The following is a 72,089-nucleotide window of genomic DNA, read 5'->3' as shown; positions in this document are numbered from 1 at the left end:
CTCTTTTTCAGATGTTTTTTTGTCAAAACTGAAAGTGGTCGCATCCGTGTTCATCCTCAACTTTTATATATGTTATGTATTATCATCAAATACAACTTACATTTCAATATTATGAATGAAGACGAATGCGGCCACTTTCATTTAGGATGGAAGCCGTCTAAAATTTAACTAAAATGCTAAAATTGTGAGGATTTCAGTAATTTAGCATGACTTAATGATGTTAGTACCCGATATATGTGAATTGTATTGGTAGAAAACAGCCCATATTTGTGTAGTAGAAGCATTCTACTTTCCAATAAATAGCCAAAAGATTACGTTTTCACAATTTTGTAAAACTGCTTTATTTTCGGGCCAAAAAGGGGTCTTACTGAACCTACTCCTTTGAAAAATTAAAACTATTTAATTCAAAGGTGTCTTACATGTACATATCTTACATCGTATGTGCATGCATAAGGACAGAATGGAGGGTGAAAATGAAAACTGTAATGCTATAAAATGGTCAGCTCTTGAAAATTATGAGAAAATAAATAGTTTGGGTCTTGAAATTGAAAAAAAAATCAAACATGTAGTAACCAGGTGACATCCCATATCAAAATGTATATGGAAAATAATAGTAGGTTACATTTTAAACAGTTAAAATGAAAACTGTATGAAATATTAAGCTCTAAAAACTGTGTTTAAAATTCCAATTGTAAATTTAAATTTTTCGGATTTGACCTATCTTTTTACAGACGGTAAACAACGACAGGTATTGGTTATCTCCCTTTTACCAGAATATTTAAAGATGTAGTATTTAACAAAGCTTATCGATCAACTTCACGTATCTTATTTGCATAACTTCGTTCTTCATTCACAGTATACATGACATAAAGGTCTGGTGTGTGTGAAGTGAGATTGGAGGGTTTACATCATTACTTACTTCTTTTATAATTTTAACATTGTTTTCTCTATTTTACCTTTTAAGCTCAATTCTTGTTATCTTAACACCCCATTATTCTATAATTTGTTGGCTTACTTTTCTCTTTACTTAAAACTTATTTTCACAGTACTCTGCACTTTTTTCCTAAGTATTCTCTTATCTAAATCCAGCCGATTAAAAGGTGTTGCGCTTACAAGAAACTATTACAATAATTTACAATAATACTGAAGTAAGCACATTTGATCATCTCTTCTTGATTATGGTGGACTTTATGCATATATTCGAGTAAAGTTTCGTTAACTTATTATTCACCGAGGCATTTTGGAGAAGTCACACTAATAAAACACATATCTACGCACGGAAATACGAGGTGATTTTTACGATGGGTATATGGCAAGAGAGTTTGGATTGGGTTAAATGATTAAAGAATAATGCCCTTAAAAAATGAAAATTAGAGCATAACGGGCAAAAAACGAATATTAAAGAAAAAAAGGGGTGATTTTTTTTAAGATTAGAGAAACAAGGGGTTGATTTTTTAAAGATAAGAGAAAAAAGGGTTGAAAATTAAATGTTTACAGAATAACAGACCCCCCCCCCCCCATCCAGACCCTCATACAATGCCACATCAACGTTCATATGTAGTACTTTAAAGTATTATCGAGGGTTTTCTAAGTCATATGAACGTGTTATTATTTTTAGGAATTATGCTGGCTTAAACTCTGATTTTCAAAAAAGGCACAAAAATGCACCAGCATGATTTTCAAACTACTGTTAAAATATAGTGGTAGGTCGGGGTCTCTGCGGTTTGAGTTAATGTGTACATTATTTAACTGTCAACTGTCTAAACAAACGACAACCACTGAATTACAGGTTTCTGACTTGGGACAGGCACATACATAAATTATGTGGCGGGGTTAAACATGTAAACGTGATCCCAACACTCCCCCTAACCTGGGACAATGGTATAGCAGTACAACATAAGAACAAACTGTAAAAATCAGTTGAAAATGATTAAACTCATCCGATGTACACAAATACAAGTGAACGTGACCGGGTACTTGTACATCCCGCCAACATCAAGAGACCTGAAACAGACCGGAGGGTACTCGCAGTTATCTGACAGCTAGTTCAAAGCCACGTGCACTAACAACTAATAAAAAAAAACATGCATCTTAGGCTAAACTTGAATCAAGATTAAAAAGAATGTTTAAGTCGTCGAATATAATTTTTTCTACAGACATGGCAAAATATTAATTTAAAACACGTTCAGCAGTTCATCTTTGCAATTTACTCAACAAATAATAACATGATTATCGTGACCATTACTTGTTACGGACAACAAACCAAACTCGGCTTTGTTGTTTTCTTTCTAAAGACAGAGTCTTAATTAAGTTGGTTGCGGTCACATTTTAGAGCAATGTGACATTGTTTATTGGTTTTATGCAAATTATATTGAAATTATCGTCCTAATAAAATATTTGTTCATAGAATGCGTGTTATTGTCAACTAATTCTATTATTTACTAGAAGTACAAGCTGATTGAAACTTAATTACTCAGACATTCATCAATACGAAATAATGCATGACATATTAGTTAGGTACCTTTAAAGTGTATTTCAACTTTGAAAAAGTAGTTATTGAGATTATCATATGACTTCAACTGTATTTTTTTTTCAAAAAATGAATATACTGCAATAATCAACAAAGATTTTGGGGTAATTTCTGTAATAAAAAAATTACTGTAATCCTCTAAAGGACAATTGTTGAGCTATAAACTGTTTAAAAAATATCTATCCTTTAATATCACCCGATACATTAATAGACACTTTTTTTCAGCTGATTGAAAAGTTTTTCTATCATGTTTTTTCTCTCGATCCTTTTCATTTATTTGATATCTTTTGTCAACTATAGACTTAAAACTATCATTCTTTTTTCAACATGTTGTTGTGTAAACAAAACCCCTTAATTATGATAACTTGCTCTTCTTAAAAAAGGATTGTAAAATAACCAAACTAAGTGAGAAATCGGTTTCCCTGTTTCTACGCTGAGTATATAGAGATATTTCAGATCGAAGTTAAACAAATGTATTACACTTCCTGTCATCTGCGATTTTAAGCTTTAGCACACGTGTGTCATGCGCGTCGTTTATTGTTTGGTGTTAGATGAATATTATGTCTCCAATAATTATAAAATGCATATGAAATATTTGCCGCTTTACGTTATCGTACTGAACCATTCAGTATTTTGATAATTTCACATGAATATTTCTGTGGTACAATATTTCAGCTCATCATTCATCATGTAAATGTAACGGAATTTGATGAGACTGTTATTAAAGTGAGAGGGTTAGCGCTATAGAACCAGGTTTAATCCACCATTTTCTACATTTGAAAATGCTTGTACCAAGTCAGGAATATGACAGTTCTTGTCCATTCGTTTTTGATGCGTTTTGTTTTTTTATTTTGCCATGTGATTATGGACTTTCCAAATTGATTTTCCTCTGAGTTCAGTATTTTTGTGATTTTACTTTTTTCAATAGAGATAATAACAAAAAGGAGAAAATAGTATAACCGGCAAATCTAAAAAAAATATATACCAGGGTGTGAATGGGGTATACAGAATAGTCGGGGAATAATGGGCCAACAAAATAAATCAACTTAGATAAAAAAAAATATGCCAGAAAGTAAATAATAAAGAAATAGTATAGTGTGGTGCATAAATTTAACGAAAAGAAAAAAATTGTGCTAATTTCATAATTAAAAAAAAATTAAAAAATTAGCACATAGAATATTAAGGAATATATAGAACGAGAGCCCCCCCCCCCCCCCCCATATAGAACCTCAAATATAAAAAAATAAGAATACAGAAATGAACAATTTCTTCTGAAGACGTTTTTATTTCATATTACGATTTTGATTAATTTGATATTTGCAATTGTTGGCATTTGACTGAGAAATACATGTAGGTCACCTGTCACATATGATGGTCTTACAGAGAATAATGATCAGTTACTACAGAAATGGGCAAACAAATAAAAGAATATTAGAACATTGTAAAACATACCTCTCCCTGTCAGCCCCCCTCCCCCCCCCAAAAAAAAGAGGAAAATATGTGTGTTTTTTTTTTACATATATAGAGTAAAGAAAAATGGGTAAACATTTATAAAGAATGCCGATTTTTTATTATAATACAGCCGGATTGAAGGACAAACCCCTTTTCATGAATCATCCACCTAATGTCCACACCCTCATAAAGTTTGAAAAATACAAAACTTGAAATGAAGAATCTCCCTCCAAAAGAACAACACATATTGTTGAATGGTATTTTTGTTTATTATAATAAGTCTTTGGTTATTAATATTTACAATGAATGGCATATAACTGAGAAAAAGAACCAAAATAATCCCATAGAAACAAAATAACGTGGTTGTTTATACTATTGCATCGATTTGTTTTTCTTCGGGACATTCTCGATATAAAGACAAACGAGGAAGGTTATGACCCTAATTGGTGTTAATTAAGAATGACACGTGATCAATCAATCAATGTTCGCGACTAACTTCTACGTCTATAGGATGATAAAACAATTTGATGACAATTCAGTTTGAAGCCAAAAAAAGTCGGTCATTTTCTGTGAAGAGGAGAGAAAAACAGACTTACGAAACCATAGTCGGGCAGGGTTGTCTACTGTATCATTTTAAAGTTTTAATCTCATTTGTTGATATTTTTAAATTGGAGAATGAATAGGCGGATCTAAAGGTTGACTGTAGCGGGCCCCCTTTCGTAAAAAATCCCATCTTGACTTAGAACAGACATTTTTCGTGTAGAAACCTGGTTTTATAGCGCTAAACCTCTCACTTGTATGACAGTCGCATCCAATTCCATTATATTGTCAACGATGCGTGAACAAAACAGATATACTAGGTAAAATCGTTAAAATACGTGTACAGCTGTCCTCACCGTGTCACAATCTCAATCTGAACAAAAACAAACATCTAACAAAGAAGCACAAAAAGCAGATATCAACAAATAAAGGTATGTTAATTAAGATCAACCCATAAAAGTCCTGTTACCGAATGGCTAGATCAACATTAACTCTGGTGTGGAATCGACCGTTTGACATCAGAATGCGAACAGGTACAGGTAGTGATATACATCAATTGTGTCGTTAAAAGTATGCGAAAATTATAATAGAACAATAAGATACATTGTAATGGCGGGATGTTAAAAGTACTATACAGAGCCACGTCATTTATATATCAAAGAAACAAAAAAAGTCACACGGACAAAGCACACAAGCAAAAATGAAAGATAATACAAACAACACATGGACGGGATAAATAACTACCGAGCCACGCCAAATAGATATATAACAGTAAAAGTAATATTATAATAAAGACAAATAAATTAAAGAACAATAAAACGCGTTATTAAGATTATAAACAACGTCAGTACGCAGAATCTTTACACCAAGACCATGATGTATTATGTGTGAAGTTGATACGAAATATTTATCAACAAGATCTTGGTACCTTACGATGAACTTTTTTATAAACTTGACATACCTCATCAACTTTCTGCTTAGACACTGGTACGTTTTACAAAGTCTGAGTAGGAGCTGCAAGTTCTTGCATACCGAATAAAATGGAAAATGTGGGAATACCTGAGTGCTCACTTATTCTTAATTCGTTTACAAGATATTCGTAGTAATATGATTTACACACAAATACAATATTATTTGAAGCTTTGTCCGCAGAAACAACAACATACTTACCAAGAAGAGATGATAAACATTGCACGGCCTCATTCGTCTCTGAAACCTGACTGTGGTCGATCATTCGCCAACTTTTTCTTCTTATGAATGCGACGTTTTATCAGAGGACTGATTATTTCGACCCAATCTGACACTGACAACGTCCAGTTCAATTTCTTCTCGTTTAGCTCATGCTCTGGCGTAGTCCTCAATCGAGTCCATAATTATTTTTGAAGTTATGGTTCCAATTGATGTGTTGAGGTTCTCTAAACCTCCGAAGATTTTAATGTTGAAATATGTGTAGATCTCCAGTAATAGCATGGCCAGAGGGGCTATAATTATAAGGCGAGTGGGAACAATCACATGTCAGATGGAAACCGAATTAATAAGTACCATCTCAAGAAATTCAATATAGAATTGAATATTACAGCATTTAGAAGTTTATATAAAAAGCTTTTGAAAATAGTTGAATGAACGTAAAAACGATTGAATGCATGATCAAATATGATCCTGTTACTAAATGATTAATAATAACAGCGTTTGTCTTGATAACAAAATGTTTTTATGGAAACTATTATATAATATTTATGCAAATAAGTATGATTGATGAAATAACTGTTGCTTCAGGTGCAGCGTGTCACAAATACTTTGTTGCAAGATTTCATACTGTAATACCAATATCAATCTACTATTACATGTGTGTAAGTATGAGTTAGGCAAATGTAAGTTTGAGTTAAGCAGAAGTAAGTATGAGTGAGGCAGAAGTAAGTTTGAGTTAGGCAGAAGTAAGTATGAGTTAGACAGAAGTAAGTATGAGTTAGGCAGAAGTAAGTATGAGTTAGGCAAAAGTAAGTATGAGTTAGACAGAAGTAAGTATGAGTTAGGCAGAAGTAAGTATGAGTTAAGCAGAAGTTAGTATGATTGAGTTAGACAAAAGTAACTTAGTGTGAGTTAGGCAAGAGTTAGAAAAGCATACAGCCACAAAATAATACATGTAGGTTGACCGGAGAAGCATTTTTACCGATAAAATGAAAAGTTTGTCTTTCCCTTTTATCTAATTCCATGACGATAAATTTCATAAATAAAGGTCTGAATAAAGCTTCTGTATATACAGAAACAAAAAGTGCAGAAAAAGGGCCGATAAAATAAACGGAGAATCATAGGCAAAAGCAGAATAGAGAATGATGCTGAAACATGAAAGTATGAAAATAAGGGTCAAAATAAAAATATAGAATTAAGTAAAATGATAAGCTAAGGACTCCACCGCGATACATTCGGCAAACCTCGGTCGAATCCGCTACTCGAGGGTACGGAATCGGACGAGTTGAGACGAGTGCATCGCGACACTCATATACATTTACATGTACCAATGATCAGGTTTAAATTCATAACGGACGTTTTGTATTAGAATAATCATCAAAAATGCATGCCTCATTCAAAGTGTTTGCCACTGTGTGTGAAAGAGGTAGATACATTACTTAGTAGGACATCAAGATGTTGTATGACTGCCAAGATGACAATTCACCAGCAGAGCCCAAATGACGTCCAGGTTTGCACCGATCGGCCTTCAAAAATAAGTAAAACTCAGACTATTTAAAGGCCAAATGTGAAACAATTCAAACGAGAAAAACAAAGTCCTGATTTGTGTATACAAAACAAATACATATCTCCTCAGGATAGTTTTCTCATTGTCAATCATACATGTACAACTTCTTCTTATTTTTATAACACACTGGAAAAAACGACTATCTCTGGATAGTCCCGGAATAGACAACTTTCGAGTTCATCCATCACCGGAAAAAACTCGTCAATTATACGCACCTTTATCACCGTCATTTGTGCGTTTAGGGGCGTCGTCACTTCCTTCCAATGTTGAGCGAGTGGTTGGAAAACTATAATTCTATATTGTACGAATTATTCGGCAAATTGAATTCTCAAAATTGACAATCAACACTGCTGTCATTAGGGAATTGTCAGTAAGTACCTACAGAGCAACCATTATTTCTAGTTTATCCTGCACAAAGACGATCACCAAGACGCTTGATGAACGTAAATAGTGCAGGGATACAGGCGAGCCCCTCTATCTGGTAAATGACGTCATAAAGGCGTGCATAATTGACGAGTTTTTGCCGGTGACGGATGAACTCGAAAGTGGTCTATTCGTACAGGCACATACAACATATTTTGGGGATAATTAGCTTTTGCGGATGGCAAACCCTCCCTTAAACTGGTCAGTGATTTAAATTAACAGCCCAACTATAAAGTGCATAACCTTATTAATTCTTTATGTATATTTTCTTCCTCAAATACTTGTTTTACATGTGAATACACTAAAAGTTAGTGACAGCTAGATTTCTAAATTTGCAAGTTGCATGTTAATGGGTTTTAATCTATATTGTATTGTTCTACCATTGGCATAAATGATTCTCAAATTACCAGCTTAATATGTTTTATCTTTTGACAGACCTGTATGTCATTAAAAAATAAAGACAGAAGATTGATGTTTACGTGTAACATTAGTGCGTAAAGTTCGATGCAAAAAAAATAACTGTACATGGTGTGTGCAACTTTCTTACGTGAAACATGTATAATGGTTGTTAAGTTAGTTGCTTCAAGGTTATTGCAAAACATCTTAATCGTAAAGGACGTCAAAACACGAAACAAGGCAAGAGTTGTGTCATTAAAAATATACAGTTTTATCAAGAAAATCAAAGACATGATTATAGGTTTTATCTATAAGACATTTATGGTGTCTAAATTAAGTGCTGATATTTTATAAAAATGTTTAACAATCTCAATACGAAAAATTAGTAAACATGTGATATAAACGCTGTATACATCTTAAACATGTGATCGACAAGCTTTGACCACTTTCATGAACGTTTATATGTTTTAATCATGATGTAACTAGTTACTTTAAATTCGAAGCAATCGGGATTTAAATCTGTTCCATATACATGTATTTGTTCTTGTATGCTATTTTTTCATTTCAGTTCCTTTTTATTTTTTGGAGTAAAGTGTGACGTCAATTTCCGGGAAAAAAATATACAATTTTATTCAGGGGCCAGCTGAGGGCCAACTCCTGGTTTTGGGATTTTCTCGCTGCGTTGAAGAACCACTTGTGGCCTTCAGTTGTTATCTGCTCAATGGTCGGGTTGTTGTCTTCTTGACATATTCCCGATTTCCATTCTCATTTTTTTTAAGAGGATTTGGATTGTGGTCCTTCATAATGGCTTTATTTCTTTTAATTGTTAATACCATTTTCTATAATCCTTATTTTTTAGCCATTTCTTTGGAATTATTGCCCATCATCCTTTTTTTTTTCAAAAAAAAACAACAACAACACTGAGACTTTTACTGAAAGTAGGAAACTTCCTTGACAGAAAGTTGCGTTTATAACGACCCGGCCGTGTGGTCGTTTCAGGCTTTCATGTCACAAAAGGACAATAATAGCACCTTAGACAATTTAAAAACTGTATTGTTTGAAGATTAATAATGTATACTCAATTATCAAAAAGACAGTTAGTCATTACTAAAATGTATATTTGGCGTGTTGTATAAATTCCAGAACAAGTGATGTCTGCCATGATCGCTTTATTTTATTTTTAAATACTTCACTTTTTTCAGTACAGACTTTAAAGCCTTAATATATCATCAGTGAAATCTTAATGTAATTTTCAGTTTGTTAAAATCATCAAAGAAAGAAAAAAAAAATCATTATTTTAATTTCATTTTTCCGAACGATATCCGGTAAAATTCATCAGATCAATTACTTTTATAGGTCGTACTACGACTGTCTGGCATGCATGGATTTGTCAACGGTCAATAACATTGAGAGTACGTGTCGTTTTACAAAGATTTTGCTACCGCACAAATAAAATTTTCATTGGAAATTATGTTTGGTTCAATTTATTCATAAAGTGTGTAGAATTACGACTATTAAGTCTTAGAGCTTGACATATTATACATATATCCATCTATTGTTTATGAATTAGTCTTTTTCTTGCCCTCTTGGTGTCGTCCGGTAAATTTTGTCGTTGGGCTTCCGTAAGGGAACTACCATTTATTTTTTAGGGGGGGGGGTGTTTCTAGGATGAAAAATGTTGTCCTGCCTTTTTATTTTTGACTGTTCGGTCCTGCCTTTTTTTTTTAGTTTATCCTGACTTTTTTTACCTAAATTGTCGTCCTGATTTTTTTTTTTGCAAGTGTCTCATCCTGCCTTTTTTTTACTCAAAACTCCTGTCCTACCTATTTTTTTTCAAATTTCATCAAAGCACCCTAACCCCCACCCCCATAAAAATCAAATGGTAGCTCCCTAACATTGAAGTTTAAACCGCGCTTTTTATTGTTCTACTGGTTCTGTATGTTTTGTAAATGTCTTATTTGTACTTTTAATGGCAAAATCATTCAATCAGTTTTGAAGTTAGTTACTTGGTAGAAATTATCTTTATTATAAGAAATCAAGAATGAAATATAATCTATATCAGAAAACGGAGTTTCAATGGTATTTGTTTTCGCAGTATAATTGTCATCAAATGAATTATGTTTTAGATATTGTTCCATTGTACCGTGCAGCACCGTTTTATTACTTGAAACTGAAAGAATGATGACTGCGATCGTACCTGCGTCTGTTGTTTTACTTACAATAGATTACAAACAAATGTAACGCAAACGTTGACAATGTAAAATTCTTACAGTTAAGAGGTCTTTGGTGTCTTTTTTTTAACTTTTGGTACTGTTCAAATTTATATCGACGTGGCGGCTACACGTACAAAATGTAAGCAACTGGTTTAAAACATTATTTTAATTTTTGTTTCTTGTGTACAATTTGGAAATTAGTATGGCGTTCATTATCACTGAACCAGTATATATTTGTTTAGGGGCCAGCTGAAGGACGCCTCCGGGTGCGGGAATTTCTCGCTACATTGAAGACCTGTTGTTGGCCTTCTGTTGTTTTTTTATTTGGTCGGGTTGTTGTCTCTTTGACACATTCCCCATTTCCATTCTCAATTTTATTGTCTCTCGATTAAAACTCAGTATTTACAAGATAACATTTTGATTTTTCATGACACGAGAAATGAAAATATCAAAAAAGCAATTCCAAGGAAATTGTTTGCTTTACTTTATTATGCTATCCCGTTCAAGTGAACTTACACAACGAGTCTAAACTATTAGTTATTTTCACAAACTAAACGACCGCTCCAACTACCTGTAACGATGATCCTTTTATGACATTCTTACTTTAACAAACAATTATAACTAAATGTCTTACAGAAAAGCATGTTATTCTAGTTGACATTTCTAATTTACAGAGTATTGTGATAACTTGCTTATCTTCCCTTATATTAACATAATAAGTATATACTACCATTATAAAACATTCAAATTTGTTACCCAATTACAATTGATGGTTTACCTTTCTTTTCCTTTTTCGAACTAAAGTTTGAGTGAGTTTATATTACATTCCTACGGAAGCGTATTAGGGACATAGAAAAAATAAAATTGGCATTGAACTTTTTTTCATAGTCATTTTGACTTTTCAAATCTCGAAATTTTGACTTTAACTTGAAATTTTGACTTTTAAAATCCCGAAATTTTGACTTAAAATTGAAATTTTGACTTTCTAAAGTCTTAAAATTTCTACTTTTTGAAAAGTCGAAATTTTGACTTTTTTGAAACTCGAAATTTCGAATTACAAAAAGTCGAAATTTCCACTTTAAACTCGAAATTTCGAGTTTTTTAAAACTCGAAATTTTGACTTATTTAAAACCCGAAGTTTTGACTTATTCAAAACTCAAAATTTCGATTAATTTAAAACTCGAAATTTCAACTTATTTTAAACTCAAAATTTCGACTTTTTTAAAACTCGAAATTTCGACTTATTTTAAACCCGAAATTTCAACTTATTTTAAACTCAAAATTTCGACTTTTTGTAAACTCAAAATTTCGAATGTTGAAATCTCGAAATTTTGAATTTTTTTAATTAATTTTAAAACTTTGATGTTAGTATTCAAACACAGTTATTACAATTTTAGAAGGAGTAGACATGGACGCAAATTATTAAAGTGTCTTCCACACATTTTGTCAATTTATATTCAGAAATTTGTTTTGTCTTAAATTAAGATATGGATCAGCATTTAATATTGAAGAAATCATTCGTAAAAAGAACATGCATGTTGACAGAATCCTCCCCCCCCCCCCCCCCCCCATATTTCATTTTTTTAGTTTCCACGACACTGTCATAGGATCGTCAGATCTGAGGACATTTAGCATCACAGTTTCAAAGGCTTGTTTGGTATCCCAATAGCAAGTCACTGACTTTGCCTTGTTTAAACAAAATGCCATTCATATTCAGGACGACCAATGAGTTGCTCAGTTTTCTAGTTTTGGAAGTTTGCATTCTTATAACACAACTATTAACCCTTGTCTTTATATATTAGACTGTTGAATAAAAGTATGTCGGAATATAGGTGTGTCGGAATAGCGGGGGTGTCATGATACACATATCTGAAGTTCAGACTTGAAGTATGTATTCGAACGTGAAACATATTTTATTTATTCTTCGCCAAGAACAAGATTTTCTATCTAAAATAACCTCTCTAACATGGTTTAGTTTATTAAAATATGCTTTTGAAGTTTGTGATGTATATGGCTCTCCGCCTTGCTGATATAAATGACTGTGAATGTGGTAATCGCAAACGTATAAATACTGAGGAAAAGTCGAAATTTTAAGTTTAAAGAAAGTTGAAATTTTGAGTTTAAAAGAAGTCGAAATTTCGAGTTTAAAAGAAGTCGAAATTTCGAGTTTAAAAAAAGTTGAAATTTCGAGTTTAAAAGAAGTCGAAATTTCGAGTTTAAAAAAAGTCGAAATTTCGAGTTTAGAAAAAGTCGAAATTTCGAGTATAAAAGTCGAAATTTCGAGTTTAGAGAAGGCGAAATTTCGAGTTTAGAAAAAGTCGAAATTTCGAGTTTTAAAAGAGTTGAAATTTCAAGATTTTAGAAAGTCAAAATTTCAAGATAAGAAAAGTTAAAATTTCGAGTTAAAGTCGAAATTTTGATATTTGAAAACTAATTTCACTACCAATTTTTTTTTTTTTTTATGTCCCTAATACGCTTCCGTACATTCCTTCAATTGTGTTATTTTTCTATCAATTTAGATTTTCAGGCGATCATTATTTTTGCCAATAATATTCCAAAATAATCCTTGAGATTGATTGAATGATTGATTGGTATTTCATGGCGGTTGTTTTTATTTTGCGGACGAAGCCAGAGTTCTGGATAGAACCACAAAACTTCGGGAAGAAAACTGACTATCTTAAGTAGAAAATGAATGTTGGTGTCGAATACACCTGTCATGTGTATGATTCGACCTCACAGCCTCAGTGTGGACAGGCTTGTTATATAGTAGTAGAACTACTTCGGGTTATATGGTTGAACTCCCTTTCAAATATGACTGGATCCGCTCCTGTTACTTAGACAACACAACTCTTTAATCTTGAAAAGTCTAAGTTAAAACTGAAAACCTGTTTCATTATAGCTTAAGGTGGTACCTAACACTACAAGGAGATAACTCTATAAAATCAGCTAAACGTTTTTTTAAATTACATGTACGTTGCGTTGTTAATGGAATATTAAGCTTCTCAATGATCAAAATGAGTGTTTGTCAACCTTCTATATAACCAGTGTATTTTTTTCTGATAAAATTGGTTGGTTCAAATATTTTGAAATTTTTATATTTTTGTCAAAGGGGTAAAGCAAATACTTTGCCAAAATTTAATGAAAATTAAACGAACCAAATTGATTTTAGTGAAAGTGTTGGGTACCACCTTAACAGAACATACAAGGGAGTGCGTGCTAGGTGTTTGATGACAAAGAGCGTGTAAATACATAGTAGTTGAAACAGTGATTAATGCACGAGAGAATAAGAAACACAACATTTAAAAAATCGAAGATAAAAAGTACATGGGTATTCACTTTGCATACACCACTTTTATAAAGTTTCGAGATATTGAATTAAATTTACCAGAAGTTGGGATCAGAGATTAAAGAGCGTATTAAAGGGCTGTTCCCTCCGATGTGGATATTTTTACAAATCCTATCCAAACATTGTCTAGCTATATACATGTGTATATTTACAGGAGTGGACCTAGCCATTCTTTAAAAAAGGGGGGGGGGGTCAATTCAGGATACAAGGGAGGGCCCAACTATATAAAAAGGGGGGGTTCAATTCCCGTTACCCTATCCCCCTTCTGGACCCGCCACTGATATGTGTCAGTTGGTCTCTTGTGGAGGGTTGCCTCATTGACAATCTATTTTCTATTATCTCAAACTTTTAATACATTTCTTACATTTCTTTACAGTTGAACTACAAAAAAAATGTACATTTTAATTAGTTCATTTTTGTATCAGCTTGATGACCTTTGACACACAGTTTTACATTCGAATCATGTAACAGGTTATACAATATTGGCATAATGTGATTTTTCATGTCGAAGCATCTGGAGCAAAAAGACATCTTACGACTAAAATTGATTGAAAGTTGTACATAAACGTTGAACTCCATGACTTACGATTTTTAAGTTGTGCTGATCCTTAAATGTTTGTTTAAACATATATTTGTTTATAGTGAATTGGGAAACAAGTTATTGCAGCTTATATAAATCCCTTTCCACTTTGCGCGTGTGAGTGCTGCCTTGTAGCGGCAATATATTTCTCTGACGGAACATGCCAGGCTGCATTGAAGACCTGTTGGTGACCTTCTGCTGTTGTTTTTTTCTATGGTCGGGTTGTTGTCTCTTTGACACATTCCCCATTTCCATTCTCAACTTTATCGTCGTTTCTGAAGACCATACTCGGAAATGATGTCAAGAGAGAGCCGAAAATTCAGTCCCTAAAATTTTCTCCCCGGAGCATGGATCGAACCAGGAACCTCGAACTGAGTTAGAAGTTCGATGCACTGACCGCAAACATGTTCTGTCCAATTGAATGCATGTAAATGTATGATTCGGTTAAGAGTTCAAACGATTGTTTTTATATGTCTTATTTGAATCTGCTTTATACACACAAAACAATTTCGACAAAAATTATTTTACGTTTTTTAAAATAAAAATCCAAATGTTGATGAATTCAAAATATATAAGTATCATGCACGCACTTCGAGATAACATTAAACAAAGGATACTCGCTTTCCATGCAAGCATGTACATTGTATTCAAAATTAATCAATAAATAAACATTGCAGCTAGTGATAACAGTAATAATAGAAAAAAAATAGAAAAAAGGGGGACAAAACTCGGGGATGCCTGTTATTAGCTATACAATTTGTTTTTCTGCTTGTTTTTTGTATAATTTTTATACATGTGTTTCCTTGCAAAAAGAAAATCGATGAATATAACATTATTCAAATATTAGTAAAAAAAAATAGAAACACAAAAACTTCATAAAAATGTACAACAAAAAAAAACAGAAAAAGAAAAGAAACAAGTTAGGTTTACAGGGTAAGCATCTCCTGCTGTGCACGTACACAGCTCTCAAAACGAGGTTATTAATTTTGTTGAAATTCATAACCTCTTAACAAGCTGATGATTTCGTATATTGTATTTCAACTAAAAATGTCAATTAATATAATTTTGTAAATGTCAGTCAAGCTTACATTTGTAGCATGTGTTACTGTTATTGAACAAAATGTAATTTATTAGTTTCAATTCTTGAAGATAAATTACTTTTGACTACGTATTCGTATGTCAGTATTTAATAATAACCAGTAAGAAAAAATCCTATTCAGCAAAAAGTATGGTACACTATTCTTCAGAATGACATTGAAATGATGATAGTTTCCCATAGATTAATTGACATAGGTGAAAACATTTATTTTTAAGGAATCACTTACAGACCCCTGTAAATTATTGCTGAAAAGCATGTCATTGACATTCGTCTGGTGTATGTCCAAGTTTCGACGGGATACGTGGCTGCGTATTTGCACATCCTTCATATATCTAAATCATATATCGTTAACTTTGGTTAGTTCACTGCATTATGAGAGAAGTCCAGATGACCATAAATAAAGGCAACTGTAGTATACCGCTGTTCAAAACTCATAAATCCATGGACAAAAAAAAACAAAATCGGGGTAACAAACTAAAACCGAGGGAAACGCATTAAATGTAAGAGGAGAACAACGACACAACACCGAAACGGACCAAGCATCAGACAAAACACCACGAGAATAACAAATATAACATAAAAACCAAATACATGAATTTTGAGATAGACAAGTACCGTGCCACGTCTTATCTAAATATCTCAAAAATAAGAGAAAACACAAACGACTCAACGTTAAAAGCAAAACACACAGAAACGAACAATAATATAACAATGACCATCTTCCTGACTTGGTACAGGACACTTTTAAAGGGGAATAAAAGTGGTGGGTTGAACCTGGTTTTGTGGCATGCCAAACCTCGCACTTAAATGGCAAAGTTAAATATAACATTGAAATGACAACATAATATTACAGGACTACAATACAAATAAATAGGAAAACATATTAGACAAAGAAAAACACGATTAATACATAACAAAAAGCATCAGGTTTAAAATTCAATACGCCAAAAACGCGCCTTGTCCACACAAGACTCTGACACCAGTGACGCCCAGATATAAAAGATCGAAAGTGAAAAAAGTACAAAGTTGTACAGCACTGGTACAAAAGTTGAAAAGGTTTCGCGAAATACGGCATTGTTGTTATGCCCGGGATAAGAACATTCTTATTATATAGAACAATTCATGCTATTGCAAACAGTATTTTTTTTCAAATGAATATGAGAGAGATATACATAAAGAAACTGAAGTATTAACTAATTACAGAAAACTAAACCCGAATACATAACGCCCAGATATAAAAGATCGAAAGTGAAAAAGGTACAAAGTTGTACAGCACTGAAGAATATCATAATATTGACCAAAGTCTATCCTCCGGATACTTGAGACTTGCCCTCCCCCCTAAAAAAAAGAGAAGCAACACACACACACACACACACACACATACAATTTTAAGCATTATTACAATGTGAATTTCTATTGTTTAAAATGTATTTAATTTCAAATTAGAATATTTATGTTTTACACTTATAGTAATTAACAGATTCATTGTATATATATATATATACGCTATCATTTGAATTTTCGGTAAAATGATGTTTAGATACAGTATAAAATCGACAGAATTGAGACTTCATTAGGAACTCGGAATATTAATCGACAGATCATAACCTCATTCGACCCCATATTACCTCCAGACGTCCGTACTTAATTAGAACCAAATCACTTTTATGAACACTTTTTCAATTGCTGTATTATATTGACAATGTAACCTAATTTGATCTTATTTCTAGCTACTTTATTACTTTTTTAAAACAAATTTTTACCATGAGACATTGTTTGTTTTAATGATGTTAGCCAATAATCTAAATATTTCCTTTGTATTTCCCTTATTCAATAATTTTTATGTCGAGTTTATTGTATGATCTTAACGATAAACTGGAAAGCTTTCACTGATTCGTGAAATTTACCAATCAATTAAAAATGCAAATCTAAGAAAATCCGTATGGATCAATTTAGAAATTGGAAACAAGGCAATAATATATTTCTTAACACGACGTTGTAGCCTTTGTTGTAAATTTCGTTTTATTTAAAATATTACGGAATGCAGATTTGGCTCACGGGTACGCGAAACTTTGTCGGCCTGAAGTAAGTTGTCACTCTAACTGTAAACCTTATTGGAAAAGGATGGTGCAATAACATCATATGGATGTGAAAAATACCTTCTGGTCCCTTTATCAAATTATTATATAATTATCTTAAACCTTTTTCGTTAATGAGGAAGTTCAAATCGGAGGAACGGAACTTCAGAAATTAACAGTATAGGTCATCGTACGGCCTTCAGCAATGAGCATAGTCCTAACCGCATAGTCAGCTATAAAAGGCCACGAAATGGTAAATGTAAAACAGTTATTAAAACGAGAAAATTAACGGCTTAATATATATACAATAAATAACGGAAAACAAATATGTAACACATAAACAAACGACAACCCCTGAATTACAGGCTCCTGACTTAGGACAGGTACATACGTACAGACTGTGGCAGGATTTTACATGTTAGCGGGATCCCAACCTGGTCTTCTTAGAACTTCCTCCTCTCGATAGAGAAATGTCCGTTTGGTTGCACAAATATAACTATACATCATGTCAGATGATAGAAACTTTTTAGGGATAGAGTGAACCTCTTTGAGCGGTAAAGAGTCATTGCGACAACTTTGTGAGGACTATGCAAAAAACATGGTGCAATGCAACGTGTAATGCCCCTATCACATATACCTGCACTTCCTATAGTCGCGTTTGAAATTCTCTCCATTCATCCTTGTCAACATACATTTATAATTGTCTTCGATACCTAAACTGAATATGCATGAAATATTTGCCAACAGACGTTCGGTAAACATCTATTAATTTCTCAGAATCGAATCGATCGTTGTATTATTTGTTAGAAATAATTCATTGCGGTATTTTTAATGCATCCATATATATATATATATATATACATATAATAACAGATGATGGATTACTTTGAATGCATACAATTTAAATGGATATATTATATTGCATTCTCATTTGAATCTTTTGAACAATATTATAGATAATCGAACTATTGCATGTAATTTTATCTCCTTTTTAACTTATGAATTAATTTAATTTCTTATTACTGAATTTAAATTAGTGAATAAAAATGTTATAAATTATCATAAAATGAAAGACTGAATTGAAAGATAGTTAAAAATAATTATCTGTATAAGTTAATAACAATTTCACGCGAACAATTTATTGAAAAGATTGAAATTTTAATATTCGTACATCTTTATTGACAGTTTTCAAAGGATGAGAGATAGATAAATACATTACCCTTTTTGTATTTATAGATAGTACGAACGAATGAATAGCGATCAGTTTACCTTATATATATCGATCAGATTACACTCGTTATAGAGAAAGCTCTACATTATGGGAGTTTTTCAAACTACGGTAAAGTAACGTACAAGTGTCTAAGTTTGCGATACTATTTTACACTTGCTACCGAAAGTACTAAACATTCTATGGTAAAGTAACGTACAAGTGTCTAAGTTTGCGATACTATCTTGCACTTGCTACCGAAAATACTAAACATTCTATGGTAAAGTAACGTACAAGTGTCTAAGTTTGCGATACCATCTTACACTTGCTACCGAAAGTACTATACATTCTTAGTTGATTAATGACACTGTACTAATTAATTTTATTCTATTGATATGTGACAGATTTTGGCACGAATCAACATTGTTTTTGTATGCTGAGAGTGAAAAGAGTGTAAACATGTGTACGCGGACTTGTTTTATAATTTTCTTAGTTTTTGGACTTAACTTGTGGTATGTGGAATGCAATACTACGCAAACATGTCCACAGAATTTGAACCCAGCCTCCGGAAAAACGGGGTAAGTTTGTTTTTCTATCCTTTAATTTTTCAGCTATATTGACTTTTACAAAAAAAAAAATGAAAACGTATTAGATCAGATCTATTCCAATAAAAAAATCAAGTTTTTCGCATTTCTTTCAGTCATTTTTACAACAGATGTTTGCTTAATATTGGCCATTTGAATTGAAGCTTTTGTTTGTTTATCATAAGTTTTTTTACGACATATGTACATATGTACTCGTACACCACTTTCTTCCACTGATGTTGGTCTAATTTCATGCATGGCAGGTATAGATTTATAATTTTATTCATTAATTTATCGTTTCTCCTTTCCTTTTCCTATATTTAACATTTGAATCCATACCTATAAGCAATATAATAATGTAATCAAATGTATACATATTTTTTTTTAACAATATAACTGTAATATTCTAAATATTTGTTCACAAGTGATTTCAACTTTTTGTTTGGTATGCACTGTTAAGATGAAGTTTACTAGCAGTTTCTTAAAGAGGATATCCGACGCCTTCAAATGGGAGAATAATTTCAGTTTCAACATTTTTTTGGTCTTTATTCATTTGTTTTTATTTGCCTATTAAAATTGTACACGTTTAGATTGTGGGAAAAAGAAGGATCAATTGACTGTTTTTGCTGAACGTTCAGTGACATGTCTATGTAGGTTAAAAACAGTTTTACAATAAATCCAATAGAGTTTCTAAAATATTTGAAGTCTTGAGAGATAAAGACAGTATGAACAACTACCAACCATTTGTTAATAGAAATATGGTCTTCTATGAAGTCTTGAGAGACGAAGACAGTTATGATGAACAACTGCCAACCATTTGTTAATAGAAATAGGGTATTCTATGGACTCCTTCCGACCAACAGCAAAGCCCTTAATTATCCAAGAGGGGCGTCCTTGTTGTTGCTTATACACTTGTTGCATAAACATATGGGTTGGCCCAGCTTTAATTTAGAAATATGGGCATGTGGCCTTATTCCAAACTACTTTCAATGACGATTAGACCTAAAAATGGACGTTCGTTTGATTGTGCAGAAGTTCTGAATAGTTAGATAAGGACGTTTGAATTTTTAAAAACGTTCTGAGATAATACAATTGTCTCTTTAGGTCATTGAACCCCAGACACAAATATCTGAAGAGTCCCCAGATAACATATACATGTAGAAGTTTCATATCAGTACCCAAGTAATTAAGGTTCGATTTTAAGTGTGATTTAATACCACGTTATTGGAGGATGATGTGTTTTCTGTTTTTCATTGACCTCCCGACACAAGTACATCTATATCTGAAGGGTCCGAAGATGGCCTATCATGTATTCCATTCTGTCACCGATGTACCTACAAGTACATTCACTATCAGAACGTACTTATGTGTTATGTTCTTTTCTTTGCTTTAGTCCTGAATGTTGACTTGTTTGATATCTGACGTTGAGCAAACAAAAGTTTATCTTTTTAACTATCCACTTTATTTGTTTATATCAGATTAAGAAAGTAACAATGGTTAAAATTTGAAGGTGAAGTATTGAAAAAGATAGAACGATAGCACTCAAATATTCTAAAAAACCTTGACAGTAAAACTGATGAATTGCATTTAGTAGTTGAAAATATCACAAAAATTGTAGGAAACTCCTTCCCATAATGAAAATATGCATACACTGTTTCTCATTTAAAATGTTTACATTTATACAAGTAAAGGCTACCGCAAACATTTGGTGCTGTTTACCAAAAAAGCTCCCCCTTTTAGCACATCACATATACCAGTTTCACTAATTCGAAAGAAGTAAATATTGAAAATTTTAGTCTTGTTTGTGACCGGTGGCATGTTTTACTCCCTTTTAAAGAAGACTGCCTGGTGAACCTTTTAAAATGGTTGCGTCTAATATTTATAATTTTGACAAACTTTCTTTGCGATAGTAAATCTTTTTAAATCCATTATAGACGCAGGTGCATCAAATTTCCGGTTTTACTTTCACTTTTGTACATAATTGTTTCCTGCATATTATGTTGCAATATGTTCTTTTTCATCTTGTTTAATGCAAGGTTAGGTATTTCCTGCTCTTACCTGGCCAGATTATAACCCCCCTTTTGCAATTCAAATGGTAGACCCCTAAATGAAATTTGATATAAGCGATATTTTCTTTCTCAACAGATTTCTGTTTTCCGATCACCTATAACGTTTGTTACAACAAATACCATTTAGACGGTTTATTGAAGTAGAAAATTTCATAAAGAACTATTCAGCAAAATATATAATAAAAGTCATCAGCGGTATACAGATCGTAAAATAATGATCATCTCTCAGCTTCAGGATGCGAAATAAATAGTTCATAATTTGTCTAATATTGTGGAGCTGTATAAACTGTGTTGTCCTTCGGTTTATTGATATATATTTGTAATACCAATGCTTGTCAATGAATCGGTGCTTAACTATGATAGTTTCTCATTGAACTAAAATGTTTTAATTTTTACGATAAGAGAACATTTGTGGGCTTTGCTCATTGTTGAAAGCCGTACAATGACCCATGGTTGTTTATTTCAGTGGGTACCAATTGGTCTCTGGTGGAGAATTGTCTCAATAGCAATCATACTTTATTTTCTGATTTTTATATGTTATATTTGTATTAAATTAAAGGATTGAGTATTTTTGTTGTTACATGCCAGATGTTTTATACAAAACATTTACAGAAGGCAACAACTTCAGGTTGAATAAATGACAAATGTGTCGTTGACCAGCTGCGTGAACATAAACTACATGTATGTTAATTCATCGAAGGGTGGTTTGGTACATTTAATGTTAAAAATGCTCGAATAATATAAATAAGCAGCTACTGTCATTCGGAAATATGGATATATCAGAAAAGGGTAGCTATTATCCTTAAGAACGTAACCGCATCACCACTGCCTCCTCAAATCTATAAACATAAGTCGGTGTTCGAAATTTCACGCAAATGTACTATATTTCTCTATAAAATAATAATTATTGTAATACATAGTTGCCTTCTGATGCTTATATTTTAACACTAAAATCATACAAGTACCGATGTGTTCAAATTATTTAGTTGACATGACTTGCAAGTTTCAAGTTTGTTTAAAAATACCAAAGCGTAAAGGAATCATGCACTGGACAATGAATCAAACACTTATGCTTATTGTTGAATTGGTTTCATGAAGATAAGAGTGACTATGGCTTAATTGTAAGTGCATTTAAATGTAAATATAAGAAGTTCATTTATCTGGAAGATATTCAGTAAAAAAGAAAGAATATAAGGGACGAAGCCTTGCATTGAAAATGATTCTTTGAATGCTTAAAATTTATTACATATAGATTGAATGCTTAAAATGTATTAGCTATAGTTGTCCTTTTTTCTAATAAAGTAAAAGCTAGCCAAATATTTTTTTGATAGTACATGTCTGAATTTAACTATGTGCGCTTCTTATTGCGAAAATCAAATTAATAAAAGTGAAAATTCCAATCCTTTTTTACAGTTTTGTTTGTATTGTTGGTGACTTTTATTTCGTTTTGTTGATGTTTTGATCGTTAATGCAATACAATAGTATTGCCACTAAAACTTGTTATATATATGTGGATTAGATTGTCGTCTTTATGACGTTGATCTCGTTTGTTCCTTTTTATTTTAATTTTTGACGTTGATCCCTTCTTTCTATTTATTTTATCTACCATGAGCTATAAAGTAAGTCTTTAACGTGTTATTGTTGTATTGTCCAAACTTACTTTAAACTGGCCACCCGCTGCTTTGATACCTTCCGTGTAGATAAAAGCTAAACAACAACAGGGGTCCAGTTTAAACTTGCATACACGAAGCATTTTTTGATTACTAGTATTCGGTCTACTCTTTTGAAATGCACATTCAGTGTATTCCTTTTCATAAAAATACGATCAAGGTTGAACATTTTATCGATGGTGTGTTCCGTAGTATTTGAAATATTACCAACATAGTGAAAATAGACGTATTTATGTTGATGTAATATATGTATATTCAATTGTGCCGACGACGCGATAAATTATAAACTGAATAAGGTTTAAAGAATCTTTTGGAGTTATTTATCACTACTTCAAATCCGATTTGACATACTAATTGTCAATATAAACATATGCACCAACTTGTATAAAGTCTTTCTGTATATGACTTGATCTTCTTTTAAGACATTTTATTAAGTCTGTTTTTTTCTGAGTTAACATTTGAAGCATTTTTAAAATAGTCATACTTTTGATCAGAGTTAACTATTTGAAACATCATTCCAGTCAGCTAAGAGGTAATATCCGTATTTTTGAAAAATTAATTCTGGTTTGTCTTTATGTTTGTGTATGTGTCACTTTGTTTGAATGTAATATATTTTACCCTGATTTGTGGAGAGGACTTACATAGGCTATACCTGTTGCCCAATCCAATTCAATTTATTTGAATAAAATATTGTTTAAACTAAAAAAACAAACTAATTCTGTTTTTTTGTCTTCATTCCGAAATTTTCAACTCTCTTAAATATTCCCTATATAGCTACACGTAAATGCCTTTTACATAGTTGATTTTTCCCGTTTTCACAGTAAAAGTAGTCAACATGATTTGTTCGATTTTCTTCTTTTTTTTACAAGTGAGAAACAGGGTCACACAATGTATTTATAATATTTAAATATATTTGAACTAATTCAATAATAATTTAATTTTGGATGTAACACGTCTTCTGATTGGCTAACGTTATTTTGTTATTATCAGCCCATAGACATAATTTAGTCATGTGACCGTGACGTCAGCAACGTTTTTTCATGGTTTTCTGTAGTTTAAAATGGGATTTAGAATTAAATTAAAGAAATAAAATTTGTTCTGTCTATTTGAAATAAATGTGGTGCACCAAATTTTTTATGTCATTTCTTCATAGACAGAAAAAAATATTACAGTCATTCCTTAAATAACAACGGTTTTTCAATGTGAGTTACTGCTATAAATTAAAATCTACAAATACATATATCGACTTTTGGTTTAATTTATTGATACTTTAAATCCTTTTGTGACATAGCAATTGCAAATAAAGACATTAACCTTGGATAAAATCTAGATTTATCTGTACTTACTAATAATACCTATATATGTTTGGTTGGTTTATAATTTTGTTTACTTTCTCGCCAAAAATATTACAAAGAAACATCGTTGCATCAAATAGAATCATATTCAAAACAATGTGGTCCTGGCCATTGATTGACGATCTAAATTATCCCATTGACTGGGACAGATTAGAACGTTTGTCTGTAACGACCATTGCTCACTTCTTACTTATTTTAGAATTTGAACTGTGGGGTCACCAAAGGTTCTTTACGCCTCTAATAATAAAAGAATTCGAAAAATTATTCAGGAATAACCTTTATGTTTTGATTGATATTATTTATATAAATCAACACATTGTATTATTCCGGATTCGTTTTTCGAATTGCTTTATTTAGGTGTTGAGAACCTTTGGTGACCCCACAAATTCAGTGTCTTTAACAAGTACATAGTGATCAGTGGTTGTTACCGACAAACGTTCACCTAATCTCTCCCAGTCAATGGGATAATTTAGGTCGTCAATCAATGGCCAGGACCACACTGTTTTAAATATGATTATATTTTACTTTCGTTTAGAAAGCTTGCGGCAATATATTGTATTCATAAATTAATCCCGATTTCACGTTTTGGACAGTAAGACGAAAAGAAGGAGAGAGAAAGACAGAGACAGTTAGATGTAGATAGTATTCGACAGCTTACTACAAATATTATTCCTCGATGTTCAATAAATTTATTCAATGTAAATAATTGTCTCCGCATCGACGAAATGTAATGGTGTGATTGTTGTATTTGTCACATTTAAAAAGTCAAATTTCATTCAAAAAATTACATTTTCAAACTTCTTTAATATCAATGTAGAGTAAGTAGAATGCTATCCGATCTTATTTTCATGCAATCACTGATATGTTTAAAAAAAACTCGCGCAAATGGACATAAATTATTAGTATTTGAAGATGATGAATTGATGTTTAGCATCCAGTGGCAAATATCACATGAATTTAAGAATGAGAACATGTTAATGTAATATGAATATGACCCCTCCTTTGTACTGAGATGTAATTAGTGAGGCCCCTCATGGGGGGGGGGGGGGGTCCTAGTAATCACATAATCACCATTTTTTTTGCCAATATAATCACATAATCATTAAATATTTGCTTATCTTTAGTAATCAAATAATCATAAACTAAAAATACAGTCCTAGGTAATCAAATAATCATTAAAAAAAACGGCCAAGTAATCACATAATCAAAAACCCCATGAGGGCCCTCATTAGTTCACAAATATTGAAAACAGTCTACAGAAATAAGCATGTCAATATGGCTGTACTATGACGCACTTTTTCGACTGTAAGCTGACCAGTTTTTGCTCTTACTCCAAAATCCGATTTGTATATCGGATAAACTATAACTTCACACTACATTTGATACATTAGTTCAGCAAAGTTCAGTTTTTGAGAAATCAAATATCATTATTGATAGAGGCGAAGAGATTAGCCAGAAAAGGGCCGAGCTTGGATTTTTATTTGTCTCTTTTTCATCTTTTTTGTGCTGCATGTTACGATAATTACTATAGCATTTACACGTGAAAGTTATACTATAAATAAACTAAATTAACACATTCCACCCATAACGACGACATAATGCATCTTGTTATATAACAGTTATATGCTTATGATGACGATGATGTATAATTGCAGTGTCAATGCGATCTACATTGTAGATCAATTAGAAAACAAGATATATGTCTTAATAATTGTTTGTTTTGCATTTCTTCGAAAGAAATATCTATGTCTTATTTTTTGTTTGTTTTGCAATTCTTCTCATGATAAGTTTACCAGATATTTGACCTAGAATCGGTACTAGGTTTTTTGGCAGCTTTAAGTAAGCAATCGGTCAGATGAGGTCAATATATAAACTTCATTTACCTAGAAATAGTAATATAACTTGACATGTTTATTTTGTGTTGAGTTTGCATGTATATATATATACTACTAATGCCAAGGCCGTGTAAATGACAGGTCGGGACAGAAAGATGAAGATTGTTTTGAATTTTCTATTGTTTGATTGAAAGTTGCATACTGTTTAACGTCCAGTGGGAAATAGTTTATTCATATTCAGAACGTTTAAAATATTTGAAGTACTTAGAACGCGATTAAGGAAGTGTCATGTTTTGGAATTTTGGTAAGATTTTAGGAATCCTCTGGTGTTATCCATTTGAATGCATAAACAAATTTTGCCCGATGACCCCCGTTTTTCTTTTTATTAATTCTTTTACATGTATAATGATAAGCTGTCTGTTAAAGTCTTGTACAATTTTAATTATTTTTTAATAGTTTTTGAGGATTTAAAGTTGTCAATGATAAAGCGCTATGTAAAGTCAAAAGAGAACATTTTCCCGCTAAAATGTCAATGGCTAATATTTGGAAAACAAGCACGGTGACCAACATATTGTTTTTGCTGTTTTGATTCCTTTATTAATCTCCTATCAATATATGCTAGTGTTTTGAAAAGTTAATTATTTTGAAACTGAGACGCCAACTCCCTTAATCAGAGCGACATGTTTTCTCTCTTATCCTTATTGCATCGAAATTAGCGCATATTGCACTGTTTTACCACAATTGTTAGCCAGTCCGTTCGTTTGACTTTCGTTCACTTTATTATGAGTTTAGAGTTGTTCCAGATTATTCGATATCCTCCTACAGTTTGAATGCTAAGAAGTAATAACTTTGCTGGCTGTTTTTACATATGGTGGTCCATGTTATACTTTGAGTATTTTAATTTAGTTGTATACGAGGTGTAAAACATTTCTAGATAACTCCTCCCACAGTAAACATATACTGTGGTGCTTCTATGCTCAACGTTGTGTATTTTAAAAGGAATGACTGTAAAATTTTAATTGCTATGAAGAAATAACATAAAATATTTGGTGCACACTGAATAACGCGCGTAGCGGTTTTTTTTAACAGTGTGCACCACATTTTGTTTTATGTTATTTCGAATAGACAGAAAAAATATTACAGTCATTTCTTATAATTTAATTCTTAATTCCATTTTAAACCGTAGAAAACCATGAAAAAACGTTGATGATGTCTCGGTCACATGACTAAATTATGTATATTGGCTCATAAAATAACGTCAGCCAATCAGAAGACGCGTTACATCCAAAATTAAATTATATCAAAATAAAACTTTGTTTCTGCGGGGACATAACGAAAACTCATAAAAGTCATGATACATTGATTTACGTAACAGGTAAAATGTACTTCAGAGTGGAGTGCGGGGGCATCACTGTCTAGTTTTTTTAGTGTATCAGATAAATTCAACATTTGTTTCCGAAAATGTCGATATATCATTTTCTTCTGGAATTTAGCATAAACATAAACACTTTTCGTGTTAAAATATAAATCTTTGTCTTTTTGGTATTTCGATAGATGGACATTGCTTGAACCCGGACCGCAAAAAGGCACATTTACCAACTTTACTTTTCCATTGTTTCTTATTTTTTTCCATTGTATTATTTTTGTGTGTGCATTCTTTAAATGCTCAATAATTAGAGGAAAAACGAATTGTAAAGTGTTATGCATCGTAAGCTCAAAAACATACTTTTGTTCTCAATAATTTGTACTTAATTTAAAGCGTTCGTTTCATGTTGCAATTCTACAAAAAGATGATATATCTTATTAAAATCGTATGCATGTTTGAGTGTAATTTTCTAAGATCCACTTGAATTGTACTTCATGCAATGTCATTTTTATTCATTATTTTCTGTTCTTAATTGCTATTCAAAAGAAACAAATCCCATGTTAAATTAATTGTATTTTTTTTTTTATTTCTATAACGTTTCATTGAAGAAAACATTATCAGTTTATATACATATGGACTTAATATACTTTAATGTCTTCAGTATTGACTGTCCCAAGGACTCCTTTAATTTTGAAATCATGTGTCGCTCCGGATTATTTTTTTTATATATGGTTTTTGTCATTTGTTAAAATATATGATTTGCCTGTATTTTAGGCAGCAACCATTTGATTTTCGGGGGGGGGGGGGGGGGGGGGGGGGGGTTATGTTTTTTTCTTCTGGACAAATTGTTTTTTTTCGCCTGCGGCGCAAAACAATCTATTATTTTTGCGACAAGTCGAATCTTCTCAGAATCTCAGAATCAGAAACAAATTATTTTTTCTCCAAAAACTGGAAACAAACTTTTTTTTCCAAAAAAAAACATACCCCCTCCCCCCCCCCCCCCCCCAGAAAATAAAATTGCTGCTGCCTTACCGTGCGATACACCCCGTAGTACTAATGTACGTCATGCACCCTATGAAATGAACTACCCCCTACGGATCTACAGGGGGTCACAGGGTGACGTCTTTAAACCAATCAAAACGTGATAATTTACCAGTTGTGCGATAACATAAGTTACACAGTGTACTAGTGACCTAATACGATATATACTAGTATATGATGTTGGTTAAGTTAATAATGGACGAAAGCAAGCGAAGCATATTGTGTAATGAATGAATCTTACCGGCTATCTTGATATAAGGAATTTAGACGTACTGTAAAAACAAACACAACGATGATGTTATAGTTAAGAAATAATTCCTTCATGTCATGCTCTATGCTCATTTTAACATGGGTAGGCATTATATTTGTCTATATTTTACACTGAGCGTTAGCGAGGTGTAAAATGTGGCCAAATATAATGCCTACCCATGTTTAGATGAACATAGAGCATGACATGAAGGAATTATTTCGATTCTAACATGACAAATACAATATATTCATATGTCGAAGTGTACGAGAATACCGTAAGACTGTTTGGTTGTTCCCGTTTCCTCTCCGAGGAGTTTGTATATTACATTTCATATTTGATTAGTTTAAAAACTTCGACCAGGGTAAATATATGTTGTTTGATAAAAGTATATAATAAAAGTTTATGCTTGCAGCTTAAATGTAAATATTTAAAAGGATAACGATGGAAATAACGTTAATATAAAAAGTCCGTGCGCATGTGTCAAACATATTTTTTGTGCTCATTAGAACACGGCTTTGTTAACAAAGCGTAATAAGGACGTCATATTAGAATGGTCAATACGATTCATTTCATCTATATTTGTTGTCTGGTGGACTTAAACAGTGATATAGACTCTATGATATCCAGAAAATCCTTGAAATGGTGTAATCTAAAAAGAAACTTGATACATGTAGTGATATTGTTGGCTTTTGTCAAAACAACTCTACCCTTTTTTAAAGGGAAAAAGCCTTTATTCTCCATCAGTTTAATGCAAACAATATCACTGACATGTATTCCATTTTACCATGAAAAAAAAATTAACTGCATATTCAGGACAAGAACATAATAATATGATAAGAATATAAACCCTGATTTTGTAACAGAACAAATTAAATATGTCTAAGATGTTAATCACAGCCCACAGAGATACATTTCACTATACCCGCGAACCCTTTATTCTTACAATTAGGCGGTCTGTCTTTGTTGTTAATACTAAATAGAATCGCATGCTTAGCGGATAAACAAATACATACCAATATTCGAATCTTTGGTGTTATCCAGTCGAGTTTTGAACCTATGACAACCCATACAATAGGCAACCACGCATAAATATTATAAGAGACGGTAGGTAAAAACTGTACTTTGTCTCTTATACAGCAACTCATCGACTAAAAATTATCTTGCAATCAGTCAACTATTGTACATGCACACACATACATTTTTGCTTTATTTGTTCTTATACAAATAAAGTATCCTGTAACCCCACTTTCATATTGAGCAAGAGGTAGTGTGCACGTGAATATGTCTTTTTCCGCAACAGTTCATCTTAGGACCCTCTTCGCGGTCTGTGTTTTCACTATGCCGATTTCTTTGGAAAAAAAATAGAGACCATCATGACCATTGGTGATTTAGATTTTACTATCTAAAGTTTCAAATGTTTGAAGTACAGTGGAGATCACTTCTAACCTCTCATTAGAACTGTCAGAATAATCTGTCATAGAACTGTTCTAACCTGTCCTAGAACAGTTCTAGCTAGAACAGTTTTACCCTAGAACTGTTCTAGGTAGAACTGTCAGGATCAGTTCTAGGTAGAACTGACTAAATCAGTTCTAGGTAGAACTTTCAGGATCAGTTCTAGGGTAGAACAGTCAGAATCAGTTCTAGGTAGAACTGACCAAATCAGTTCTAACCGTAGAATTGTCAGCAGAACTGACCAATTAAATCAGTCAGGCCTGAGGAACAGTTCTAAATGACGTCACTGCAGAAAGGGCACTTTAGAATTTAGAAGAAAAAATCAGTTACAATTACTTTACTATATTAAATAGCAGATTGTTCTATATTTTTTACTGATCAAAAGTTACATGTACAAATGTCGAAGTGAATAGGAGGTTATCCAAATCATCGGAGAAATATTTTTATAAGATTGCAAATGAAACATCATTGTTTACGTTTGTTCGTTCCCCGTTTTTAACAGTCTCTTCGTAAATATAACTCTGCATTTCAAGGAAATTTAATCTTAATTTACCTTCTTTGCCTTGGATTTACATTCATGATTTAGGATTCTGTTTTGACGAATGTTCAAACGAAAATCGTACAGTGGATGAATTATGGGATTAATGAAAACAGTGTTGTTAAACGTAAAAAAACTATGTACATTTGCATTATATCGTTGCCAAACTTATCCATAAAGATTATCATGATTATGAATAATATCTTGTAGTCTGGAACGTCAGAAAAATATACTCTATCTGAACATAAATGAAATATTTGCCACTGGACGTTAGGCTACAAACAAAACCAATCACTGTCCTTTTTCAAATTATATTAACAGTATAGTCAGTATACTATTCCAAGAAGAGAACTTCTCATACATGTACTTTTCATTTTAAAATAAAGTATATGAATCAATCATGTGAGTGTTGGATGATGCCGTTAAATAGTTTTGTTAAAAAGTCACTATTGTGAAGGTTCATTATTTAATAATTTAATTTTGGATGTAATGGGTCTTCTGACGTTATTTTGTTATCAGCGCCCATAAACATAAGTTAGTCATGTGACCGTAACGTCATCAACGTTTTTTCATGGTTTGCCAAGGTTTAACATGTTTAAACATTTTGTTAAAATGGAAATTAGAAGTAAATTATAAGAAATGAGTATAGACTGTAATATTTTTTTCTGTCTATTCGAAATAACATAAAAAATGTGGTGCACACTTTTAAAAATCCCGCTACACACTGTGAACTAATGAACATCACCACATTCATACATGTATTAAAAAGTCTGCATCTACGTCACGCGTTTTCGCACATTTTTTGACATATCATGTCATGTCATGACATGATTTTCTTTGTCAGAGGTTGGCAAGTATTTACACACATTTTTCAGTGTGCACCAAATTTTTTATGTTATTTCTTCATAGACAGAAAAATATTACAGTCATTCCTTAAATAATAATATTATCAATACAGAGAGGAAATAATGGCGCTCTAAATTGATGTGGACAAAATTTGGTGTCCAGGCTCTTTATCATACAATATCTGTCCTGACATAGGAATATTATTGGTTTACAATGAGGCCATGGATATTTACATAATAAAGAATATATGTTTAGTTTTTATTGATGCGGTCAAATAATTTTGTTATTAAAACGACTCAGTCTGATATATCGAAACTACTGAAATTTGTTAACAATTCAATATTTTGAATAAAAAGAGGACACGCTGTCATTTGAATTATACAATCCATTGTGATCGGTTGTTGTCTGCTCTATGGTCGGGTTGTTGTTGCTCAGATACATATTTTTGTTACATGAGTCAGTCTGAGGTATGAAAACTAACTGATGTTTGTTTCTGATGCAATATTTTGAATAAAAGTAGGAAATGCTGGCACTCTCAATCGATGCGATTTTTTTTTTGTGGTTGTTGATTTCCAATATTGAAGTTATTTATTAACTACACTCCCTCTTGACCTAAATTTATAACTGAAGTACTGTCCAACTATATAGACTTGCATAAAAAAAAAGCAAATATGGTCAGTTTTTATTACAAGACTCAGTCTGAAGTATGAAAACTACTGATATTTGTTTACGATTCAATACTTTGAATAAAAAGAGGATATGCTGGCACTATAAATTCATGCGAACAAAATTTTGAGGTCATTGTTTTCCAATATTGCTGTAACTTGTATATTATAGTCCCTCTTGACTTAAAATTATAACTAAATTACTGTGAAGCTATATAGATTTGCAGAAAGAAAGAGCAAATAAGGTCAGTTTAGATTGATGCGGTCAAAGGATTTTATTACACGACCCAGTCTGAAGTATGAAAACTACTGATATTTGTTTACGATTCAATACTTTGAATAAAAAGAGGACATGCTGACACTATAAAATCATGCGAACAAAATTTTGAGGTCATTGTTTTCCAATTTTGCTGTAACTTGTATATTACAGTCCCTCTTGACCTAAAATTATAGCTGAATTACTGTACAGCTATATAGATTTGCAGAAAGAAAGAGCAAATAAGGTCAGTTTAAATTGATGCGGTCAAAATATTTTATTACACGACTCGGTCTGAAGTATGAAAACTACTGATATTTGTTTACGATTCAATACTTTGAATAAAAAGAGGTCATTCTGGCACTTTAAATTCATGCGAACAAAATTTTGAGGTCAATGTTTTCCAATATTGCTGATACTTGTATATTACAGTCCCTCTTGCCTGAATTAATTTACTGTGCAGCTATATAGATTTGCAAGAAGAAAGAGCAAATAAGGTCAGTTTAGAATGATGCGGTCAAAAGATTTTTGTATAACAGGTCTGTCCCAGGTATGAAAACTACTTGTAAATGGATATTCACATTTGTAATGATTCAATATTTTAAATAAAAAGGGGACATGCTAGTACTATAAATTGAGTGCAAATAAAATTTTGAAATCATTAATGTTTTTCAATATAGTTGGTATCCTTGCCTAAAACTAAACTGGATTCCTGCAGTGTGCAGCTAAATGTATATAGATTTATATGAAGAAATCAAATATGATCAGTTTAAGGTTATAGTGGATCAATGGCAGATCCAGCGCAGTTAGGGGGACCCCCTTTATTTTGACGGTCAATGCATTTAAATAAGGATATTTAGTTGGACCCCCCTTTTTCCTGGGTTTGGACCCCCCCTTTAAACTGCTGGATCCGTCACTGGAGGTTTGGGCCGGAATAACATATTACATTAAGGTCAGATAATGTTGTTATGTAAAACATGCCATCCTGACTCCCCGCGTGACAAATGTAAAACAATTGAAATGATAATGTCCCCCCCCCCACACACACACTATTTACGGCTTAATTTATGTTCAAAAAATGAAAGAAAAACAAATAATTTAAGTAACACATCAGCAAAAGAAATCACTGAATAACAGGTTCCTGACTTGGAACAGTCACATACATGCAGAATATGGCGAGTTAAACATGTTCTCTTACCGACGAAAAATTTGAAATAAAATCGGCAAAATAGCAAAACTCCTTATAATATTAATCGCTATTTTGCCGAAGCCTTCATATTTCGACAAAGAGTTCTTAACACTTATAAATCAATTCTAGACGTAGAATTTATAAATTAATTTTAGCCGTAGGAATTATAAATCAATTCTATAGCCGTAGAATTTATAAATCAATTCTAGCCGTAGAATTTGTAATCAATTCTAACCGCAGAACTGTTCTAGAAGTAGAACTGACTAAAACTGTTCTAGGGTAGAACTGTCAGGATCAGTTCTAGGTAGAACTGTCCAAATCAGTTCTAGGGTAGAACTGTCAGGATCAGTTCTAGGTAGAACTGTTCAAATCAGTTCTAGGTAGAACTAACCAAATCAGTTCTAGCTAGAACAGTTCTAACCTAGAACTGACTAAAAGGTGTCAGGCTGACAGTTCTACCTACTGTCCTAGAACAGTTCTCCTGACAGATTCTGACAGATTTAATGAGAGGTTAGAAGTGATCTCCACTGTAGTTAAAAAAAAAAAAATTATTGCACATTGTCGGAAAATATAAAATTTATTTGTAAGAGCTTTAGAAACAGGCAAAAAGCGAGGCTCGCCAAGCTCTTTCCTGTTTCGCAGCAAGAGCAGTCGTTCATAACGATAAAACGAGACCAGGACACGTTATTGGAATACTTTACGAATAAAACCATGCGTTAAAGTACAACGACCATTCTATGTTGTAAACTATAGAATAAAGAAAAAAACCAAGACATAACAAATGTTTAATGAAAGTTGCATTGTATTTCCTTCATAGTTAGGTTTCCCATACATTGCTTACAAATTATGAACATAATTATTATCATCAATCAAATGTATTTTAGATTTAAATGCTGTTTTGATTTTCCAAAACCAATATTGTGCGCAATACTCCGATGGTATTAAGCAAGTAGCTGTTAAAAGCATGGAGCTGCAAATTAATGTTTTTGAATGAGATTTGTTTGTTATAGTGTAACATTCGAACTAGTAATTTGTTTATTCAATGTTTCATTATCTTAATATGTGTAAGAAATTAAGTTTTCTTATTGACTGTTTATTGAATTTCCACAAGATCTCACACTAATTCACTGTGTCATATGTCTTGGTGTGCTGACCTCGCTTTGAGTGTTTGATCTCGATTACAATTCTCCTCGTCTAGACGGCGTGTATACTTGTCATAAATGAGCAACTAAGCACAAACACAAAAAACAAAGGAAAGTGTTTTGTACCGTGTTCTATAAAAAAAAAGTAAAATCACAAAAATACTGAACTCAGAGGAAAATCAATTTGGAAAGTCCATAATCACATGGCAAAATCAAGAAACAAAACGCATCAAAAACGAATGGACAAGAACTGTCATATTCCTGACTTGGTACAGGCATTTTCAAATGTAGAAAATGGTGGATTAAACCTGGTTCTAAAGCGCTAACCCTCTCACTTTAATAACAGTCTCATCAAATTCCGTTACATTTACATGATGCGTTAAATAAACAGTCACAATTAATAAATAGTCAAAATATGGATACATCAGTCATCATCGTATAACAATTTAACAGGACACAAAAACATCTACTATCTACGAACACATGGATTGATTTGAGTGTCTGACGTCAGAAAAATTATATACGTCACATAAATTTGTCGTTCAATGTGCATACAAACAATTTTAAAATTTACATAGGCAATGTACGCATACAGGGTCTTGAACATACACGCAACCCCTCTCCGAGGGAAAAAAATAAAATGATACAACTCACTTTAAGGGAATGGAAAGATGTTTAAGACTAGTATGCTTCAATTCTATTGTATTTGACAATTTGACAAAATCAAATAACAGATAATGTGCTCACAGCGCGATTGGAAACGGACCACGAACATATGATCAATTGTTCAATCTTATTGTTTTTATGAATAAAGTATGATAAATGATCGAAGCTAAAACAACATAAATTGAATAAAGAGACTTAGATTCCCAATGTTCCAGCGTTGCTAACTTTGAGGAAATAATGTAAAGTATTTTATAAGAAATGTAACATCGTATTTCACAAAACTCCTTCCAACTTGTAAAAAAGATGGTAAAGCCTTGGGCATTTTTAAAAGTGTATCTTGCGGTCAATTTAAGTAGTAAGAAGTCTTAACCTTCAATCGTTACATGGAAACTCGCAAAATTGAAACGACAAACTGTGAATAAAAAAGTAAAACAACGAAAGCCGTAATCCAGAATACACATAAAACACATAAATATTCACAGAAGAAATTTAAATATTCACAGAAGAAATTTTTCAACAAACTTGACATGATCATGTAACAAACTGAAAATTAAGAAAACAGTATTTCAGATGAAGTGGTGGTTCATAATTCTACAGGGAGATAACTCTGTAAAATCAGCCGATGGTTTTAATTCCGTTTTCAATGATCACAAACTGTTTTTGTCAAACTGCTATATATCCAATGAAAAAATTCCATAAAGTGTGTGGTTCAAGTTTTATGTTATTTTTATATTTTTATCAAATGGTCGAAAGAAATATGTTGTCAAAACTTAATAAAAATTAAACGAATCAAATTTAGTTTAATCAAGATGTCGGTACTATCTTAAAATCAAATACCAATTAAAAGCTTCTAAAATCAAAGAAAACAAGTGAAATTAAAACTCCAAAAACGTCAACAGAAATTGCAGGATAAAGTAAAGATATACTTCTACATTGTGTATATAAATGTGTCTCTACAATCGCCACAAAGCACGAGAAAAGCTCGTCGAAGAACGTTTTTATCCCTGTTTTAAAGCTCATTTAGATTAATTCAATTTTTTACGACACTGTACTTACATACATGTATGTACTGACCGAAGAAGTTAACATGCATACATTTATTTGCCATATGCACGCATACATACAGCTACATTTCTATATGTAATCGTAAATGTGCATTGAAATTTTTTAGTTTTTAATTTTAGTTTCTTATGTATAATTCGGAGTTTAGAATGACGTCTGTTATCACTGTACTAGTATACATATTTTTAAGGGGCCAGCTGAAGGACGCCTACGGGTGCGGGAATGTCTTGCTACATTGAAGACCCATTGGTGGCCTTCTGCTGTTGTCTGCTCTATGGTCGGGTTGTTGTCGCTTTGACCCATTCCCCATGTCCTTTCTCAATTTTATTGAGACATCGATATACCAGAAATGCAACTTGGAGGTTTATACACTGGTACTATTTTAATTTAGAGATAATCATCGACATCAGTCAGTAAAAAAAACCGTGTTTACAAAAAAAACGTGTCAAAATGTTCAAATACGGGAAAACCTTTCGAAAAATTATAGGTATAATACATGTACTCAAAGCTCTACATCTTCGTACTTTTTATACTTTTAATTCGAGCGTCACTGGTTGGTCTTTGTAGATGAAACGCGCCGCTATGTCGTATACAATTTTTAAACCTTGCATCTGTGTAGTATTTTTTTAAAATAGTATTAAAGATAGTGAAAACCATAATTCTTCAGTATTTCAACACTGATATGTCATATGATATATGATATTTAACACTATTTTAAACTATAAAATATAATTGATATGAAATAACAATATGTGAAATCAGTGTTCCTAAAACACCCGAGCGTGTACCAAATAACATTTCACATACATTGTACTTGTATAAATATTACAGAAATTTCCATTGAAGTCAGGCAGTTAAAAATATCAATAACTCTTTGAAACAGAATCTAATAATTAGAACAGTCGCCTAACATAATAGTAAATATCTGCACTTTGTGATGTAGAGCAGTATATATACATATGATGTGATTTTTTTGTGAAAGACCTATTTGTTTTTCGTTCATTTTTTTACATAAATAAGGCCGTTAGTTTTCTCGTTTTAATTGTTTTACATTGTCTTATTGGGGCCTTTTATAGCTGACTTTGTGGTATGGGCTTTGCTCATTGTTGAAGGCCGTACGGTGACCTATATTTGTTAATGTTTGTGTCATTTTGGTCTTTTTTGGATAGTTGTCTCATTGGCAAACATCTCGCTACATTGAAGACCCATTGGTTGCCTTCGGTTGTTGTTTGCTCTCTGGTCGGGTGGTTGTCGCTTTGACATATTCACCATTTCCTTTCTCAATTTTATTTTTTATACCACATCTTCTTTTGTATCTTATCAAAAAGTGGTTTGTAACATCGTTATCCACTGTCAGATTAGAGTTTCGTCCCCTATTTTTTAATCGATGATCCTTTTCTTTCATCGACTTTTTATGAAATGCTGTCCGTCTTTACCTAGGTGACCTGGTGTTTAAACAAATATATCACTCTTCCCCTAAGCCCGTTTTAATGATTAACAAACTTACTATAATGAGAAATTGTATTAAAAACAAGACAAACACAACAACATATGCAAGAACTAAGTTTTATATTTTTATTTATTTTGTTTTAGAGTGAAACCAGTTTTGGACAGATACGAGTCAGCATTGCTTATGTTACTTGGATTTGGTGGCTTTTCGATCATTCTCGCACTGTTTCACAATGCAGTTCGGAAGCATATATTCCACGATGAGCACAATCTGGACACAACATTTGATGCCGGTGGAAACGTTAGTCTTAGTTTAACAGCAGTAACAGTTGCTTCACAATTGTTTTGGCCAGGTGACATTTTACACAGTGCCACACTGACGACAAAGGTATAGTATATAATGTTCTGTTCTGTTCTGTTCTGTTCGGGTAGATTCCTCCGTTATATATCGGAGCACTACCACTTGGGGATATATGGTTTTAAATTATTTACAGAAATGTTCAAATGAGAAATATAAAAAAATGGAATATAGTGGTTTAACTTTATTTTAATTTCACTAGCTAGAGGACTGATCTTTGCTTTTGGCGAGTCTTGATTGACTTTTTGTACATGATACACATTGCATAGTTACTGTACATTGTTATGCATATATAATATATAACGTTTCAAAGGCCTGGTCTGTCTATAAAGACATTTTGTTAGAGCCGTGTTTATATATTTTAAAAGTTGTTTTTGCATTATGTTTGAACACCCATCATTAAATAAAATTAAGGATTCAATATTTTAAAGAAAAAAAGTTTTGAATGTAACCAAAATAATCAGATATAAAATAATGTTATACATGTATATATATATTTATTTAGAATTTTAGCATCGAATATTATTATGCAAAAGAAATATTGACAAATATGTAAAATGGTGCAACAATAATTATTGCAACAATAGGAATCTCTGGCAATACCTTCGTTACATTTCTCTGCCGATGATTCGCGCTAACATTATGCATGATGGTATTGATGGGTTTACAGAAAGGAGAATAATGTGCAAAAAAGTGCAGAGTAAATGGCAAAATAATTAAGAAAAAAGAAAACTAGGACAAAGATAATAAAGGAAACAATAATGGGGTGCTATTATATAAAAGATATATAGAATAATGAAGCACAGAAAAATGACGCATGAAGATTAAAAAAAGAGAAAAATAGCTGAAAAAAATAAATAATATAAAAATGAAGAAACTACAGTGCAGACCCCCATGCATCATGTCGTATTATATCCCGCACTGAATCAATAAAGAAAATATATCATTTGTCACAGTCAAGGGTCATAATTAGAGCGATAGTTAAATAACACTTAAAGTGATTGGTTATACGAGATGTTGATTGGTAGTCGTGGCCCGTTAGCTGATCTCGAACTCTGCATAGACACAAAATAATTTTGTCGTAATTGGTACCTCAAGTTAATATGCTTATCATACGGAAACAATATAGAAACTGAGGATTTGCAGAACAATTCAATTAGGAAGTTTTGTCACTGATAAAAATAAAAAGAATAAATATTGTCTTACAAAGAAGAGTAGATAACAACTGAAGACTCTTTAAGTCTTTTAGATTCCACTTTTTTCAACTTAACGTCAAAATGTTTCAATATGGATTAAATCTCGCGTGAACGGGATGGCAAAACACGTGATTATTTATTGACGACAAACATACTTGATGTCTAATTAATTTATCTGGAATTTTTATAAATGTTTCCATTAAGTATTTGATCTGATCTCGTAATTTGTTTTTTCTGCATTCGAAAATTGGAATTTATAAACACAACCATTCAGCGGAATCTTATCTTTTAAACAGACGAAAGGTTCATACTATTGGGCGGTTTTTAGTATTTATTTGATAAGTATTTTTTCCCTAGATATTTGTATTATGGACAAGGAAATTATGCATATCTATTTACATACATGTATTGCAGATTTCAAAGCAGATAATTTTAAGATGATTATGTTTAAGTACATTTCAACGACTCAAACTCGTTATTTCCATTAGCCTTCTGACCATTTTGCTTAGATTTACAGAATTGATCTATAATATCCTTTTTCTTAATCAAATATCAGATTTACTTATATGCAAGACGTTTCATTTATACAATGTCATTTGCATACACTATTAAAATGTCGTAAACGAATTAGTCTAAGAGTTAGCATATTATTAATAATCTAGACTTCAAATTAAAGTTTAACTTTGCCAGTTCATCAGAGTTCATAACTTAATCGCCCTAACCGATATTTCAAGTGTGTTAGGAATAAACAAAAGATGTATGTACTAAAGCTGTTTGAAAACGAGTAACTAGCTAAACTTCAATTATTATCAAATTGCTGACCATGCCAGAAGAACGTCCCTTTCCAACTTTTTAAGTTTCTATACCCTAAAATAGTACATGTAGTATCTGCTGAATAAGAACATATTTCATAGGTAGCCTTTGTATCCAATATGAACAAGCAGTAATATGGGGAAAACGTAAAGACACATAGTCAGAACACATAATCAACCGAAAACGTTGATGATTTTCCTTTTTTGCTTTGTGTTCAGTAGCAAATAGTTCATGCATGTTTAGGATGTGAACAACTAGACATTTTTTTCCAATATAGATTTTAATAATTTACATGTTTCTATCCACATGACAACCGTGGACCAGCAATATACAGCTTAGTTCAATCGTATATAGTTTTGAAAATTAAGTATGATTGAACGGGCGATATAGTTTTGCGCCATATAAGAAAATGTGGCGCAATTTCATTTCATTTATTGGCGCAATTAATACCATCAAATTAAAAGAGAGTGACGCAATTCAATACATTTTCAAAACTGCAATTGGCGCAAATGGATTCTGCCCGAATCATAATGGGGTTCCCGGAGTGTAACACCTGCTGTCGGCGATTTAAAATATTAAAAGAAGATAGGTACCTGGTTGAACTGTTTCACACAAGTCATTTGGTGGCCCTTTTTAGCTTACTGTTCGATGTGAGCCAAGGCTCCGTGATGAAGGTCGTACTTGACCTATGAAAGTAATTATTGTTCCACTCTTTACATATTTTTTTCTTGGAAGAAGAGATATCGCGTTGCCACTAAAACCGCATCGTACGTCTTATTTCTATAAAAACGGAAATGTAAAGTCAGTACAGTACTGTATATATCAAATTAACTAGCTCTAATTTGATAGACGTGTAAATATATTATACATGTAAGCTTATATACTATATGCAATACGTGCTTGTAGGGTGGTTCTTATATTCATGAATCTATTATACCTTTCATTGAATTAATGAGGTTTTTGCTTGTTGACTTTAATAACAAATTATTACGCAAACTTATTATAAAACCTTCTTCTTAAGTTAAATTTGAAATCAAATCAATTTGGTTAACTTAATTACACAAGGTCAATACCCGCGTACCTGAGATTTTGATTAAGTCTATAAATAAGAACTAATCTTATCTAGCTCAATTTTTGAAATGAAGGAATGTGAAAGCAACACGATTTCAAAAAAATGTCCTCACCTATAACTTTAAAGTGCAAAAATATGTCATTTTCAAATGAAACAACATACTGGCATTATACTTATATGGAAATTAGTTAGTTTTCATAATGAGCGGTGACATTCTTAAAAAAGAGAGACGAAAGATACCAAAGCGATATTTAAACCCATAAGCCGAAAACAAACTGACAAGGATAGGGGAAAATAGAAAACAAGACAACTGAAGACAAACAACAGTACACAAAACACAGCATACAAATGCAGCACATGTTTCTACTGAATTAAATCATTTCTCATTGTCTTTTTTCTTCTTTTTCAGAATGGGATAGCTGGTCCATTTTGGTATGCAGTTGGGATTATGATTAACATCTTCATATTTCCAATATTTTCTGTCCAGTTTAAAACAAGAGCACCTGGTGCTAAAACTTATTTACAGGTAAACATAATTGTCTTGTTCATTAATGGACTGTGATGTCTATTTTGCTTATCCCTTGGCCGCCAGCTTCCTGGTCCATACAATTTATTGCTTTTCGCCGCGAAAGTAGACCTAAAACCGTACTTTAACCTGTATTGGTTTACTTCAAAATTGTAACTTCGGTAAAGTGTTGTCTGATTGACACTCATACCATATCTTTTTTATAGTTATTTCCCGAAACAAAATCAATTAATGGTGCAGAATCAAAAATAGTGATTACATGTTAATGTTATATTTAAAATTTTACCTAATCTTTCACACTGTCAAGATGTTTGTTCTTAAACATAAGAAGAAAAAAAAAGAAAAAAAAAGATAATTTAAACTACCATTTTTTTTTGCATGGGAGGTTATTTGACTAAAATACAAATCTTCAACTTCTTTCGCAATTAGAAACACCCCAATACCATAAAATATTGAATATTAAAAAAAGGGTTCTATATATATATACATACACGCAGTTTACATTCCTTAGTTGCACTTTTCGTTTGCTAATATTTATGAACTTTACTATTTATAATTTTATTATTGATCATAAATATGTAATTGATAACATAGTAAAAAAGATAAAAACATAACCAAATTAGCTTATTTTATATTCAAACACATTAATTTTTATATAAAAAAGAATAAAAACCGTTATCTCTGTTACTCAGTTTACAAAAAGACTACTTTCTGGAAAAATAATAATAGAATAATATTTTATGTAGTGATTTGACTTAATTAGTACTGTAGTTTAACCCAGCATGCAATTACATTACTGGAACATTATCATGTACTAATGGCCTAAACAGTTATATATAAAGTGCATGGCAGAAATTTAAAGAGTTTAACTTAGACAACATTACATGTATATACAAATTTCAAGGACATATTTGTTGCAGTAACACTTTTTGTTCTGAATTTTTGTACATGTAGGTATTCCAAATATGAGGCATTTCATTACTAAGTTATATTGCTATACGGCATTTTAATTGTACATTTTCTTCAGCTACCGAGAGTTTCGCTGTTACATGTATTTACAAACATGAAATCAAAGAAATAGGGTTAAACATCAATGAAACAGCCCATAACACGATTAACAAAATACGTTGCAGCTAATTTATAGTTGTTATTCCTCCTGAGAATGCACAACAAACTGCGACTGGACGGTATGCAACTAGTATTCGAACAAGTTGGTGTGTAGCAAGGGTGGTTTCACATTGCAATTGTACTTTTCATCGCCTCTTTAGATCGGAAACTTGTGTTTAGACACTTCGTACTTCTATAGTTTTTATGAGCCTTATAACATGATCCTAAATAGAAAATACAGTCATGTACTTTCAACTACATTTTTAAATTTAAACGCACTGACAACTGCATTCAACTCATAGAACTGCATTTCAAATAAATAATACAATTTCTAAAAGCGAAACGCATATACATAACTATGTTCTTGTAAAACATTTTAATTATGATTCTCTTTATTTTCAGATTATCCACGCACGGTTTGGAAAAAAGGCACATAAATTGTTTTGTGTGTTTGCGCTAGTGACAAACCTTGTTATCATGATTGGTTTACTTTTGGCGGGAAGGGCAACTATACAATCACTGACTAGGGATGCCTCTGACGAATTTTGTTTGTTCGTAATGGCGATACTTTTTGGTTCGTACTCCCTCATTGGAGGAATAGGCACAACATTTTACGTTTCATACTTCAACGCGTGCCTCGTTTTCATTTTGTTAATTGTATTTGTAATCAAAATATTACACAATTCAGACTCTGAATATGCATCAATAGGAGACATTTCACGCATGTACAAATCGATTTCATGCGTAGAAGGTCCCGTTGAGAACGCAAATCATAGTTATTTGACATTCAGATCTGGTGTAGCGTTTTTATATGGCGTTATTGAAGTATTTGTGTCGTCTGCAGTCACGTATTGTGACCAAGCATCATGGCAGAGTAGAATAGCAGCGAAACCAGTTCAAGGAGTATGGGGGTTTTTATTGGCTGGTTTCATCTGGTTCTCTATTCCGTCCACTATGGCAACAACGACCGGTATGGCTTATATAGCTCTCAGCGCAGAAAATGGGACGCATTACTTGAGCGCTGGCCAGATAGATGAAGGTAAGCGGCTTTGTTTTTCTCCATTAAACATGCGAGTTACATAATAATCTAATTTGATATTGACGACATTTATTTGAAAGTCACAGTTGATATTATTTACAACTTTGATTAAATTTAGGGATCGATTCTAGCTTGACAAATGTAAGAACATTGACCTTCCAAACGGTTCATTGTCCTGAAAACGTCTGTTTGATTTGATGTTTTTTTTTATATCGTTCATTGATGTTACGTTACATAATCAAAATTGGTGACCTCTTATAATGTGTGTAATAGCATCGACCAGTGTTTTAGTCTAGAAAGAACGATTTATAAATTACTAATTTAGATTCAAAGTTTAACATGTTTGGTGTGAGTCAAGGTTACGTGATGAAAGAAGTGCTTTCACCTATAATGCATTGGTTTACTTTTACCAATTGTCACTTAGATAGAGAGTTCACGTATCTCAATAATACTCATCTTCTTATATCTTTTAATAGAAGAACAAGAATTTTTATCATAAGGTAATTCTGAAATGAATATTCACCCTTTTAAAGTTAACATTATCCCGTCAAAAAGTGTAATCAGATTACAGGCTTGAGTTAGTTCAGATATCTTCGACACATACAAAATGCAGAAACGTGAACCCTAAAAAAACTAGCGTGTGAGCGTAAAATATATGTCATGTTTTCGAAGATAATTCTCATGTTCATCAACCCGATATAGAGGCTAGAAAGTGTAAAAATACCATGCAGTCTTGGTAGGGGCACGAAGGGCTGTCGAATAAGGTATGTTGCCTATGGTCCCAGTTGACTTCCAAGGTGACAAAACGTTATATTTTGTAATTATCTTGTACGAATCGTGAATATCTTAGATCAATAAGACGTGTAATAAACTTCTTCGAACGTTCGGAAGCCTTAATACGGCCTCAAGTTTTGTTCCATAAAAGATTGTCGCACTGCAGGACAATATCTAGCTAATTTCAAAACATGGAGGATCTAAATGAGCGAAAACATGTCTCCGTTTGATTGTAGATCCTGTTATCTTACGACCGGTTTGTACTGTAGTAGAAGTTCATTGAATTTCGGAATAATTAACAGTGTCTTATTAGTATAATGACATTTCTAAAAGTTATTGTCCTCCCACGTATTTGCATTTTTATTGTTCGAAAACAACTTCTTTAATGTTAAATTGTGCAAAGTACAGGCATTAAAGTGTTCCATCTGTGAATTTGAAATATAAATAGCAGCGTTCTTGCACTCTTGTGTTCTAGTTTATTGTCTGAAGGTTGTTAAACAGATGATAAAAAAGCTTCCGAGGAAATTAAATCGACACTTCCCATTCAACATTGATCAAATTACATTGTTGATCAACATTCTTTCAAAGACATCTCCCTACATTGTTAATTAAGTGTTCAATAAGGCCAAATTGAGATAGATACGTGTTTCATATCCCTTTGAAGAGAACATAACCCCATGAAGTAGTTATAATAAGATAAAGCTATTTAAAAAAACAATATATTCTATAAATAAATATTTTGGGAAAATGCTCTGGAAAATGGTTTTCAATAAATGTTTTATCTTTTGTGGTTCTAAACATGAAATGTGTCCGGAAGTGCATGTATTTCTTAAAATGGAGATACTTTAATATAAAAAAAAGAGTGATATGATTGCAAAAATGAACTAGATAGCTACATGTATATACCAAGGTAAAAATGAAGTATATATTAGCAATGTATATAGGCAACCGTATGCCCTTCAACAATTAGGGGGAAAACATACCGTATAGTTGGCTAGTTTTCATGTTGGAGCCTTTTATATATAGCAGTCTATCTTATCACAAAACATTTTGCTTCAAACCTTACTATGAAAGAAATGAACCAACGACAACTACAGAACTACATACCCGAGCCTGACTGGGGATAGATACACACATTGTGTACTGTATATTGATTGATTGATTGATTGATGTTTATTTGGGCTTTAAACATATTTTGATTCGAGCGTCACTGATGAGTCTTTTGTAGACGAAACGCGCGTCTGGTGTAAATATGAATTTTTATTAGTCCTTGTATCTATGATAAGTTTAAATCGACACTTCCCATTCGGGGTATATGGAATCTATCATATACTTGATTTGTCACCATTTTCTTCCTAGTTGAGAATGATATTGCACAATGCTTAATTATAGGATATATGGGAAAACTAACTTGCAAGAGCCAATTAGCTATGATCTCATTTGAGTTTAATTTCCTCCAAAGCACGAGGTCACAACTAGTATCCGAACCATTGCTTGTATCCGTTTTAGTACGTTCTGATTTAAAATTTATGAGAAAATTTACAACAATATAACCAAATAATAGACAGCAAATACATCTAAAATGTATGTGTTTAATTTAAGTGGTTTTATCACGCTTTTCATAAATTACTGTACGAATTGACTCAAGTTTATTTGTTTTTTTTTCTATCCGTGTCACAAAATTAACACATTAATTTTTAAATCCAATCTGTTACATTTTGTAATATCGCGTTCGAAAATACCGATACAATCAATATATATAGCAATTCCTTCGATCTCACCCATAAAATATAACAATGTTGTTAATAAAAAAAGGGGCGAAATATACCAGAGAAAATTCAAACTCATAAATCGAAAATATATGGAAACGCAAAGGCGAAAAAAGAAAAAGACAAACAAAAGCACACAAAACACAACATAGAAAAATAAAAAATAAGCAACAAAAAGGGATGTTTTTAACTTCACCATTTGGAGAGCCCATGGGAATATCGTATCATTTGGGAGATATGTGCTCCGTATGCAGGCGCTGCTGGATTGTTGCTACAAAGAATATATGCATGAAATTTTTGTCAATGAAATTTACGCAAACGCATAAAAAAGTCAGAAAAAAACCGGTCCACATTACATGTATGTGTATTGCTCAGTTTCTAGTGCGCATAATAGTTGCAAAGATAAAACATTAATATATACCCTGGGTAGGGTTCATACGTGTTTACCTTTTTAAAACTACTAGATTAGTATGAATTTTCGTCATCCTTGCTGAATTGGACTAATTTGGCACAAAATGAATGCACATAGTTTTTAGAACCACAATATTACCCTTGCATACGAAATAAATTAATCATTATAGATTTTTTTTTAAATACTTCATTGTAATCATTATGATAGAAAGAAGATTCAATTTCGGATATAAGTCAAATGGAAAAATATTTGAATTGAACCTTTAAAACTTCCAATTATAATCTGAAATACAGGATTAAATATTATAAATATGTTCCACTGCATGCAGTGCAAGAAATTGTATGACTGCTTTACTGCCTTTTCTTCTGAAAATTCTTTTAAGCTTGCGTCTAATAGTTTTTTTTTCAAAGTATTTTCTACAAAAAAATCTTTTACCGTGTAGGTTTTTATATTGGGAAGGATAGGCACACCCTTTTCAGTATGTCTTTATATTGAATGTACCTAATAGCAGAAGATTTTCGATTATATTAAAGAGTAACTATAATATTTAGATGTTATATTACACTTCACAGGTGGTGTATATATTTACTTATATATATGAATACACAAATGCAGGAGTATTAACCACCAATGAGGGTATTTTTTGTATTTCTTGTTATATTTTTGAAAGATTAATAATGCACAGATTTGCTTTTCCCACGTTCGATATTCAATAAGATTTTGAAAAGGAAATTAAAATGACACAAATGCACTTACATGTACATATATTTTACAATATCATACATGTACATATTCAGTGCAGTTACATACATAGCTTGCAGAAAATATATTAAATCCGTGTGAACCTTTTTTGTGCAATATCCAATATTAAAATTTCGACTAAATTTATTATGTTCGCCAAGAACGAGTCGATCGGAGTTATTTTCATATCACATAATTTAATATTTGAAATTGATATACTACTTTGACATGCTCTTATAATATGATTAATGGTTTGATGTTGTCGAGTTTTAATATGTTATATGTCCAAGCATGGAAGTATTATCATGGAAGTATATAATACTTCCATGGTCAAAGTAACTGGTACCTGAATATTGCATGCAGACGTTGTATTGTGCCGATCTACGATTGGTACATATAGCTTGCAAGTAGAAGAGACTAAATTATTCGGGTTAAAGTAAATTTATTTGAATGAAAGTTTAGACCAGAGATAAAAAAATGTTATGCCATGGTGATATCTTCTATTTCGTCTCAAGTATTTTAAGCATGACAAAAGAGATTATAAAATGGAAGAATTTATCTATAGATTTGAAAATATATGAATACCTATTTCAAGGTATCATACGTCTTGAACATGCATAAATAATTTGCCACTGGACGTTTAACGAACAACAATAAATGTTTATCGTTGAATCATAATTATCATTCTTTTAGACGTTATTTGTTTAAGGTGGTACCCAACACTTTCACTAAAATTAATTTGCATCGTTTAATTTTTATAAAATTTTTACAAAGTATTTGCTTTGACCCTTTTACAAAAATATAAAAAAATCAAAAAAATTGAACCAAGCGTTTTGTTAGAGAAATTACACTGGTTATATAGCAGTTTGACAAACACTTATTTTGATCATTGAGAAGCTTTATATTGCCTTCACAACACAACGTAATTAAAACGTTTAGCTGATATTACAGAGTTATCTCCCTGTAGTGTTAGGTACCACCTTAAGTGTATTAGGCAAACTTTTTTTTAACTATTTATGGGACGTTGAGTAACCAAACATTAATTAATCACTTCAAATTTCAGGATTGGTGACACCTTTAATTGCAGAGAAGGTCCTTGGTTCGTCTGGTGGAATACTCATTCTGACTATGGGTGCCATGGCTCTCATGTCGACAGGGTCAGGAGAGATCATGGCGATATCTTCCATCATCGTCTATGACATTTATCAAACATACATACGTCCGTTCAGGTGTGATATATACTAGTATCATTAAGTTATTTTTGAATAGGAATAATCAAAGGAATTTACCGAGAATAAATACAAAAAAACCCATCTGTTTGTGCATAATTTCCAATTAATGACGCTCCTTTAACGCATATATAGCAAATTGTGGCACACATGGCACTCACGCCTTTATGACGTAAAACAAATTAACGTCCACCACTGCTTGATGTACATGTACATAGGACGATTGCATTGTTTACGTTCATTGCAATATTCACCCCTCCTTAAAATATGAGAGAGAGAGAGAGAGAGAGAGAGAGAGAGAGAGAGAGAAAAACAACACAAGCTACATGTAGGATAAGTTAATTAAAAAAAAAATCTCAATTTTGTATTTTTGATTATATTGTTTGGTACGGGTACACTTTCTGTACAATACAATTGCATCGCTTCAGCTTATTTTTACCTTTTCTTAACGATATTTAAGAATCAGGCAACACACTCATAAATTCGATAGTTCATTCGAATCTATTAAGTATTATCAAGTGTTTATTCTTTAATTTCTACTAATCCGCAATTTCGCCAAATTATCGTGAAAATCTCTATTCAATTTAAAATGTAATTTTATCGTAATTTTCCAAAATTTGTATTGTCTCTATGCAGATTTAGAAATTCTGATACTTTCATATAAACGAGCTATACATGTATTACGAGGATCTATGCATTGTTTGCATGGGTAGAGATAGAGTTATGTTTCTTTGGATAAGAACTTCTTTTAATTTACATTTTAGAAAAGACTTAAAGAGAACAGATTGTGTATTGTGCGGGAAGCTAAAGAAACAGACGATAGCTGCTACTTATGCAAATGACCAGGACCGGGAAATTTTGTGCCACTGTCGAAGTGTCAACAAGTGTCATAACTGCTTAGAAGATATACAACGACGTCATAGACCAAATTCATTTGGAATTAAACCACCGTATATGTGTCCTATTCACGGACAGTATCGTCAATACCAAGATTATCTTATCACTTTTAAGAACTGGTGTATCATTTGGGTCACACTTGCGATAATTCCTCTAGGATTGATTATCTTTGAATCCGGTATCGATCTTAACTGGATATTTTACGTCGGAGCAATTATAACGATTCCCTGTTTTCCACCAGTGATGCTTTCTATTATATGGGTAAAAGCAACTTCAAAAGGACTCATGGTCGGTTAGTTCATTTAATTTTTTTTGTCCTTGTTCACAAATAATTGCATAGATTTTTTGATTACCTTTTGTATTAAAACAAACATTGCGCTTCTTGTCCTTTAGTGAGGCTACACCTGAAATAAAAGGCGAATGCTACCACAGTAATATTCGAACACATAAGTCGAAACAAGCTGACAGTGCAAATGCAAAATGAAAAACTATCACCAACTACTTGAGTAACAGTGATCATGGTATTTTTCCTTTTCAGATACATATAAGAAATCGATTTTCCTCTCAAAACACACAAGAATAAAATTTAGAATGGTAATGGGGAATGTGTCGAAGAGACAACAACCCGACCATAGAACAGACAACAGCAGAAAGTCACGATTAGGTCTTCCAAGAAATATTTTTGAATAGTTATAAATATACCAACCAACGGGCAGTTTACCAAAAACGGGTGGTAATCATGGTAATTTAAAATGTTTGAATAAAGGTTATCGGCAAAGACCATTTAGATTTCATGTAGTCGGTTAGAATCTTAAACGGAAAATTCTTTACAACGATTTCAAATCAAAATCAAAATTTTAATGACAAGTGCTGCTTTAAATTTTAGCAACGTATCCAACGGGGAATGCAGGCAAAGTAACCGTTCAGCTCTATTCTTTCATCAATATTAAGAAACATATTGAATTCATTTGATAAACGGATTAAAAGTAGATGCGTTTGGTTAACCATAATGCTTGTTGTCAGATCAAGGTTTATAATATGAATGGATGATATCGCTTCGAATTAAAAGCTTTTTTTGTGTCATTATGATACATTTGATCATTTTGTTTTTCCCCAATCAAACAATATTTTCTTTGTGTTCTTATTTGAAACTTTTTTTCGATCTACAGTAATGTCGGATAATTTTTAAACGAAATATTGTATTTTTTTTCTTTTCAGGAGCAATCATGGGATTTTTCTGCGGATCTGCCGCAACATTAACAGCAGCAAGTATGTACCCGAATGGTTTAAATGATTTTCTTCTAAATACTGTGCAAGATTATAGTATTTTAGCTGGAACATGCTTTAGTTTTGGCGTTAGTCTAACCGGATGTTTGATTATCTCCCTTTTTACGCATAAGATTAAAAGTAAGCATGACGAAGATATGGAATGGCAGAAAATGTACAACATCGACAATCCGCTTAATCCTTGGGAGTTAAATTTTAAAGAGGAGCTCGAAGGACTCCATTTTGATACGAAACCAACATTTCAACAGATGTCGACTACCTTTAGAAAAGCAAAAATAACTGCATACGTAGGGGGCTTTTGCAGTATATTTTTATTCGCCATTTTGATACCTGGTATAATGGCTACCTTCACCGTTATGAGTGAAACCCAATTCAAAGTCTGGGTGTGGTTTACGCAAGGATGGGCAGTAGTAATGGCTGTTATAGTCATTGTTGCACCTCCTTTTGAAGAAATTCGGAGAATTGTTAAACAGTATCACAAAAACAAAGAAAGGAGACAAGAAGCGAACGGAAATATCAACGACAAAATTGTAATGAACGAAGTAATTTTTAAGGACAAGTCACTTGCTGATAGTAATAGCGTCCCAACTAAGGTTTAATAATAGCCCTTAGTTAAGGGAAAATAAGTTGACATCATACCCATTTTTTTTTCTACTCGCGTACATATCGACGTGTTTTACGCAAAGTGTAATGTTTTATATAGAATGCACTTATATCTGCGATAATTTTGAAATACAATCAAAATTAAGAGTTTTACGAGAAAAAAAATGTTTCATAACAACAATAAACGGTGCATTTTGTTCATGTTAACTTAAAATTATTCTGTCCTATTTTGTAAGCAATACCTGTTAATTATAATGAGTATTTTCTAACTTGAAAACATATTACTATATACTGACAACACTAATAATAGCTATTCCTGAAATTTAAGATGTTGATTTATATTCTAATTGATATTGTGGTTTTAATTGAACAAATTCCAAAACTGTTATTCTGATTACGGCCTCATTTACAATCAACATTTACACTCATGATATGTGAGAACAACTCGATTCCGTTGACCACACACTGCAGTACCATACCTTATGGATACATTATGAAAAAAATCTCTACGGAGTAATTGCATTTTGTCAAAAATATGAAAACATGGCCACATCTTTAATACTATTATTCTAATATGACGTCCTTGTTACGCTTTGTTAACAAAGCCGTGTTCTAATGAGCACACAAAATATGTTTGACACATGCGCACGTACTTTTTATATTAACGCTATTTCCATCGTTATCCTTTTAAATATTTACATTTAAGCAGCTAAGCTAAACTTTTATTAAATATTTTTATCAAACAACATATATTTATCTTGGTCGTAGTTTTTAAACTTATCAAATATGAAATGTAATATACAGACTCCTCGGAGGGGAAACGGGAACAGCCAAACATTCTTACGGTATTTTCGTACGCTTCGACCTATAAATATATTGTATTTGTCATGTTAGAATCGAAATAATTCCTTCATGTCATGCTCTATGCTAATTTTAACATGGGTAGGCAGTATAATTGACCACATTTTACTCCTCGCTAACGCTCAGTGTGAAATACCGACAAATATAATGCCTACCCATGTTAAAATGAACATAGAGCATGACATGAAGGAATTATTTCTTAACTAGTTGTGTTTATTTCCTAAATATAGTAACACAGCTTTATTTTGTGCAATGTCAAATTCATCATGTAATACTTTTTCCACAGTGAGGGGCTCATAAAGGGATGAAAATGAGTTTGAAATTTGTGTTACAATTTAAATAGTTTTGAATTAATTTATTTAAATTGCAGGATAAAAACAATATTAGGTCAATGTCAGAAAAATATAAACTTTTTTATACTCGACGCAAAACTGGTGAAGAGCTCGGTAGAACCTCGCCCATCCCCAGTTTCTTAGCCTCATATACAAAAGTTGATACTCCTCTGACATTGACCTAGTATTATATATGTTATAGTCTACTTGTAATTCTGTTATTGACCATGTAATTAAAAAAACATTTATTTGTGTCATTCATAAGAATTGACGGGACATGCCTATACATTGAAAATAAAGAGCTATCGAAAAAAGAAAATGTTAAAGTGCGCATTATGTGTGTTTTTTAAATTACATTGAGTTTAATCTTTTGTTAAACTTAATATTGGTAATACCGACATTTCCATATAATATGCAAATTTTGAAACTCTTTCATATAAATGTGTAATTTTAACACTAATCATGCATTGGACAACATCTTATGGGGTTCCTCTTCGAACCAATTAACATTTCAATTGGCAGAGGTAAACAACTTTTGTTAAATTTGTGTAAAAACAAATTCAACACCGGTAATTAGTTAATAAAGTATTGGTGTTTGTATAAGCTTTTCATGTTTGTTTCAATCAAATTTATCAATTAGCTATCTACCTCTATTAATTTTGAATATAAGACTATTTACATTGTATAGAACAATGAGGGTGTTGTAGTAACATGTTTTTTTTTATTACGTATTCGCAAATCATAACAAACGTATATGTATATGCACATTGGTTTGTGAATAGCATTAAATGAAATGTTATATTTGATTTTACTCTGTCAAATTTCGAGGAAACTTAAACCTTCTGACATTTTGATATTTAAGACAGAGTCTAATAAATACGTTGATAGGTTTTCGTTGCAAACTAATGTTTCTGTCGACAACAATACTGATACAAACATTTAGATTCAACTCTGATATACAAGTGTATTAAACCAAAACATATTTATAACTTAAGTTATTTAAAAAATGTGTTCTCCGGAAAGGCAATACATTTCTATATAATATTTGTTTAGAAAAGTTCTGCTCTGTCACTATTTTTTTAAAAGGAGTAGAATCATATACGAAGATATGGGTTGTAAGATGTTCAAAGCTTTCATAAATCTGTTCAAAATATTCGGCAAAAAATTGATATATTTCCACAATTTAGATTTGACTTTCACATTAAATCATATGTATGAAATGAAGCAATTATATGCACGATAGAAGCAATGTTTTTAGCTCGTCGTCTAGCAATCTGTATGAGTTCAATTTATTGTATTGTGCATTCTAAATTTGTTCATAAGTATTCGATAGTTATTCATAATATTAAAACATTATTCATGTGTATTCAAGTTTAATTTCATTCATCTGTCATTATACTAGGAAATAAATCTATATGCATTTATACATTAAAATAATCCAATTTCGTGTTTTTTTTTATTATAGCGAAATGCTACATAATGTTTATCCTTTTATGTACAAAGATAGATAGCTAGTGTTCTCTTATCAATACCAGTCCAAATGTATGTACAAATATATCCATAGTTTGTAGTTTTGTAAACATGAATGTAAAAATAGAATTTGTTACAGAAACACAATAAAACTAGATTTACATTGCTGTTTAATGTAGTTTGCTACCCGATGTTGTTATATCTAACAGAAATGTGTTGCAGACTCACGTCGTCCGATTTGCCTGGGAAAAAATACCTTAACAAATACTTCAACTGTAATTTTCAAACCAAAATAAGACATGCTTACTAGTAAATGTATTGTCAAGAACTACATATCATCAGTAGGACAATATGAAACCGTTTTTAATAATATATGTATGCAGACTATTTGTATCTTCTAATCAGTACTTCAAGAAAACAGAACACAATATTTCTAAAATCGTTTTACGTTGCTGACGCAATCACAATTTGGTCGCCTGTGTTGGACTATTTGTGTTACAGATTACCATTTATATTTTTAAATTGTTACCACAATCTCGTCATTTTGTCCCAAAGTTTGATACTCTAAATTAAACATTTCACAGCATTTGAACATGCACCACGACTTACCCGATGGTGACCAAAATTTGACCAGGTTCTACTAACCGCCCAGAAACACGTGGGATCGCCTCGGAGTTTTGTAAATTTAGAAATTATTGGGTGCATTTATTTTTGCGTGTTGTCATTTAAGACCAAACGCGATCAGTTTGTTTGCGATACTGCATATGCCTTTTCATCAATTTTCAAAACTTTTAATGCGATTTTAAATTATTGCGATTATAATCCTATTGCAATTTTTGCCATAATAAAAGCATCGCAATCATTTCCATATTTCTGTGAGTACATTCTACTAATTATGTTTAGTGAATGAGTTGGTCACTTCGTTATCTTTCATTCAAACAGTTACGTTGTAATGTTCTTTTGACTCACCAGTAAGTATCGTACGGTGTTAATTTTACTAAAACGTCGTATCTATGATGAGTTTATTTAATGATCGAACAGTTCGGATCAAACAAAACGTCGAACATATAATTGTATGTTGGTGTTTAATGTCATACCTTAACGACAGAACGATTGATTTAAAGTTGATGTTCAACACAAACGTCAAGATACTTGGCTATATCAACGGCCATTTTTGTATTCGGCATACTTGGGGAGAACTACGAACCTTTATTAGAAAATAAGCAGTCAAAGTTCATTAAGATCATAGTCGAACGCAACTTGCAATAAGCGGGGTTTAAACTAAAAATGTTTCCGTTGACTGGATTACAATTGCTGTAGATGAATCATTTGAACCACTCGGTTTCCACAACAACAGAACGTTGGTTCAAACCCACCCTTAAAGTGAAGCATTGCTGAGAGCATACACTTCTTTTTACAGTTAGAATCTGAACCACTGGTAAAGTTGTCGTCTGTATTTTAACCAGTACTGTTTTATTGCAAAGGAAAACTTTTATTATTACATATTGACATAATCTTTAGAATAGTTAAATAGAGATCTGGAGCTGGCATGATATTAACTGCTAGTAGTACTTTGTTAATTATGAATGATTTTAGCTCAGTTTCCTTTGTTGACTATTCTTATATCGGACTAGGACTTATTTCTAACTGAGTGTTACTGTGCGTATTGCTGTTTTTTTTTCTTTCTAAATTGAATAGGGGTATAGGGGAGGGTGGCCATTTCACATAACATGTTGAAACCCCTGATTCTCTTTTCTTTGTTAGTCTTGTAGTTTCTTAAATTGAGTTAGTTTATATGTTTTGGAGTTAAATATGACGTCCATTTTCACTGAACTAGTACACATTTTTTTAGGGGTCAGCTGAAGCCCGCCTCCGGGTGCGGGATGTTCAGGCTGTGCTGAAGACCCATTTGTGGTATTCGGCTGTTTTCAGCTTTGTGGTCAGGTTGTTGTCACATTCCCAAGTTCCATTCTATTATCAACCCCGGTTTCAACCTTGCTCTTGCTCTCTTAACTAATGAGAACAACAGAAAAAGATGAATCGTAACAATTATGTTTATCTTGCAAAAAAACATGTCTACTATACAAATACTGGTGTACAGATAACACGAACTCGCATGGTAAATTGTCTATTTTGCGAGCAAACGGTTATGATAAAACCAGTAGTTTCTGTGTACATGTTTTGTTTTATCTTTGACTGGCTAACCTCGTTCATTTGATTATTGTTGATTGCATCCTGGCATCTTCTTATTTTTTATGGTAAAGTTGTATATATAAACAATGGGGTGTTTTCTATTTGTTGGTAGGATTGTTGTCTCTGACATATTATCCGTTCAACACATTCACCACAAACAGTACCTAAACACTTAACAAGTGTATGCAGACATAAGTACTAAAATGCAATTGATAACGTAGATAAAATCAATCGATTTGGGGACACCCTTCCTTGTTTTATCTATTGTCGTTAGGATTACATATATCAAAACGAATACAAGCGACACTAAATCATCATAGATTCACAAAATAAAGGTAAGTTCTCACATTAACAAATATATAGCAAAGGACATTAGGTTTAATATATTACGGACGTAAACATGTAAGATAAAAAGTTTGGAGAGTAAATTCGTACCGTATTCATGTAATTTTATTCACCAGTAGATGCCTCGCTAATTTGAACTAAATTGCATGGTTATTGTTGTGTACTCTCATAAATCAAAAACACAATTACAAAGAATAGGGACATGAGGCTTATAAATGTTTGTACGAGATGTCTTCTTACACATGTTACATAATATATTAATATATTAATAACTGAGAATTGGAAAGTGGGAACGTATCGTTGCCATAACATACACCACTGATATTGTTGCAAATCCCAATTATTTAATCACTTGTTTAATTTGTTGTGATGGTTTTACTCGTGTAGCTCTACAAAACTATGTTTTAAATAAATAATGTTTAGACTATTACATACACCATTTGAACTATATTGGTTAGTTGTTGGAGTAACATGCAGACCACACGCACATATGCTTACATTGCTAACAATATCACTTATACTAAACAGAAATTAATCGATACACATGACTCAACTAGTTCACTTGAATAACGTTCATCGGTAAATGATTCATTTCTGAACCAATTGACGCATATGTCAGGAGTGTGGTGTACAAAATATGGCCCTTTTTTTGTTGGAAACCTGTTTATAAATCCGCCTATGGTGTTGTGGCAAGGGTTCTTAAACATGCAGAAAGTTTGACACTATACCTGCAAGATACATTTGAGCTTACCACACAATTCTGTTGAACGTGATGAAAATCTATATCCGCACAACCAAATCAGATACCCCCAAATTATCAAGGACTCATTTTACTGCCAAAACGGGGGAGGTTCATGGACAAGTGTACGTGATCCGCTTGTTGTCGTTTTGTCCCTAGTTATATGTTCGAAAAGTTTATTTAAAGCGAAAGTATTAACAGGTGTATTCCTAGAGTTTTGTACCAAATTCGTTAAGACGGAATATTTTTGAGTTATAGTCAGAGTTTAACACCACTGTGTAAATCATGGCGATCGGTTGTATTCGAACGCTTTATACAAACAGGGTGTTTAAACTCACAATTTAAGTGTAGACAGGATAGTGAGTATTGTTGATTAACATGATTAATTAATTACATAAGACGGATTTCTAAACGACAGGAGACGTAATGAAGCTATGTGAGTTCATATATTTTATTCAATATGACATTGCTGCTCATTTTTCATGTTTGATTTATAATAAGTTTTTTGAATATCAAAGAAAAAGTTCAAAGCAACCGTTTGATATAAAACCTATAGTTTCTGTATTTGTGTTTTGCTTTAATTTTGATTGGATTACCTCGTTCATTTGATGATTTTTGATTGCGTCTGGGCACCTTCTTACTATTTATGGTCTACTAGTACGTAACACAATGGGATGTTATGAATTTTGTTGATAGGGTTGTTGTCGCTATGACACATTCTTAGCTCAATTCTCTATTATAATTCATTATTGTTTAATAAAAAAATATCACCTATGACAGTGAGAAAAATTATAAAATGAAGAATACATAAAACATTTAACAAGTGTATGCAATCATCACTACTTTAATTCAATTGATTATGAGAGAGAGAGAGAGAGAGAGAGAGAGAGAGAGAGAGAGAGAGAGAGAGAGAGATATTTTGTCCTTTTGATTTATGTTCGTGAAATTCCTATTCAATGTACGACGAGTTTTGAACAGCGGTATATTACTGTTGTCTTTATTTAACACCAATGAGTATATCATGTTTTTGTTGGTATGGTGAATCACTAACTTTCGTCAGAAATATTGGCTTTCCTAGTATCCTAGTCAATTTAGATCGTAGTTGAACGCAACTTTCAAAGAATGGTTATCGAAATCATAGTAAACGACAGTATTTGTAACCTTGTAATCTTGAGTAAAGCAGCAGTAAGATATTTTACAACTTTTTTTTTATAGAGAACTGCCGATTATTAGTAATCTTCTGAATCAATGGTTGGAATTTTAAAGATAAGTGGTCACTCTCGTAGTTATATATGAACGTTATCATGACTTACTTGACATTTTCTTAACGACTTATATTGCAAAGGAATATATTATATATAGGCCGAACCAACTATCACATTTTCTACTCTTCTCTAGATCGCTTTGTTAAGAGATACCATAGAACACAATGTATCTGAAAACGAAATATGCGAAAGGACAAAACACTACTAGTATCTGTCAAGAGAAACGTAAACAATATTTGTATCTGTGATCGGTTTACAAAATGCTGATTGACTTTCCGTATTCATTTGAATATTTCTAACGCTACGCATATCTATATGATTTGTAGTATATATGCAATATATTTTTAAATCTTTGATCAACTATCAGTCTGGAAAAGAGGTAAACATAACAAATATTTATAACACTCAGCAGGTGTATGCAAAGATCATTATTCAAATGATAACCTAAAATTCACCGATAAATTTCGTTTTAATCTCTTTAATATCTACAGATTTAGATTGTCATTTAAGATTAAATAAGTAAAAACGAATACAGACGACACTAAATCATTACTGATTTACAAAATAAAGTAAAGTAAACACTCATTAAAAACAACCAGGAAGAGAGAGAGAGAAAATATGTATAATGTATAACAGAAATGCATAGATTCACGGTAAACGTTTCGAAAATGAAAACCGTATCTTATTCATGTAATAATGTTTAACATAAACATTTCAATACTGTATGCATCGATAAAGCGTACTAATATGCTTTACAATATTGATTATAAATGAAAGGCACAATTACAGAGAAAGGGGACATTGTGCTTAGAAATGTTTGTATCTGCGTTATTGCCGGATATTTATGTCATTGGCGTCAATACCATAGCCTTTTATGCATATACAACTAACATTATTATTGATCGTAAACAGGATTAAATCAAGACACTTTTTTAAACGGTTTATTGATCTTCAAGTACGTCAAGTTAAACTGTTAACAACTAGTACTAAGCTGTGTTCTCCAAGGTGTGACAAAGAACAGATACTTAGACTTAAACTGAACTTTAGGTTTTTATAGGGGCATACGTTTTGACTTTCCGAAAGTATTTTGTTCATGTATAGAAAGAATACATGCACGAGGTTTCTGATTTAATTTGACATTCTGACCAAATAAATCTGAGAAATTTTACATAATGCACACTCAAAATGTATACCACACATAAGCAATGACATTTTTTACGAGGGAGGTTTAGTGATGCCGACTTCATATCCAATTACCTTAGCAATCCATGCTTTTTTGCAACATCTTATATCTTGGAGGAAGTATCCGATCCTTCTTTATTGGCATAATCTCAATCATATACATGAATTCAAGTTTAGGGATTTGTGGGTTTGTGCTATGCACTAAAATTAAACTAAGACTGTGACCATTTCCAGTAAAATTTGCTTGCATTCTGAAGTTGTTGCTCAGATTATATATTTTCAACTTTTCACTTTGTGTCATTTTTATCAATACTTTGAACCCTGTTTTTTAATTGGCAATCAAACTGTTAGATTTAATCACTAGTGTGATGATTTTATGAGTTTTCTTTTCACTTCAAGGTCCGAATATTCCCGATGAACGTTGAACCTCAAAGACGTTTGTGTACAAGTATATTCCATTTAAGGTTTAAACAAATATTGTTTGTTTAGAAGAAAATAAATAAAAGTAGCAAACTATCACATCAACTTGTTTTAACGGAAGCAACAAAAGCAGTCTAAGCTTCATGAGACTGTTAAATAATAATTGAATATCTGAAACTAATACAATATAGCAATTGTAAAGCAGCAGAATAAAGAAACGGATTATAAGGATAACAACAAAACCAATTGTACGTTGATTGATTGACGCTAGCCTAGAAAGAATCCGCTGTCGTTCGACTGAATGCACTATTCTGCAAACAACTGAACGGTCATCGCTGCTGGAGTGTATTGAAGAAAAATCCGAGATATATGTTTTAAGATATAGGGAGATGTGGTGTGAGTGCCAATGAGACAACTCTCCATCCAAATGACGATTTAAAAAAGTAAACCATTATAGGTCAATGTTCGGCCTTCAACACGGAGCTTTTGTATATTTAACAAAGACATAGAATATCTGTCGGGCATAGTCAACAGGACAAATGACCATTATTATTTCTTCCCCTCTTAATTTACAGCTGTCCATACATGTATACCCACATTTACAGATTCAATCTTTATGATGATGGCTAATCCAATGTACACACCAGAACGAAGGAACAGTAGGTAAACACACAAAAGCATAGTATATATATGACATGTGAATTTGTAAATGATATAGACTCTTTATATTTGTTTATACATACATGCATGATCAATTAAACAAGAAGCTAATAGGATATCATGATAATACTGCCTTCATTTATCTATCTTACCTAGTAAGCTTTTGAGAGAACTTGCTTTCACATGAGGGGGTATTTTTCATTGTATCACTTTTATGAGATGTTGCACTTCATACAGTTGTACAGAATAAAAACAACATATGGACAGCTGTGGTTTAATTAATTGGTATGCTTTCATTTTCTATTCATTAACATGCTATCTCATTCCAAATAAAACAGTTGGGAAAAAATGATGAAACAAATAGCCTTAATTTTGCTAAACCTTGACTACAAAACTTAATATGACAAAGATATTGTTTATTATATAAAAGGAGTTATATCGGCTTATTCTTTATTTAAACACTGTGAAAAGTAAAATCACAAAAATACTGAACTCAGAGGAAAATCAATTTGGAAAGTCCATAATCACATGGCAAAATCACAAAACAAAACGCATCAAAAACGAATAGACAAGAACTGTCATATTCCTGACTTGGTACAGGTATTTTCAAATGTAGAAAATGGTGGATTAAACCTGGTTCTATAGCGCTAACCCTCTGACTTTAATAACAGTCTCATCAAATTCCGCTACATTTACATGATGCGTTAAATAAACAGTCACAATCAATAAAATAGTCAAAATATGAATCACATATGTTTGTACGCATGCAATAAATCAATACCGATGACAATTTTCAAACGAAAAATAACGTTAAATCCCTTTAATTCACTTGATTGTAGGTAATGTTTGTTTTACGAAATATATGTTTCAAATCACTATAAGAATGTAAATAATTGTCGTTGAAAACATATACTTCACTTATCATATACTAGTAATGTAAGTGTTGTGCAAATATTGCTCAATATTTAAGTGTTTATACTACATGATTTATTAGGCAGAGATTACTAAGCCGTATTTTACACAACTGTTTGGAATTTTGGATCTTCAATGCTCTTTAACTTTGTATTTGGTTTTATTACTATTTTGATCTGAGCTTCACTGATAAGTCTTATGTAGACGAAATGCGCGTCTGGCGTTTATAATTATAATCTTGGTACTTTTGATGATTTTATCAAATATATGTGTGGAGTAAAACCAAGTTACTTAATTACATGTTATAGATTGACAGCGAATGATGAGAGAAACGAGGTAAACATTGTGATAATTAATTTTTGCATTAATTTTTATCAAATATCTGTTATATAATTTAAAACAATAAATACAGCAATAAACAACATTTATAAATTATACGAATTATGCCATCTGTCTGTCAGTTTTCTAAAATGTTATTGACTTGCATATTACAAAATTTAGTCTTGGTATCTATGATGAGTTTATATACATGCATTTAACAAGTATATCTTATATCGACTTTTCTGATATTTGCTATCCTAGGTTGCAGTTTTCATTGTATATCGTCCTTATTATAATCTCTGCCGCCCTGCAAATCAAAGGGATTGCATTGTGCCCAAATACATGTACGTGTTCAAACAGTTCTAATGGAGTTGCAGTAGGCTGTAGCAGCAAAGGACTGACAAGCATCCCATCAGAGTTTCCAAGTGATTCGTATACTATGTGAGTACACACAAAATGAATGTTAAATTAGTTGTATACAAATTATATATATAATCTTTGTAATTTACCCTTCCGGAGAACCTGAGATCACCCCTAGTTTTTGGTGGGGTTCGTGTTGTTTATTTTGTAGTTTTCTATGTTGTTTCATGTGTACTATTGTTTGTCTTTTTCATGTTTAGCCTTGGCGTTGTCAGTTTATTTTAGATTAATGAGTTTGACTGTCCTTTTGGTATCTTTCGTCCCTCCTTTACCAACTAGAACGAATATTTTGCAATTGCATAAAGAGGTGACGAAATATAACTTGATGTTTACGTAATCAATTAAGAAAGCCTATTATCAATTAGATTTTTTTTTTAAGAATTTCGGTTATTGTGCACATACATGCCCATATAAATTTAACGTAAGGTATTGGGATAACGGTCGCTGTATCAATTGAAATTATTGTTCCATATCACGCTATAATGTATCAATATACACGCTTGACTTATTATTAATTTTTAAAAATCGGGTTGGTTGGTTTATGATGTGATTACGATTTGGTTGTCTTGAATAATTGTTTAATTACAAACACATTCAGAATGAGAGGAGAAATTGTATACATTCAACCAGAATCCCAATGGATCTACATCACAGTATGGGTATTCGGAGCTTACTGATATTAATAAATTACACATTGTTTAAGAAATATTGATATTAGAAATTAACGCAGTTATTGTCATGCATTCTATTTGCTTAATCTGCACTCAGCGTTTTCTTGTTTACACATATCCTATGAATGCTGTCATAAAACGGATGATAAATCTATTTTGATGCAGACCAAATTTGTATAATTATATTTATATACAACTTAGAAATAATGGTTTCAGAACGTCACTTGAAAACTAAGATATTAAAGTAAACAACTAGATAATAAATACCTTCAAAACTTCGGAACACGGTACATTAGCACAGAAGAAGATCGGAATGATACGCCATTGGTGTGCTGACCACTTTTTCAGTTGAACTATTTCATCTTCTTTTTCCCTGTCAATAACAAAATTGTTTGACCTTAAAAATGCATTCTTCCATGAAAGTTTGTACTTTGTATCATTTAACAATGTTAAATATAATATAATTATGAAAAGTGAGACTGAAATCGAAATTATAGTTTATACAAAAATAGTAAAGAACTAGGAACATTTTGTTTTATGTACTAAATATTAGTTATAGAATTACATGCTTAATGTTTAAAGGAACAGACAGGAATCAATTGGAATGTTTATTGTCGACTGTTCTTGATAAGATTAGTATTAAACATGAACAATATATTTTTCTTATCTTTCTCCAGAAATCTACAACTCAATGATATTACGATAGTGGCAACTGGTTCATTTAATAATTATTCTGTATTGGATGCTATGTAAGTTAATTTATTACTATTCCATGCATATATATATATATATAATGACTGAATGAATAGTCAACGATAAATATTACGGGGCGATGAATCATATAAACATGATTCAGTACACTAAAAAATATAATATATAACAAGTCTAAAAGGGTACAACATCACCAAAAACACAATACAACGAACCGTATGTTAGATATTTCGTATAGCAGATATCCTTTCTCGGTAATTGCACAATGACAAATGAACCATGTTGAGATCTCAACTGTCACCACTTTTGGGAATTTAGAGGTGTGCCAGTTCATATCGTAAAAATCTATTTTTGTTTTGGAATCTCTTTGCAGTCTGCGCCGTGTTTGGAAATTTGAAATTTTCCCAGCGTTCGCTTAAATTGCATAAAGGAGTAAGTTCAGTAAGACCGCATTTTGGCCCCAAATTATACATGTAGCAGTTTTACAAAATTGTGAAAATTTAATCTTTTATCTATTTATTTGAAAGTAGAATATTTCTGCTACACAAATATGGGTTGCTTTTGACAATAAAATGCACATATATCGAGTACTACTATCATTAAGTCATGCTAAATAACTGAAATCTTCATAATTTAAGCATTTTAATTAAATTTTAGACGGTTTCCGTCTTAAGGTGGCCCGGGACTAGTCGACTGCGCATAATTTCACGCATGATATTATTTAAAGTTTTTGTCGTAAATTCGATATATTTTCTTTTCAAATAGTTTGATTGAATAGAAATGTTAAATCATTGTTGTTATGTGAGATATAATATTTTTGTTGTAATCCGTATTTGTTAAAGGATCGAAATGACATGTCATCCATTTTCACCATTTTCCCGCCAAAATTGGGTTTTAAGGCAAAATATTTTTTTTCCTTATCGGTGACCCATGTTTTTTTTAATTGGCTCATTCTTTGAAGCTATATTCCAGCTTTTCATATTACAGTTCTGGACCAATTGCCATAGAACGCTTTTTTGATATTCCGATAAAATATGTCAACACCTCTATTTTCCCTATCATTTCATTGAAAAATGGTCCCTTCTACATACCTCTTTAAAAGTAGAATTTTGAGCTCAAATGGTCCGTGACCCCCTTTTTTTACCAATTTGATTCATTTACCTTAAATAATAGAATAACTAAAAATACGGCACTTCTGATAGAAACTTCGAATAGACCCGAGCCATCTGAAATGAAAGTGGCCGCATTCGTGTTCATTCATAATATTGAAATGTAAGTTGTATTTGATGATAATACATAACATATATAAATGTTGAGGATGAACACGGATGCGGCCACTTTCGTTTTTGACAAAAAAACATCTCAAAACTGACGTTTATTTTTGCATATTTGATAGATTTATATTTAAGCATTGGAGTGTTTATAATGACTTTATCAATAAAATCTTTCACACAAACGTATTGAAGCAATTGAAATAGACACTAATGAGGAAAAAAAGATTCCAAAATAGTTCGTTAGATGAACCTGAAATTCGAGGCTAAAATCGGCCCTTACCGGACCTACTCCTTTCATGATTTTGATAGAGTCTTAATTTGAATTGACATGATTCATTTGTCATCGTGCAATTACCGAGGAAGGATATCTGTTATCCGAAATATCTAACATATTGTTCGTTTTATTGTGTTGTTGGTGAGGTTGTACCCTTTTAGATTTGTTACATATATATTTATATATAGCCCAGGTGGTCGTGTGGTCTAGCAGGACGGCTGCAGTGCAGGCGATTTGGTGTCACGATATCACAGTAGCATGGGTTCGAATCCCGGCGAGGGAAGAACCAAAAATTTGCGAAAGCAAATTTACAGATCTAACATTGTTGGGTTGATGTTTAGACGAGTTGTATATATATAGATCTTAAATTGTTGGGTTGATGTTAAGACGAGTTGTATATATATAAATATATATAACTCGTCTAAACATCAACCCAACAATGTTAGATCTGTAAATTTGCTTTCGCAAATTTTTGGTTCTTCCCTCGCCGGGATTCGAACCCATGCTACTGTGATATCGTGACACCAAATCGCCTGCACTGCAGCCGTCCCGCTAGACCACACGACCACCTGGGCTCTGATATATATATATATATATATATATATACAACTCGTCTAAACATCAACCCAACAATGTTAGATCTGTAAATTTGCGAAATTCTTCCCTCGCCGGGATTGGAACCCATGCTACTGTGATATCGTGACACCAAATCGCCTGCACTGCAGCCGTCCCGCTAGACCACACGACCACATGGGCTCTAAAAAAAAAGAGCTTTCGCTGGCCATGTGTTACCTTTCCACGTCAGTTTTAATCTAGCGGCGTACTACAGTACATGATATATAAGGCATGAAGATCAGCATATATATAATGTCTAAAAATAGCAACAATCAACATTCAACATGGTTATGAACCATGCTGAAGGGGCAATTGTAAGTGCTGCAAAGTCGCAAACATCGAAACCCAGTTCATCAGCACAGTCAGAAATACACATTACAACATATTTATAACATCAAATTGCAAAACGCAAATCGCATTAATGTTCTAACGTGTGGAACTTGCAAATAACAATATGTTGGTGAAACAGAAACACCATTTAACATCCGACTAAATAACCATCGGTCATTTGATACAAAAGAAAGGAACTGCCCAATTACAAGACACCTTTTAAGAGCAGGACATGATTTTGAAAACGTCACATTTCAAATCATTGAGAAAAATCAAAATTGGGATACACAAAGAAGACTAAAAAAGAGAGAGATTTTGAATCCATCAGTTACGAACTCTTGAACCTGATGAACTCAATGAAAGGGACGAAAAAAGATTTAAAAGCAAATCAAAACCATAATTATCATGAAACCATACAAATTAATTTCTAGAAATTCATACAATTAATCGAACATCTATAAATGTGTTAAACTTTTATTCCAACTTCAAGTAGTTGCAGCTACAAACATATTTTATGCCCCATCAATAAATATGTTACACTTTCCCTCAACTCTTGTATAGATTAAGCTACGACAATATTTTTTTGTCATGCATCCGATTTTACTTTGAGAGATGCACACGCCTGTAAAGAATAGAAAATAATTCGCTTTCCATACCTTTGAATTTGAATTTCTGGTGCAGACTCATTCAGACACATGTTTTTTCCTTTAACATATTTAATGATGTACTGGGTCATTGTCACTACTGGTGAACATCCCGATGGTAACGTATACCATTGTAGATTGCGCATTGACACAGGCATGATTCAATGCATTAATTTTCTAAACAAATTGTCATCAGTTTTATATGACCCAGACGATGTATCAACTTGATGTAAGGTGGTAGGACTGTTATATTTAGCACTTTTCCGGTGCTAGTCTAGGCGCCCGACCATCCTCTAACCTCGAGCTCAGACAATAATGTTAGTGCAATACCATCCTTGATATTCCACTCTTCGTTTTTGTTAAACTTGCACTTCAAAACATTGTGGAGAATTTATCTTTGTTTCAAATAAAGAAATACTTGGCATGAGTAAAATTTAATTGTGTCAAGTTCTATAGAAATAAATTCACAAAATGTTTCCTTGCATATTACCATCAAGGGAAGTTGAAATATCAAATCATCACCGGTTTGCTTCCTGTGTATTCGATCAATCTGTGTATTATTTGTATTTGTATGAATCTAGTGAGTTAAGCCTTTTTTAACAGATTTTTATAGTTCTTTCTTATATTATACTGTAACACCACCGTCCAATGTTAGGGCGGGGGCAGGGGTATTACCATCCCGCTTACATGTTTAAACCCACAACATTCTGTATCCATGTGCCTGTCTTAATTGAGGAGCTTGTAACTCAGTGGTTGTCGTTAATGTATGTGTTTCATGTGTTTTTCGTACAAATTTGTACGTAAATTAGACCGTACTTTTTCGTATTTGAATTGTTTTTCATTGTTTATTCATGGTCTTTTGTAGCTGACTATAAATAAGGCTGTAGGGTGACCTATAATTGTTAATGTCTGTGTCATTTGATCTCTCTTGTGGAGAGTAATCCCATGGTAATCATACTACATCTTAGGTTTTATAGAAATGGTTTTCTGAAATCTTCTGAAACAGACAGAATTGTATCATGTTTATAATGTTCATCCGATTAATATTACACTTGTGGTATCTAAGTAATGAAACAAATCGACATAGGTTTGTCATTATTATTTTAACTTGCCAATACCATGTATGAGGCGTAAACAACAATCAAACCTCTTATAGTCAAAATCGCAGTCAACTAAAGTAAAATTAATTGTAAGGAACTAAATCGCTACGTCTGTCTAAAAGCAAATGCATAAAGACTACTAGTGTGTAAAATAACTGTGAAATATATTTCAATGTTTATTTATATGCACGCAGCTCAACATAACTTAAAATGAAATTCAATAAAAAAAATCATCATTTATTTCAGCTATCTTAACTATTGCAAAATCAATGTTATTCAGCCAGGGGCCTTTGCCATCTTACCTAAACTTCGATTATTGTAAGTATGTTTGTTTTGGGATAATGATTTACTTTGCTCAAACTATTTTGACAGGTTTATTTATAAAACCTTTCACTATTGGTCATATTTGAAGTTATCAGAATTCTTTGATATTCAGTTAAGCATATTTAAGGAACATATGAATATGTTGTTTCATAAAAACCTTTATAGTGACGTTCGTTTTCTTTATCACTCACAGCTACACATTTTAAAACGGTACAGTCCCTTTTAATTTGGCAAAGGTAATAGTAGTTTGTTTTGATAAAATGTGTTCATATTTATTTGATAGTTTGATTTAAAAAAAAAAGAACAAAACAATAAGGAAAGGCACAATAAGACTCTAAATGGAGTATACTGTGGATGCATTTATTATCGTAGGTACCAATTTTCGTGGATACTGTGAAAGTACTTTAATTCGTGGTTATCAATTTTCGTGGTTTGAGCAATATTGACATGTTCGTGGGTGTTTAAATTCGTGGATTTTGGTTTTCTAAAAAAAACTTAAAATTAGTTTTAAAAACGAAGGTTACAAAGAGTCTGGATTAAAGGAAATTGCAAAGTAAACATTCACCCGTTTAAACTGCAGTGATAACACTAATTAAGCCATGATAAAGTGATCAACAGATTAAAGTCCTCAAATGTGTTAATTAGGCCATACACATGTCACATTAAGAAAACAGTAACATAAACAAATGCTATAAAATCAAGCCCAACATGAAATTATTATTTCTCATATGTACGAGAACTATGAGGATATAAAATGAACACTTTATCATTCAAGCATATCAATACAGGAAATCTGACTTTTATCGATCAAAAATATATTTTATGAGAATTAAAAGATCAAAAGTTATTAACGATTAAATGGGTATATCCTGCATGCAGTTGTTGTTCTGTGACTGCTATTAAAGTATTCTCAGATGTGGCGTTATTCATTGTATTCTCTAGATCATATCAGTCGTCAAACCTACCGATGGGGAATTTTTCATGTCTTGATTTGGACAATGGTTGTTTTATTTCGTTGGAAATTTAAATTCGTGGATAAAGGCATCCACGCAAACCACGAAAATTGGTACCCCACGAATAAAAGTACTTTCACAGTATTTGATTTCATGGTTTTGACGATTTCTAAATACATTTCTAATGACAATTTGTTATTCGTTGGACATTTAAATTCGTGGTTCACGTGTACCATCGAAAACCACGACAATTGGTATCCAACGAATAATAATGAATCCACAGTATAAGACATGTAAGATGTCGATCACATTGAAAAGTACCAAATTGAATGTAAACACAAGTATTATAACTTATGTCAATTGACAATGCTAGCTCGTAAAAGTGTTCACCACTTTATGCATAAAAGGCGGCTGATAAACGTCTTTGTTACGTGTTTTTGGACTAACACTTTTGTAACCGTATTTCTTATAATTTTAGCAACAAAGCTACTTTATATAAAAAGGAGATGTGGTATGATTGCCAATGTGAAAACGGTCAACACGAGACCAAAAATTACACAAACATTAAGAACTATAGATCACCGTACGGTCTTCAACAATGAGAAAAGCCCATACCGCATAGTCAGCTATAAAGGCCACGATATGACAATGTAAAACAATTTACACGAGAGACAGAACGGCCTTATTTATATAAAAAAATGAATTATTTGTCATCATTGAATGACTGTTATCGTATTCGAATCATTTTGTTTTGTATTGAGGCAGAAATTCCCATCCAGGATTGTAAAAAGGCGTACAATATCGGTCTTATTGTTTGCGTCATCTGCAAAAAAAAACCTTTGGAACCGCGCATTTTAATGATAAATGAATTAAATAGTTTATACAGACCTTGAACAAATGCAAACTTTTCAAAACCGCGAAGTTGACTATTCATGAAATATTTTTCTCAATTAACGAAAGTAAATGATCAACAATACATTATAAATGTTTTACAGCTATAGTTATAAACACTTGCCTCGATTGTCTCATTTAGATTTGGAAAAAAAAATTTATATTTTATTTTCTAGATATCTGAATAATAATAACATCAGAACAATATCCAAAGAAACATTTGAAGGACTGGGAAACCTTGATCAAATGTATGTACATAAACGATTCTCAATTGGAAATTACGCACATTTCAACAGCTTTAATATATATTTAACTGAACTCCTCCTATTTTGAACTATATAGTGAAAGTTACAATATGGCCATAGTACATTCTTTGTATTTTGTTTATGGTGATGATATTACTCCCATCCCACAGTTGAACATGTTTAAGTGTGAAATTGTTTTTTTATCAGACAATTAAGAATATGATATTTTTTGAATTTAGTAAATACCAAAACTCTAAGATACTGTTTACATTTAAACTATCATATCATAATTCATTTCCTGAGGAAAACTGCAATATTGTATATGGTATATCACAAATCTTTTTGTTAATATTGGAATTATTAGCAATAGTTTGTTCTATGCTATTGCTATTATTAAAATTAAGTTCAGGAGGAGTCCGAGTCTGATGTCAGAAGATGTTACCAAAGAAAATAAATAAAGTGACAATGAAACAGTTAACGGACATGCCAGCTCCAAACTTCAATTAAACTGATTGACAGATTATGATTTCATCATATGAACATGATGAATATCAGGCACAATCCTTCCTGTTAGGGGTTTAGTATCATACCATCATATCATATATAATGGATTGAAACTAAACATGTTATAAATAAAATTGAGAACAGAAATGTTTCCTTTGGGGTGCTGTTACTTTGTAGCTGATTTGTCATCAACGATGGCTGCCAGCTTACATAGCAAAGCAAACTTGTCGATTGACGTCTTGTTGTAGTTATTGTTCTTATAAAGGTATTCATACAATTTCAATGAATTTATCGGTTATTTTTGTAAGATTAACAAAAGTATTGTGCTTTTGATTTGATAAAGTGGTATAAATTTAACCAAAAAAAGACTCGATCATTATTCTGTTCAAGAGAAATCCGAGTATAACATGTATAAGAAATAGCCAGTATTGTTAACATTTATAATTATCATCTTCTTAATCTGAAGTATATATGAAGTAAATCTATCCAGAGTTGGGGTAATTGTAATTGTAATAGTTAATCAACTGTAATTGATGACAATTTTTCAAGTAATCAT

General features: G+C 32.1%; 1 protein-coding gene across 1 annotated transcript; it reads left to right on the top strand.

Annotated features, from left to right (window-relative positions):
• The first annotated feature begins 18,891 nt into the window (after nt 1-18,891).
• On the top strand, nt 18,892-51,907 carry LOC134695833 (uncharacterized). The gene is made up of 7 exons (XM_063557262.1): nt 18,892-19,197; nt 38,199-38,442; nt 41,903-42,019; nt 43,529-44,165; nt 48,925-49,090; nt 49,855-50,279; nt 51,206-51,907. The coding sequence occupies exons 1-7, from the start codon at nt 19,079-19,081 to the stop codon at nt 51,871-51,873; spliced, it is 2,376 nt and encodes a 791-aa protein (XP_063413332.1). The 5' UTR covers nt 18,892-19,078; the 3' UTR covers nt 51,874-51,907.
• Nucleotides 51,908-72,089: the final 20,182 nt, after the last annotated feature.

The sequence above is a fragment of the Mytilus trossulus genome, chromosome 14 (genome assembly GCF_036588685.1).
Source record: "Mytilus trossulus isolate FHL-02 chromosome 14, PNRI_Mtr1.1.1.hap1, whole genome shotgun sequence".
NCBI lineage: Eukaryota > Metazoa > Mollusca > Bivalvia > Mytilida > Mytilidae > Mytilus > Mytilus trossulus.
Note: the sequence above shows the minus strand (reverse complement) of the source record. Positions and strands in the feature narration are given on the sequence as shown.

Excerpts from the sequence above, each read along its gene's own strand:
- LOC134695833 (XM_063557262.1), top strand. The coding sequence starts at position 19,079 with ATGTGTACGCGGACTTGTTTTATAATTTTCTTAGTTTTTGGACTTAAC. Across the intron at positions 19,198-38,198 it reads CCAGCCTCCGGAAAAACGGG|AGTGAAACCAGTTTTGGACA; the intron begins GTAAGTTTGTTT and ends ATTTTGTTTTAG. Across the intron at positions 44,166-48,924 it reads CGCTGGCCAGATAGATGAAG|GATTGGTGACACCTTTAATT; the intron begins GTAAGCGGCTTT and ends TTCAAATTTCAG.